Source organism: Ornithodoros turicata, chromosome 8 (genome assembly GCF_037126465.1).
Source record: "Ornithodoros turicata isolate Travis chromosome 8, ASM3712646v1, whole genome shotgun sequence".
NCBI classification, from domain to species: Eukaryota; Metazoa; Arthropoda; class Arachnida; order Ixodida; family Argasidae; genus Ornithodoros; species Ornithodoros turicata.
In genome coordinates, this window is record NC_088208.1 from 14,541,518 (window position 1) to 14,602,653 (window position 61,136).

At 45.8% G+C, this 61,136-nt stretch overlaps 1 protein-coding gene across 1 annotated transcript; it reads right to left on the bottom strand.

Moving 5' to 3' along the window:
* Nucleotides 1-3,078: 3,078 nt before the first annotated feature.
* Nucleotides 3,079-37,154, bottom strand: LOC135365972 (phospholipid scramblase 1-like). The gene is made up of 8 exons (XM_064598615.1): nt 37,052-37,154; nt 34,185-34,262; nt 31,918-31,977; nt 29,449-29,514; nt 26,024-26,184; nt 18,957-19,130; nt 14,303-14,428; nt 3,079-3,342 (listed from the first exon to the last, which is right to left on the bottom strand). The coding sequence occupies exons 2-8, from the start codon at nt 34,249-34,251 to the stop codon at nt 3,268-3,270; spliced, it is 729 nt and encodes a 242-aa protein (XP_064454685.1). The 5' UTR covers nt 34,252-34,262; nt 37,052-37,154; the 3' UTR covers nt 3,079-3,267.
* Between the last annotated feature and the right edge of the window lie 23,982 nt (nt 37,155-61,136).

Consider the following 61,136-nt stretch of genomic DNA (forward strand, 5'->3'; position numbering starts at 1 on the left):
TGAATTCATCACTGGATAAAGGTTGAGAGGGTAACACACTTTTACTTCCGAGTTTCACATTCTTGTTAGTCACTATATGGAAGCCTGTGTCGCTCATATGAATGAAGAATACGGTGAGTATCTATAGTGCATAATTTATTTTAGACTTATATTCTCCTGCGCGAGCTCACGGCTCCCCAGGGGAAGGGGGATATTGCACCGGGTACATAACGCACAGTAGGCATCACAAAAATCGATTTCAATTTCAAGTGAACCACATACAGTCAACGCTCGATTTATGAACCTTCGATTTATGAATTCCCTCGTTTTATGAACAATAGCACGAGGAACCAAACTTTTTACATGCATTTTTCCCTCGTTTTATGAACCTCGATATTCGAATAATGAACGGAATTTCTGGGAACCAACTAGGAGTTGCCCAGCATTTTTGCCCTCAATTTATGAACGGATCGTTCTGAGGCCAACAAAAACCTTCAAAGGGATTATTCGTGGTCTTATGAATGACGCCTGAACAGACAAAACGTTTTCGAGGTATTGCACCCTCGGTTCTTAACCCCTCGAAATCCGAACAACAAACGGTTTTTTGCAGAAGCGTTCCTGACCTCAATTGACACAGCGGAAGGCATGGTCCAAAGCAAAATTAAACTATTTAGTATTGCATAATACACAGAGTGTGAACGCGCTAACATCTGTGTTTTGTGAGACTGATACAGCAGAAGGCATGGTCCAAAGCAAAATTACACAATATATTGCATTATAAACACAATATCAACTCGGAAATACTGTTCCATTTGCTCGATAGTACTCACTTAACGGAATTTTCGATTTATGAATCCCTCGATTTATGAACGATTTTTCGGGGAACCGAGGGTGTTCATAAATCGAGGGTTGACTGTATATGTATTATTCCTGTGTATCGGTAAATACAGGGTGGGTGCTACGAAAGGTCAGTCACCTTTTCGCGCGTGGAATGATACCTACATGGCGGACAGACTTCCGCTACCACAGGGTGCGTAATTTCTGCCAGAAAAGTCTCAGAAAAAATCGTGGTTACCAGGCACTGCATAACAAAGTAAATACGACCACGCAAACTTTCGTCTTCATGCATTTCTTATGCGCTATACCGATGTAAACACGGCGGTCTGCCACTAGTTCACTGTTAAAACAGAACTTCACCACATAGCACGCTCATAGCCAACCACCATTCCGAATGATACCATTCTGTGTCATGATTTGTTCAAAACAGGGGGGAGGCGCCTATCTGGGACAAGATAATCTGTCCCAGATAGGCACCTCCCCCCTGAGCGTGCTATGTGGTGAAGTTCTGTTTTAACAGTGTTGAGTGCAGCTTCCGCCCAGGAGCGCTAGCGGCGTCAAAACCAAAAACAAATTCGTGTCGGCTAGCGCCTCTATGCGGACGCGGTACGCAACAATTCACAGACCGTCGTGCTCACATCGGTATGGCGCATAGGAAATGCATGATGACGAAAGTTTGCGTGGTCGTATTTACTTTGTTATGCAGTGCCTGGTAACCAAGATTTTTTCTGAGGCATTTCTGGCGGAAATTATGCACTCTGTAGCATAGCGGAAGTCCGTCCGCCAAGTAGGTATCGCTCCACGCGCGAAAATGTGACAGGCCTTTTATAGCACCTACCCTGTACATTCCTCGTGTGCACTGGTGTTCGCATCGTCAGATGTTACAAGGTGAAGCACTGGTGTTCGCATCGTCAGGTGTTACAAGGTGAAGCACTGGTGTCGGGACTGCGGTCCGTGTGAGAAGTTTTCGATCTTCCGCTGCTACCATTTCGTACGACTTGTCAGAGAAATGGGTTGAGCAAATGCGACATGGCTCACGAATGTCTTGACCAAGCGCTTGCAACAACTTTCGTTTCTGTGCATTTTCGTTGGAATCTTGTGGTACACAACGTCCCTTGTCGAAAGAGCACACTTGGTGTATCCCAAAATATTACAGTAGATACCTGGCATCGCTGTCAGGTGAAGCTTTGTTCAATTTCGGAAGGAAATGAACTTTTTTGCGTACACAAACCTCGCAAGGCCCCAATAAACGCCGTCGCCGTGTGTGGTTGGGAGGGGAGCAAACAGAGGGCGTTGACCGCGCTGACAGTATTTTGGGATACTCTTTCTTCGATATATTGAAGAATTGTCTCAGTAATTCATGTGATTCTAAAAGTAGTGTTTATTGGAGATTAGTAGCCGGTCATAAGTTCATTGTGTATTACTTAGGTATCACGTGACGGGAGTACTCCCATCATGACATTTTGAGCTGTTACGGGGCGCAACCTACCGTCCGATTTATTTTTCTAATTTATGCAGTGTAATAATTAGCGCGCTTTGATTGCTTAGGCTCTAGGTGAGGCATCACACAGGCAGACACTTCCAGGTCGCACAAAAACAGGGGGGTCAAATTTCACTTTACAGTTTCTTTAAAAAGCTTTTAACAAGCATTTTCTCACGTGCTAGCTAGGAAACAGGCAGAGCCGGAGGCCGCCCTTAGATACCCCATTGTTACCAGACTTTGGCTTGCGGGGATTGTAGCGCGCTAAAGATCCAGTTGAAGCACAATCCAAGCCAGGTCAAGTCACCGAAGGAGAAATGGACGACTGCAGCGCCTGCGGCGCCTGGTACGACAGGTACGCTATGTGATGCACGCAGCCGTGCACTAGATCCTTCCGATCGCTCAACACGTTTAAAAACGGGACCAAAAAGTGAAACACGACACAGAAAGTTGTTATACGCGTTTTATTTGGACATATAAAGACTAGATTCATTCGCAGAAACAACAAAAACATTTTGCCGCTAAACTTAGCGCGCTGAAGTGATCCGGAACGGCAACAGTGGGGTATCTAGTGGCGGCCTTCTTCGTTGCACGCTTTTCCGAGGTGAGTTTGGGGGACCTGATGGGGATGACCTGTCGTAGCCCCTTTAATAGATGAAGCTGGAAACCACGGAGTTTGTTGGACGTGTAACCGCAACTCTATCATTAGAAACAGTGATTTATAGCTGTGACGTTTAGCGCGGTTTTTCTACTTACACTTTCATCACATTTTTGATCTGAAATATTACGTAGCACTTTTACGGAGCCTTTTATGCACTTGTCGCATAAGATACATCGATGATCATGTCGCACTCAGTATATTGTTTGCCTCCGAGAACGCTGTAATCATAGGGAGTGAGCGGCTGGAATCGCCCAGCCATGTATAAAACAGGCGCCTATCCGTCACATCGTCACATGCCGAGCCGTTGCATTCAACGACCACTTGCGTACATTCGGAGGACTTGGATGGTGTTATAGGCGAAACCTCTGAAGTCAAACATGAAAGCCTGTAGGTGAAAAGAGAATTTCTTATTAAACATTTATTGTTTGACTCGGTTAATTTAGCACTTGTCATGTACAGGATGTCCCAGCTAAATGCGAACATATTTTGAAAATCTATCTATCACTTTTTCCGAGATGAAATCAATTGCAATATAACATATGCTGAAGGGCACTGCTTAGGAGGGCATTAGCAAACTCCTAGGGCAATGTCACTCATCTTCCTGTCCTGCCTGCCTGCGTACTGCTGATGATGGCCCAACAAGGCCGAAACAGCGGTCCAGTACTGGCATGGCGACGTTTGACTTACAAACATATGCTATACGTGCGGCCAAATAGCTCCTGCTAATTTTTCCCTTATACACTTGACTGGCTTTGCACTGGGCTTCACAGGTGTCTTAGGACACCCTGACAGGAGGCATCACGTGCCACGTGACCTTCTGACGCCATGCGCTCAAACGTTGCCTGCCTGCGTACTGCTGCTGATGGCCCAACAAAGCCGAAACAGCTGTTCAGTATTGGCATGGCGACCTTTGACTTACAAACATATATATATGTATATATGTGTATGTATGTGTAAGTATATGCGTATTCAGGCTGTTTGCTCTAACGTGTCCAGAAGTTATATTTTGAAGCGAGCGATGAAAGAAAAGCAAGTGGTACATTTCTGCTACTTGAGTAAACAGGTACTGCTTCACCTGTAGCAGTCAAGTAGCTGAAAAATAACGCTTGTTTCCCTTTTATCGCTCGCTTTAACTAAAATTTTTGGACACGTTAGAGCAAGCACCCCGTATATATGAGTATGTTTTCACACAAGGCGAACTATCTGCAACGGAAGCAGAGACATGAGCGGCCTCGTTGACTCGGTCGGTAGCGTGTTCGCATTCTAATCCCTTGATCGCGGGTTCGTACCCGGCCGAGGACGCCAGCAAATTTGGTGGTAGGGTACAAGTCACAACACACAACGGCTTCCGCGAGGGACGCTAAATACAGGTGCCGTGTGGTGAGCTTTCATCGTAACCCTCAGGTGGGCAAAAGTAATCCCGAGGCCGACCCCTGTGGCGTGGCTCATGATCTCAATTGTCTCACGACGTGAACCCCCAAATACCATGTAGAGACGAAAAGGTATAGCTTACTGTCTGCCCTGTTTGTGATCTCCCGTTCCGTCTTTCGAATACAGGGTGTTCAAAATTAAGCTTTCACTAGCACTTTATGAATAGGCGAACAAAAGGAAAACTGGTGCTATTTTTGTTCCTTGAGTAAGAAACAGGCGCTATATGATTAGCAGCACCTGTTTCTTACACAAGTAGCGTAAAGTTATCATCCGGTTTCCTGTCATCGCTGTGTTTGCGTAGCGCTCGTGAAAGCTTAATTTTGAACACCCTGTATAAACAGCGGTGTGTCAAAGGACACAAGGTGGTAGCAGAAACAAGAAAAAAAAACACGTGCTGCTTGTTCCTCGAGCACATCCACAGCTTTCCATGCAGTAGTACAACTTGGGCAAAAGCCTACGTAACGCGGCACTGGTGTACACTTCATCGGATCGGCCCCTGCTAGATGTCAGGAAGAGGTAGAAGAAACGGGGGGCAGCCAATTCTATCCAGCTCTCGGTGTCTGTGTCGGTTCCTGTATGCTGCTTGGGTGTAGCGAAAATGTAACAAGGTGTTCTGTAAACTTTTGTCCCAAGTTGTACCACAGGATGATTGCAAGAGCATGCCACTGCCAAGTTAGCGCCCTGCTGCCGGCAAACCTTGCTCCGAGGTCCGAGCTTAGCGGTTCGAGTGTAGCCTCGCTGCAACCTAAACAAGCAATGGCCGATGGCCGACTGTTGGCAAAAAGTCGGATGACAGTTGGCCAACGACTTTTTGCCATCCAACGTTGGCGCAACGTTGCATAGTAATTGGCAGAGCAAGGATTAGAAAGCAGTCGGCCAGGGTACAGATCCGTATCAAGAAATGAGCTCGTTGGCCAAGCACTTGCCAAAGCTTAAGCCAATATCGCCTGATGGAGAGGGTAACGTAGAATGGTGTAGCGCTACATAGGTTCGACTTTCGATGGACCAAAGGAATTTCTCAAAACTAAAGTAGTAAGAAGCAAAAGAGTTACCCTCATGGCGAGTTAATACGACAAGCAATTCATCATTTCAGTGTAGTTAATTGAGTATGCGTCAAATTAAACTTAGACAGCTCACCTCATTCTGACACACACGCGAACAGGACTCTCCAATTTCCGGAAGCTCGCGAGACAAGCTAGGTATAGTATGTTTTTCCTCAGCAAACATGCCGTTGTGCGTTTGGTCGTATTGTGGTCTCGGGCATCTGACGAGCTTTTTTTATTCTCTTACACAGCTCTCTATTTTTTCTTTTTTTGCATTTTGAAACGTCTTGCTCACTTCTTGTGGGAAATACGAGAAAAACAAATAATGACATATCGTTATTTTACGCCGCGAGACAATTGGGTAAGACAATGAGAGACGCCCCAGGGAAGTTTTAGTCTGTATCTTGGCACAAGCTTAGCACAATGATTTGCCAAGCATTGGCCAGGGTACAGATCCGTATCAAGAAATAAGCTTGTTGGCCGATGATGTACCAAGCAAGGCAATGTAGGTCAGCCTAACTATTGCTAAGCTTGGCCCAACCTTTCTTTGTTGCTTCGGAAGTGAACTTAGAAATATCAGGGATACCCTTTAAGTTAGCGCCCAGCTGCCGGCAAACCTTCCTCCGAGATTCCGTGCGGCCCGAGCTTCGAAAACAAACAGGAGGGAAATGGGGACACCCCTCTGGTTTACCCTCTCTTTGGATCAGCGCTACGTGACGACTTCACCACGTGACCTTTTGGATTCGCTAGTTGTTACAAGTAGTATGGGATGGACACTGAATGCCGCCAACACACAGCTGGATTGAAGATGATTAAATTAGCAATTAGAGCCAATTGGGTCCCCTCACAGTAATTAACTCCAGAAAGTCACCACACTAATTGGGGAGCATCTAACTCGTGTCCAGTCCACACACTGTGTTGTCGGCAACCAGTGTCCATAAAAAGAAAAAAAGAGAAATGGAGAGTGGAGAGAAACAATTTATTCGAAAATCCACTATGCTGTGACAAAACTGCTCCGGACTGACCAGCTCCCGCCATGTTGCTTGTTGACGGCTGGTCGATGGAGAGATCGACAACATGTGGCCACCTAGCTGCAAGGCACCACTCCAGAAGGTGCCACCATCACAGCTCTATGAAAAAAAGAGAGAACAAAGTACTAGCGACAGGTAAAATTGCAGCACTGCTCAAAAGTATAGGCACGCGAGTGCAGAGAAAAGGGCTAACTGCTACGGCAAACATGCGACAGCTCCGAGAAAACACTATACATTGAGAAAAAGGCTTGAGGCGCCAGATTAGGTCTAACCACAGCGTCACCTCACACTGCCACAAAATTCAATGGCTACCACAAGATGACAACCACAAACCGCTAGGCGCGTAACGCTAAACATGCGACAAGACGAACAACACCCTTAGGATGATACGGGTGTGGAAGTCACTGAGAAAGATGTGTAAGCATGTGCGTACAAAACACAGGAAATAAGGCCTATCCACTGCGGCAAACATGTGAGAAAAGGCTTAACACAAGCGCATTAAAACACGAATAACATCGGGAAAAACCGCCACAGCAAATCGCTCACCTTTTCCCTCGTGTCGACGGAGCATCCGATCCCAATGACAGCCAAGTCTCAAGTGACGCGGCGCGGGGATGGCGTAGTGACGGACTGCACGTTCTCACTCCACGAGAGCCAGCGTACGAGTGACTGGAGTTCCTTTCCGCACCACCGTGCCCAGCAGGCCGGCATCGAGTTGTCATCTCAACGCGGGGGCTCCCAGTTTCGGTTTCACTCTCTCCTTCCACTGTGCGTGCATACTCCTTGCGGCAACGGATTGCTTCTCCATTTTCGTTCGCTCTCGTTTCTTTGCACGTGTTTATTTGAAAACGCTGTGTAAAAGCAGCACGCACTGTGCTCCCATCATCATTCTGACCGATACCTGGCAAACGCCATGTGTGGTTTCTTCTCCTGCATTTCTCGCCAACAGGGAAAGACAAAGAACAAACTTCAGGAATTTATTCGTGGCATCGTGGAGGAAGCCTTTCAAGTTCACCGCCTGGAATGGTTGTGTGGTGTGAAGCAGAGAAAAGTAGACAGGGAGACATGGGTGGAAGAAAGGCAACAGAATGTGGCTGCACTCGGCTCACTAAGAACTGGAGCCCATGAGCGCGCATCAACATTTATTTTGGGGGCGTATTTTTCAGTGGCGTAGGCCGGTGGCCGCTACAGTTGCAAGCATGTCAAGAAATGTGTCAGGACAAGATCAAGACACTCAACCGCACCTTGGCGTTGGACAGACTGACGTAAAAGAAGTCCAATCTTAACCTGGATAATCTGTATTGGGAACACACTACCGATCAGAGGACGACATGTAAATAAAAGAGATGCATTTCTCTATGAGTCTCAATCTGTTTCTTCGTGCAGCATGTACACACGCATGTGCAGTAAATCCATGCTCATTGCGAATGTGCTGAGGATTGTGAACGAGGTTGTGGACAAGCCTCCATGACAAATATTCTACGTGCAGAAATATGCTTCACCGAGCATGCAGGATGGATTTGGGGACTCTGTAAAATTTACCAAAGAGCTATCAAGAGAGTGCTACACTTCACGTGCTACGCTCATCGTCGTAGACGATTACACGACCGACGTCAATTCTTGGAGGTTGCCAATCTATTCATACGGGGTTCTCACCACGCCAGTGCATGATCTTCTTACTCGTTTAAAACATCTTTTTCAACTGTAGCTATTTTAGAACTATATTCTACAATGACAGTTACGTCGTCCTGTGGCGCACTGTGTGCAGCGTCCACCAGATGGAACATTTTGGGCAACAGCTATTCTGCAGAAAAGGATTGGAGCATTTTTTGGACACATATAAACAAGCAATGTCATTGCCCCACACTTACTTACTCGTAGATCTTCACAACTATACGCACGAGGATTACAGGTTGTATAGCAATATCATTCCGTGAGAACGTCAATATATGTATATTCTGAAATGAATTTCCATCCTCGCCTCACTTTACTCAAAGTGCTCTCCACTCTACCCCCTCCACGACCATCTTGAGACGTTCTTCCTCGCCCGAGATAAAACAAGTCTCTGAAATTTGTCTTAATGTATTGATAGAAAGGTGGCTCTAAAAAGGGTGGCCTACCAAAAGATTCACAAGAATCCGCAACGTTTGAAGCGCTGTCTCAGTAGTGAGGGCAAGGCATTCTTTCGTCGGTGGTTTCTTCCTGCTTGAAGTGACCGCCTTCATCGGAAACATTTTTTCCTCGAAGGACAGTGACGACGTCAAAGTGAAACTCATACTGCAAGCACTCTATCACATACTCAAGCAATATGTAATCGATCCCTACGACAATAGAAAGAAAGCATCCGACGTCTTAAATGACTGACTATTCACTCCTCTCTCCAGAGGTGGACGAAAAGGAAGTGGAAAAGGTCGTCTCGGAAGAAGGTTATTTTGTGGGACCACGAGGGTTGTGTCTCTGTGTCGGGCAAGCCCAACACGTATTCCTCTGTATATGAACTCATCAATGATTTGTTGCAACGTAAGATGGGAAAGAAACTTTCCTGGTTCCCGAAGTCCTGAAACTATTGCGTCTGATTCCTCTGTGCAAACCTCGCGAGCTTCAGAAGCAGCAGCAGCAAGCCTCAATTGTGTGGATGACTTATGGAGGGATATGAGAAACCAGAGGGTGGTTTTGGGGGAGTGGACCGCTATATAAAAGCGCGTCACTTCAACAAAAAGAAGGCTCTCACCATTCTCAGAAAGCTAGATGCCGACACGCTACACCGTCCGGTGAGAAGAAAGTTTAATAAGAGACGCATCATCACACTCAAGCTCAACGACGTGTGGCAAACAGATCTTGCCGACTTCACAATATACAAGAGGTTCAATGGTGGCTACCGCTACATTCTCGTGGCAATCGATTCTCTCTCCCATTTTCTGTGAGCTCTCCCGCTAAAGAAGAAATGCCCCACCAAAATTAAAAGGGCCATGATAAGACCTTTTTGGGGCGTAATGTGGCAACACGCATCTTTCACGACAGAGGAGTGGAATTCTATAACAAGACCGCCAAGGAGTACCTGGCTTGAAAGAAGGTCGACATGTATTCCACCTCCTCTCCCATAATCAAGGCATCACAGTGTGGGAAACAGAACTTTCCCTGCGAATTTGTTGTCTCGTCACGCTGTCGGGAACTATCATGTGCGGGTTATCTGCTTTTCGTTATTCCCGTCACCACGCCGGTGATATGTTATCGTTATCTGTGATTGCACGTGCCGCTCTTCGAAGTGTTACTGGGCGCGAGGATTCTTTTCTTTAAAAGGGGACCACCGTAGGATTTTGGGGCACTCCGACTCCGAGCATTGGGCATTGCGGCAGTGTGTTCGGTAAGGCTTTGTACGTGGTGAGGTATGTCATTAAACGTTTGATTGCATTCTTCCTTTTGAGTTGGTTGCACTTCCTTCTGGTAGCGAGTGGGTGGAACGGCCCCGGGTGTGGGACCGCCGGCTCTGGGAGCCGTGAGGCGGTCGCCACATTAGTGGCGATTAGTGCGTAAAGATTAGTGCGGTGGGGTTGTGGGTATGAATTTTCAAGTTTTGCTCTCGTCTCTGTTTTCAGGCACAACGGGTCATAAGGACTTTGCGCGACGAGTAACCAGAAAATACCAATCTGTGGCTCATAAGACCGTGCACGCAGCTGGACCCCTTGTCGAGCATGACGAACATTTAAAAAAACGATTACGACGACACGTCTCGTGGTCTAGAACAGTGTTTCCCAAACTTTTGGCGGTGACGGACCCCCGGAAGCGATGAGAACCAATTCACGGACCCCCCACCCGCAAACACACACCGTCACAGCCAGTGTATAACCAGCAACCTCGTCAGCTGCTGCGTGCTTTCGATACAGCTTCAGAAACGATTCCGGACCGGTTTCTTCTTCTTGTTTGTATGTGTATGACGCGGACAAACGTGCATTGCAGGACTTTTCTGTCAGAAATTAGAAGCTAGCCGTTGAAGCATGCTTGTAGCAATTTTGGAAGTTCTGGGTGCTTGGAAATCGGGCGGCATGTACGAGCGCGTGTTTGTGGGGACGAAAATCCTCACTGAAATGTGAGAGACGGTCGCGGACCCCTACGGACACTGTCGCGGACCCCCAGGGGTCCGCGGACCACACTTTGGGAAACACTGGTCTAGAACAACGTTATGCAGCGACGAAGGGTGGAAAATACGTTAACTTGGTCGAACAGATCAATACCGACCTGTTCCAACAGCCGTCGAAATTCGCGTTGTTTCCCTATTAAAGAACGACGTATTTAAACTCCTCGGCCCCCAATGACAAGAAAGCGTATAATTACGAGGTGGACATTAAAGAGATGACGTTGCACTTGAAAAAGGTGATGCTGGCACGTTCCCCGTCTTTTAAATACGAGCGGCGGCCCAGTCATACCCAGATTTGAAACCAAAGTGCGAGGTTTGAGTGCCGGGAGCTTGGACGCTCACTTTCAAAACGTTTACCGGAAAAAGGTGTCTTACAAATTATGCATCGCCTTGCTCGCTACGTCCGACTTTCTTGGCGACATCCGATCGAACCTCTACAAATTCCGTCATTAATGAACTGTCCCATTCAACGCTCTTCATGGACGGCCAGCAAGGGCGAGCAGAGTACGACTTTAAGAACGACCTCATCAAAATCCCCTAGTTTAACTTCTTGCAAGAACTGGGTGACGTAGTGGCGCTGCAGTCCCACCGGCAGCGATGTTGAAAGTGAAGACTGGCGAGTCCCGTGAGCAGCTGCCGAGCAGCTGGCACTCAGGTTGTGACCTCCGTGCACTAAACAGGTACTACCCACATAGTCCAGTAACTTCAGGTGAAAAACATTTTGTGCAGGGTGTCGAACCGAACCTAAACCGTTATTTTTGCCGCGAACAAACCAGAATCGAAATTTTCATGACTCTGCTGAACCCAAACTGGAGCAAAACCGGCAAAAATAATAGAGGTAACCGGTGCGCAACGAAATGGTTCGAACGTAAAAGAAGTCAGCATAAGAGTTCATGTGCCTGGGTACCCAAACGAGGAGACAGTGGTCCCCATATCATGGATCTCACAAATTTTCATCTACCTGTCAAACAACAACTTTATTTTGGCTTTCGAGAGTGGGGAGGTTCACAGGCGATACTCTACCCCATTGCTAGTGGGAATGTGGGGAATAAAATAACGAGCCCCGTCACAATAACGATCGAAGTCCGATGGTGTCCAGAAATGTCAGAAGAGCTTTGAGCGCGGAGCGTTGCTGGGCTGGATTAGGCCAGGGACTAAGCAATTTCGATAGGGAGAAGGAGCGAGAGTCCAGCTGACGAAGAGACTCGGAGAGTGTGGTTCGGGAAGGTTGGTAGTGGGAGCAATGAAGAAGAATATGCTCCAGATCCTCAAGCACACCACAGTGGCAGCAGGTGGGAGAGTCAACTTGTCCCAAGCGGTAACGCCACTGACTATTACTACCTGTCAAAGAGGACGTATAATACTCTTTTTCAGCACGCTGAAGCGCAGTTGTTCCTATGAGCGGGTTTTCACCCACTTCCTGCAAGAAGTTAAAGTAGGGAATTTTGACGAGGTCGTTCTTAAAGTCGTACTCGGCTCGCACTTGCTGGCCGTCCACGGAGAGCATTGAATGCGACCGATCGTAATGGCGGAATTTGTAAGGGTTCGATTGGATGTCGTCGAGAAAGTCGGATGTGGCCAGTGTCACATGCACGCGCTGTGGCGCCTGCGCTTCAGAGAGGCGCCACGTGGACGCGTGTCAGACGCTGTGTTTTCAAGCAACCGTTGCAGCCTTCCTCTGCTAGCAACTGCTCTATTTTCTGAAAGGTGAGAGGCTTGCCATTGTCCATCGATTGAAGCAGGAATGGAGTAGGTCAGTTGTGTAGCCCTATAGGAAGAATATGCGACTAACCAAGCACCCATAATTTCTCTTTACATATCAGCAGTATAATTTAAACGAGTAAGAAACATGCAAAGTGGAGGAGCACACGCAGAACAGTGGTGTGACAACTGATAACGCACACACGTCATCACCTCTCAGTTCTACATACTTTTCACACTTTCAACACATCTGGAAACTGAAAGTGGCGACTCTGGACGCTCCCTATGAAAAAGGCTGGAGTCGGCCTCAGATTGGCGGAGATACTGAGAAGGAGGAGATAAGTGGTACTAGTGTACTTCGTAACACGTTTGATACAGGTAACATGACCTGCGATCAGCGCCACCTGTTGGCCTTTGTCTCTCCACGTATCCGTGTCGTCCGCTCGCTGGTCTACGCTGCTGTCTTCCGGTATACACAAACCGTGCACATTCGACCATGAAACGTGGTCTGTACCCGTGAGAACAGCCACAAACACGCCTAGATGGCTCGCATAGTTAGTTTCCCTTTGTCGCCATCTGTTGCTCTTTCAACAGATGGCGCGCGAGTCGGCGCGAGCGTTGCATGAAGCCGTTTCCACAGACCCTGCGGCCACCCGCAACCTGGGGCTCATAGCTGGCATCGCCTGTAGATCGCAGCATCGTAACGCCCTCCATGCTCGAGCAATGAGCAAAATTTCAGCAAAATTTCTAGACATGCAAAATTTCTGGAAATTTTGAACCGCTCGGAAAGGACGTTTTTTTCGTTTTTTTTTCGAAAAAACGGACGGAATGGAAACAAACGTGGTTACTGCTGAGTCGAAGCATTGCCGAATTGCCGACCAAGCCACAGCATACAATGAGCTAGAAACTTTAGTAGTCTTCACCCTCTAGGCATAAATACAGATCAGAGCATCCCATGAGACTGCTGTCTACTCAGCAATAGGTAATTAACAACCCGTCCACTCCAACCAGAACTCCGACGTTATGCGAACGCGATGGCGATCACTTGGAGTAGCCAGACGGAGTTAACATAAGTTGGTGGTTTTTAGCGGATTAAAGGCACCTAAGGCGCTATTTGCGGGTTGGAACGCATCGAAGGAACGAAAATTTACAATTTTGAATTTTGTTGCCAGGAAATATTGGGCAATTCAAAGACGAGGAAAAAAACGAATGCAGTTTTTTCCCCAAGATTTCAGGTCTTTTGGGGGGCTTCGTATCTCTAGTTAGAACCCTGCAATCTTCAGCAACAAGCCCCTGATGACTGAAAACACAAACATATGGATGAGGATGCCATCTCATGGCATCACCCTCAGCTCGAACGAGACAGCGGCTGTCTCTCTCCACGGGCTCGTTAATTGCTCCACAGGAAACATAGCCGTTCGCGATTGACCGAGCCCCATGGTACGGAGCCCATCGGATATGCAGACCGCTGAATCGGTGGAATCGAAGAACCGCATAATCGGTTCGCTCCCAGACGGCTTACTGACTCCGCGGTTCGCTGTTCGTTCCCGCGAGGGACAGATTTGTTCTCTTGCTCACTGTTTTACTGGTTCTTCGTTGCTCGGCGGCGGTTGATGAGTGTCTGCGCAGCGTATCGTGATTGAACTGAATACATTTCGAGAACCCTTAGGCTAGTTTTCCCTGCTCCCCATCATTACTGTCGCTTTTTTCTTTTTTGTCATAATATAACGCTTCTCTTGTAGTCACTCTTTAAAATAATATGACCACAACACGATCACATAGACATTGTAAACCCCTCCAGCTGGACTTCGGATGCTGTACCGCTGGTATCAGACACATTTTTGCTTTCTTACTGACCTGGATTACTTTCCAGAGCGACCAGTCTCATCAAGTGAGACTTCGTTGTACTTCAGACGAGCGTCTAAAGTCAAGCTCTTTTATTACTTTAAATAGATCGCTGAGAAGAGTGTGTTATTCAGTAAGAAAACGAACCAAGACACTTACGACCAAAATGGCGCAACCGATTAGACATCCTTTGATGTGGACGTCCAAGTTAATGGGGAAGGAGACGCTGATGACCTTTCCTGATGACCTTATCTCGCCCACTACAGTGCCTGCCATTGTTTTCACCTGAAATGGGTGTAAAGTTTTATTTATGTGTTTCACCAGGTAAAGGTGCGCATAACTGTGCGCACACCAGGGATGAAGGAATGAGAGGAGGCGCCCTGTTACCGAAGAGTGAAGCTGTAACTGGGCGCCAGCCGTGTGACTTTACCGCGAGTCTTGTGGTTCTTACGGTTTCGGTTTTACATTGCCTCTATTGCATGTAGTTTCGGAATTCACGGAGCTAATTGATGAGCGAAATGAGCACTATGTTGCTAAATGAAGTATAAGTCCAAACTCTCAGCGCCAAATGAGGCCCTTGAGAACCTATCAACAAAGGTCGTCACTATTGAAAATGACTTATAGTCCCAGAATGATATCGGCCCTGATATACAGAATATACAATCTGTTTCTGCGCAGCTTACATATAAATATGTCTACAATAGAAACTCAGATTAAGCGAAAAACCACATGCGCCGATCTAACCTTGTCTTCTAAGGTATTGATGACGAAGCTTCCGGAACATGGACGCATTCGGAATCAAAAAAGTTTGCGAATCTGGGTATGACTGTGTCGAGCTCAGTGACACCGAGGAAGCTCACCACCTTCGGCGATACAGTCATAACAGAAACCGCCCGCTGATCGTTAAATTCAAGTCATTCACACTACAGGAAGAAATCGGAAAATCCTGAGCAGCGTCACATGGTAACGAACACTAGCTTATGAATTAGGCGATTATTCTCATGAGGTATGCCATGCCGGGAAACGTCTGCTTGCATACGCCAAGAGTCACGAATATCAGTTCAAGCTGTGCTTTGGTAAGCTGCTGATGAATGAAAAATATTATAACTTTGATCACGTCACACGGTTGTTGATATCAAGCCACTAGGTCTTCATCAGCAGACGCAACGCCTCATCCGTTCTCCAGTCCCCTGAATGTGTTGTTTCTCAGCATTAGTCTGCTCCATAAAAGAGATATGACCAGCCTAATTTATTCAAGCTAATTAGATATTGTTATTTTAGCTGAGACATGAATGTATTCAGGAGTGCTAGATACTGATGTATTACGGCCTAATCCTGAATTTCCTATCTATCGCAAGTACACAGTTGAGGGAAGACGTGGCGGCGTGCTGATCGCTGTTAAGAATCATATTTCTTCATATCATGTCCATTTGCAGTCCTCCTTAGAAATATTATGGATTTGCCCGAAGTGTCCTCACAACATTGTTTTGTTATGAGTTCGTTTTAGAGCACCTGACTTCATTAATGACTTTTTGCTCAACCTAAATGGCGTTATGTCCGAAATATCAATACAATTAGTTGCATGTAAAATGTTGCTACTTTGTGACTGTAAAGCAGCAGGCAAGCTGTTAATATTGGCAGCGGCATTTCAAATCTTATGCAGAAAGAAACCTACAGTGCAAATTTTATGTGCGACAGAGAATTCTAAATATTTTTTAATCACTTCCGAAATAGCCGTGAAAGGACGCGGTGCGACGCCTGGTGGGAAACAGTCGCGTATTCGTCGAGCAACAGCTTTATATGTCCCCAACCCTCTAACGGCTAAGCCATCCGCTAAATAGCCGGCTTCATGAGTTTGTTAAAAGTTTGTTCAAAAGAGTTAGTTGCTGTCTCTCAAAACACAAGGACATTGATACATTGTGTAAATGAGTAACAACCTGCCAGCAGAATCACCATGAAAGCCACCTACACAAAAATGCACCACGTCCGACAAGCCGGTGTGGTGATGGTAGCGGTTTACAGATATCGCTGTACAATTGTTGTTTGCATGTTTATGTCAGCCGCCCTATACATGGCGCGAACTCCAGCGTTCGTGTCGGGTCTTGGACACAGAGTTGCCCGTAATATTGAAACTTAATTTTCTAAAAACTATGTGTACTAAGCACCCAGGCTGTCAAATGAGCCAACAATATAAAATGGTATGCCTGCTGCTTTACAGTACCTTTAGTCTTTCCAAGTGCTAATTGGGAAGCAACAAAGTGCGTTAAGATAGGCGCCCCCTCAAGTACACGGTATTTCAGAAACTTTTCGGCAGGGTTTCAACCTCAGTCAAATAGTTCGATTCTCAACTAGGGGACAAGTTACCACTTAGTAGTTTCCTTTTCCCTAAACGTATAGTATGTATTTATTTACAATAGCTCCTCTGCTCTACCTTAGTGACAAGTATCCTAAACGTAACAGCACACACACACACAAAAAAAAACTAATCACAATTGTTTGATAGCGGTAAATATGATGCCTTTAACGGTGCTCTATCCGAATATTTCCCACATTTCATACGAGATTTCCACTATTGCGCGGTAGACCACAGCTAGGTGCGCGCTAGATACAAACCTCTGTGGTTGACTAACAAATAGATTCCTACGATATCCATTCTAGCATATAGCCGTTCAGCTAGGTACACCAGCTCATTAAAAGCAGGAAAAAAAAAAGATGTGCAAAATCATTAGGTACTGAACGTGAATGGAACGCTTATTACTCTTCTTCGAAATACTACAAACGGCTGCTTCGCACCACAAAGGAAGAACTTCCCTGTCCCCTAATGTCTGAGCCCACATAGTTCTGGAAATCCTACGTCCTGAACAGCAGATCGATCTACAATTACTAGATGACACTGGCGATCCTATGACTGGCAACGCCGCCAGCAGCGAATTTACTCGGGCATTTTCCAGTGCATTTGCTACGGAAGGCACAAGTTACATTCCGTATCCCTTGTAGCGCAGTACCAATGCCACACATGAACATATCAATGGCAGGCACTTGTAAAATAATCGATTCATTAAAAATATCTCTCGCTGGGTTTGACAATACCACTTCTACGCCTTCAGCTAAGGAAATTTGGGCCGCATATCTTACTGCTATATTGGAACAATCATTGTATCATTCATCCGTGCCCCACGGCAATCACACGCTTAAGTAATTGCCCTCCGTAAAACAGGCTCGAAACATTCCCCACTTAATTACTCTCCGATATCGCTCACAAGCGTCGCATAAAAATTGCGTATAAGTCGATTGACAGATATCCCCCAACCAACATGGCTTTCATGAAGTCCATTCATGTGAAACTCAGGGATACAAGTCGCTCGCAGTCAGTTTCTCCGCCTGTAACATTTGGTGCAGCGCAGGGTCTCGTGTTTGGGCCACTATTGTTTGTAATTTACATTAATGACCTTCCTTGTGCGCACTCGGCGTAGTATATCACTTGCAAGACATCTCTTTCGCCAGCATGCATTGAAGGTATGTTATGATGGCGCCAGGGTGCGCACGATACTGGAAGGGCTCAGAGCCGTATAATGAAAGAGAGTCTGGCCATTGGGAGCAGTCACGAAAAGAGGCTCGACCTGTCAATCACAGTTTCGGTCCTCTGACTGATTTGCTTTTTACCAAGGGGGTCGCCATGACATCTCACTGCCACCCAAAATGGCGACGAAAACAAACACAGTGAAGCGGGGAATTTGTGACAATTTTTTTTCACAAACTGCCCTGATTTTACGCTGCAAAGTACATCCTCAAATACGTTTATCGGAAATCAGTTTCAACGTATGCTCATCTATCATATCTAATTGAATATAATACGATTTGTCGCCGGTGTTAGGCCTAGTGAACACGGCGATCACAACGAAATCATAACAAAAACGGCGCTGTGCTGTACAATCTTATATTTAATTGCTGGATTTCATGTATATAAACATTCTTGCCTCTTATATTCCAACTTTACATGTAGATTTGTTTAAAAATCATACTGACAACACAATGTGTCCAAGCAGGCGGTTCTTCCGGCAGCGGTACAACGACGGAAGCAGACGACAATTCCCGACGTGCCTTACGCTCCCTAGGTCGGGTTCATCAAATTTGCACCAAAAATCCAGTAGTTTTGGAGACTGCGAGAGATATCCATTTCAATCCCATCCAATCCACTTGCCACCCAAAAAGGCGCTGCTCAAGTTGGATAAGGGGGTAAATAGTGAGGATAGGCTGGTTCACAGCGCCCCATATTTCAAGACTTCATTGGTCGGAAAGCTGAAAAAGTGGGTGGAGCTTCAGGTATAGGCATGTCCGATTAATAGCCAGACGCCCTTTTAATATACGGCTCTGGAAGGGCTGTAAGGTCGCTCGCCACAGAAGCTTTGAAGAAACTCGCAAGAAGCGACAAAATACCTCAAATTTTTATGCATGTAATGCTTCACAGTCAATAGGGGAGAAGGAATCGCACTTTGACGGACCACAAAAAGGGGTGCATGGAGCGAAAAAGGTTGAGAACCATTAAACTGTATCACATTACTATCATCAGCTGTTCAGTAGCTCTAACGCTGTAAAGCAGCTATAACACGTTACTGCTCTCGTTTCCGTTTCTGGTTGGCACAGGTTATCGTGATCACTGGAACTTCAATTGATGCCACAGAACTTCTTCACAACAGGGACAAAGCTGTGTAGTTGGTCCAGGGGAGTTGAACCAGGGAACAGGGGAGTAGTGTCACAACTCCTTACCTAACTTCAACTTTAACCACGTACTGCTGTCGCTACGGTAACACACCTGGAACACTTCCGTAGAGAATATGCCGTACCAGTACGACGGGAGGATGGGGCCAACAACCTTTAATACAGGTTTTCCCTTGACGTCATAGATTGTGAGAGAGGTACCCAGTATGGTCCAATCCTCGGAAATAGACGCTATTTCTCTTCCTATAGGAGCTTCGATTGTCATCTCCTGAAATGAACAGTGCCATGTGATAAATAAAACTGGAAAAAGATTCAGAATTTCATAAAGCAGAAAACGAAATTTAGTCTCTGGGCTTTTGGAGGGTAATGTAGGTAACCAGTTCACCCAATTGTGAACAGCAGTACGGTACTACAAGGTAACAAGGACTGGAGCTATCGTGAACGTCAAGCAAATTAAACGAAGTGTCCTGCACAGATAAAGCCTGAAGTAACATGCAGAATAGTATCCGAATGCGTGAAGGAAGCACAAACACTATTGTTCAAACTCAACTTCACATCGAGGAGCTGCTAACCAGTGGGTTTTCCAGAATTGCAGACAGGGGGAACTGCCAAAGATGGCGTTGGGATCTCATTCTTATACTTACGTTGGAACAGCATTATGTATGATTGCTGACATATCTCTGCTGCTCCACACCCTCACCATCCGACGAGGATCCTCAGCAAAAAAAAAAAAAAATAAGATGATGACGTGGAACATTTGGAGTCGCTATGCATATAGGAGGTTCTCAATGAACCATTGCTGTTCACTCTGTTCAAAGTAATAGTAGTAGTAGTACTAGTAGTAATACGAGAAGGGAGAAGAGGACGAGGAGGAGGAGTGGTGGTGGTGGTAGTAGTAGTAGTAAAGTAGATTCAGCCAACTACACTTGTTTGTTTATGGGCATGGTGCAGTGCGCGTGAGCAGTTGAGTTAGACCTTCAGTTGCCTGTGGAGGAGTGCAACATGCTTAGATCGCTTTCGTTTATGTCCAACAATAGACCTCCCCCTGTTTGTAAACAAATGATGTCACAGTGTTCGACAGCGCCAAAATTTCGTAGAACTGAACTACGCAGGAAGCTAGAGGTAAACAAGGTCGCGCCCGAAAGCCACGGTCTTGAGGGGATCACGACATGGTCCCCTAAAAGGACGCGACCCTCGGTCCTACTTTTCTTTCAGTGGGAAACAGCGAAGAAGTGAGCGTTTGTGGAACCCAGCCCTCCTTCAGATTTGTTTCGGTTTCAGTCTGTCTACGCTTTGTTCGAACGCTTTGCATCTTACCCCCCGTGAGCGCACGATGGTTCAGCTTCATTTCAATGACAGTGGTTATTACTACCTGAATAACATACTGTCATTGATTGAATATCACGTTTTATGTAAAAAAATGCCATGATGGAACCGGAGAGAAAGCAAGAAAATATGTGGACGTGAGTGAAAGCGAGTTAAAAGTAACTTGGAACTGATGTTACTTTGGCAAGTTTACCTGAAAAAGGAACGAGTTTCTCTGAAAGTTAAAAGTAAGTTACAAGTTACCAAAAAAAGCTCTCTGCAACCACTGCTACCAAAAAAACTCTGCACAAAACGGCATGGTTTTCGAGACAGCGAATAAAAACTACTCCTTTGAAGACATCCGGTTTCGTGTTTCTCCCTCGCATACTCCTTGCCGCAAGGATCCTATATGTACGTCATCCGTCACGTCAGCATAACTGCGCCGTTGTTGGGAATGCAGAGAGGTGTTCCTTTTTCTATGAGTGTGCTGAAGCGTAGGCTGCATCGTGATACCTGTGTTTACATTGACGCTACTCTGCAGTTTACTCTGCATGACGTGTGGTTGCTACTCAAAATCATCATGATGGACAAATGCTAGCACGCAACGACCAACTATCCTGCAAACAGGCATGCGCAAGTCACGTGCGGCTTTGCTCTTACGCACGTCACGCGAGAGCTCGCTGCGGCCTTTACTCAGGACCAACTGCGCCGTAGAAAAAAATCGATTATAAGTCGCGCGATACGATTTCTTCTGGAATATTTTGCACGGTTGTTGTGAGGAGTATTAGAAATCATAAGGCGTTTCTCAGGCCCATGTTTTCGACCGGACTGTCACTTTAAGCGTAAGCAAGACACATGCCAGAAACGCCTTCTAACGGCTGCCTTGATTTCGTGCGCGCCCAACCTATGGATGGAAGGAGGGTCTTGTGATGCTTATTGTGAATGACTTTATAGGGGACGAGTGCCACGAACACTTTCGCCCTTCCCGGGGCCACTGAACGAATTGCACAGTGTGGATACAACCCTGTTCGGCAGCTGGCCAAAGCACGTCAATTGAGGGGCAGTCCTAAATGTTGCTTATGCCGAAGCACCTGCCGAAGACAGAGCCAATGGCAATTAAATTACTAATGAGTATGTTTCTGTCCAAATATGTTATTGCTAGACCATTTCATGTTGCTTTCCACGATACTCAAATACACTCTGCACAGCTTTGCTTTTTCTTGGCGGCAGGAATTGCCCTAGAGCTCATAAAATGTTGCAGCTGCCACAGAGACTGTGCACTAAAGGAAAGAAGGGGTTTCAAATGGCTTGAGCGTTTTCAGGGAACCTGTGAAGACCCTAATGTTTCAATGTCAGGACCCTCCTCAACCTCAAGTCAGTAGCAGACCCAGGTGGGTGGGCCGATCGTCCCCCGAAACGTCAGTTTATACATCGCACGCGCCGCCATTGAATAACCGGATATCACATGTTCGTGCCATTTGTTTATGTACCTGGTTGAAAGTGTAGCGCGTGTCTCGCGTTTGTCCTCGTTCCTTTTTCACTGCATCGAAGGATCATGTACCAACCTGCCAATCTACTAACGGATGGCTTCACCACCACCACGCCGCCCCCGCCCACAATGAAATAATTCTGCATGTATTTTTGGCGCGCAGTTTGATTACCCTGCTTGAGCCCCTCATGCAACTTTTTCCTATTCCCAAAACGCAAAATGGTGTTGCGGGGCCGCCACCTGGGCGATATGACGACAATCAAAACAGAAACAGCATCCCTGCTGAAAGGCCTGACAGAAGACAGTTTCCAATGTGCCTCAAGCTACAGAAACAGCTGTGGGATAAGTGCATCATCGCTAACGGAGAGTATTTCGAAGGGGAACACAATGATGTGTCCTATAATTTGTAAAATAAAAGTTTCATAAACGTATTGCACGAACTTTCTGGACTGACCTGTGGAACTTCCATTCGTTCCCGTCGATTTGGGAACTATATAGTGTCATTTCATTCCCCATGAATCACGAAACACATTATCGAAAATCTTGCGCGAAATGGAATACATGACAAAAGCAGACGCCGAGTGTTTAGCGTACGCCGGAATTCTGTCTCCTAGAAGAACGAGAAATTGTCACTCCGTAAGAACCAACATGGGCGCGACATGGAACAATGGAATACCACGGGCTGTGCGGGCGTCCCACAGAGTTCCGACGCCTTTGTTATTATTCCGACCATGGGACCCATTCTATTAGTTTGTGCGAACTGGTTTTTGTCCGCGCTGTTTCAGTTTTCCTTGCTGCAATAATAATAAAATAATGAGAACATTTGAGTGCCAAATTGTGTGTTCAGCTCATCGTCATCACTGTCAGTGAGTATGGTACAGGGTGTTCAAAATTAAGCTTTCATTAGCACTTTATAAATAGGCGAACAAAAGAAAACTGGTGCTATTTTTCTCAGTAAGTTTCTCAGTTTCAGTTTCAGTTTCTCAGTAAGTTTTCTCAGTTTTCTCTTCAGTAAGAAACAGGTGCTACATAATTAGCAGCACCTGTTTCTTAGTAGTTTCTAGTAGCATGAAGTTATCATCCGGTTTCCTGTCATTGCTGTGTTTGCGTATAGCACTCGTGAACGCTTAATTTTGAACACCCTGTATAGCTGTGCGCCACGCGATCATGTAGGTATTGCTCTGTCACAATGTCATCCTATCTGGATGCATTTTTATTTGCTAATTGGGCCTATCGACGCCTAAATTGTTAGGTATTGTATTTGCTCAGGTCTTTCATTGTACGTACCATCGTACGCACATGGTGAGTAAACAACAAGAACTTTATTGTGAGTTGATGAACGGAGAGTTTCATCGCCAGACACTGAGTAAATATGTCTGTGTGATTTCTTAATTTCGGGTGATCGTAATAATTTCGCTGAATATTTATTGAGCTTGGCAGGCACAGGGAGGTATGAGTTCCATCAACGAGATATGGCTCTTGTCCGCGGCCCACAGACCGGGGATGGTTCCGTATCCGACACGCCGTAACCCGAAAGAACCCAAGCATTCCCTTACATGAAATCTGCCGTGTTTTCCACCTGAGCAGCGCCCACCAATTCAGACACAGAAAAGACGCCCTCCACGTACATTGTTTTAAATGCCCTTGGGAAGGGGGGGGGGGGTTCGTGCTGCAAGCTGTTAATGGCCACGACCGGCGGTTTCTCCTGCTTTCTAGCTTAACTGGCGACACCGAAGGAGTGTCATGTGCTGCGAGCTACCCGCAAGAGCCACAAGAGATGGCCACACTGGCCAAATAAAAATGAAAATGTTGGCAAGGTCCTACGTGTGGTTGGAGAGAATAGACAAGATCATGGATATCAGATGTGCATGAAGCATGTTCTGCTTCTGTGGATCGGCAGCTTCTGGTTCCACTGCACAAGTAGGAAGTCCCAAGTGAACCCTGGTACCGGTTACACTCGGTCTTTGCTGAGTTCGACAGGAACAACTACCTCATTGTAGTTTATGCACACAGTAAATGGCCTGAAGTGCACCTCATGACCTCCACCAAATCCACTGCGACTGTCGAAGCTTTCGAAGGCATCCTCGCTGCCCACGGTCTTCCATTCCGACTCGTTACGGAGAATGGTTTTTAATTCACCGGCACGATGTTCAAGGACTTCTTTGATCAACTGTGGGTCCGACACATTCTGACGTCGCATAACAACCAAAGTCAAATGGAGAGGCTGAGAATTCCGTTCAAATGAAGCCTGAAGGATTTCCTTCGCAGCCGAAGGAAGAGGGTGACTCGGGAACGGAATTTCGCCGCTTCTTACGGAAGTACACAGTCATGCATCACTCAACTACAGAACCACCTCCGTGCAAATAGATTAACAAGAACACCATCAGGGAGAGTTCTTCAAGAATGTAATTACGATCCCGCTTCCAGAGACAGGATCTTTGTGGATGATGAACAAGTTTCGCCACGAGACAGAACTCACAAGAAAGACTGGCTGAAAGGTAGGATTGTTGCTTGCCTAGGAGGAGTCACCTACGAAGTGCACACCGAAGATATGAAACAGCTTAAGGTCCACGCGATGACCTTAAGCAACGACCCCCCCAACTTGACTGGACACACGGCTTTCAGCCTGCGACAGCGGCTGCAGACCATCATAATTCTGCACCAGCAACGGGATGAAATCCAATTTCGAAGATATCATGGAAGGGTCTATCACACCCCAGAGCAGTATGGCTTCATCTGACAAAGAGGAAAGTGTGGTGGCGCTACAGTTGGAGACATCGAACAACTGTCATATGCTGCAAGCCACGCGAATGTGGTTATTCTCATTCAGTAGCCGTGCTGTTACCCACGTGTCTGATTGGTTATCAAAAGTGTTTCGTTACTCTGTTACACACCCCTCGACTTCCTGCCTCACAATATACCTGTCCTTGTTTGTAAGGAAGTGACGTCATAGTGTTCGACAGCGCCACCAATATGGTAGAGCTAATTAACTCAAGCTTTGAGCGTAGTTCGAACTACCCTGAAAGCTATGGACGAAAGGGGTCACGGCGAAAGTCAGTCTTGAGGTAATTACGATCATCCCTGAAAGGGTCGCGACCTTCTGTCCCACTTTTCTTTCAGTAGGAGGCAGCGAGCAAGTGTCCATTCGTGGAACCCAGCCCACTCCTTCCGAGCTGTTTCGGTTTCAGTCTGTCTAGCAACATCGTGATGACGTTTCTTCTGTAGAGATCTATTGTGAGAAACTAGTATACATTAAGTACAAAAATAGGTTATGAGGCGAATGGTCGTTAATGGCGGATGTGGTCATTAAAATGACACAAGGGACATAAAATAGATATTATGAACGCAACCATACCATTATATATACTTTCCAGCATACACTGTACAGTTTGCAAATATGAACAGATATGCTTTCAAAGAAGTAAATCGGGATATTTTTGGATTCCTGTTTCAGGTCGGAGTGAAAAACAATTCATTTCGTCCCGCACCCTGGTACTGCAAGAATATTCTGACAACTGGTTAGAGTATGTGGTGTGTTAGTGTTGCATGTAAATGTGAAGTATAGCATATTTACTTGGTTTTGTGGGGTTCTGTACATAACTAGCATAACATGGCATGTCGGACATTTTTCTACTGGTGGGATAGAAAACTGAAAAACGGCAGTGCTTCATAAAATGTACTACAGCTTTTCGCGTGGTGGACCACGTTTCATCAGGTATTACCTGATCAAACGTGGTCCACCATGCAATAGCTTGTAAGAAATTTTAGGAAGCTTCATTGACATTTTTAATTGTCTGCACTACTGTTGTATCTGATTTCACCCACTGTACTGGAGTACATCTGCTACTGGTAGGATATCTAGAAAGGGATATACGTGCTTCACACTTTTAAACTCTTGTGGACCACATTTGAACACGTGAGTGCAAGAAACGCTCCTACAGTTATGAGATTTCAAAAATAAAACGAGGACGTGAGACAGTAGATCTCGAGGCATTTCTGATAGCCAGGTCGTCATAATCTCTTTATAGTGGATGACAAAGGAGTAGTGGGTATAGCATAGCAAAGAGAATAGTTCCCTTCAGCAGAATAGAGTGCCACTGTGGTTGAAGGTGCATCTCCCACAGTATAGCCCATCAATTTCTTTATGTACAACACAGGCATCGACGAGCAATTTTTGATACTCAAATCTGCATCTTGTAAACATCTCTGGACCTGTACGTCATTCGCCACCACTATTACCTATTTGTTTCCTAATAAATGTCGCTTGACTCCGATGTGGCATGATATTGTTAGTATGTCCTGCATGCTCAGGTGATTCCATTCACTGCAGTCCTCCAGCAGCGAAACGCCAATCAAAGAATGCTTACCTGTCCGAGGCAACAGCAGAAACATCCCTTGACGCCGCTTTGAAGTCTCAGAAGGCGTTGGAAGCTCATCGTGGTAGTGCCATCCATTTGACACAATAAAGCAGTGAACGACGAACTTGCGAGGCCGAAGCATCCTTGAACAATGAGGCATGGTGGAAAATCTGCGTCAGAAAGAAAGATGAAAGATGTAACATTCAAAGATATTGTTCACGGCCATCGAATTCCACTCCACATCCAACCGCATACTTTCATGCGTAGTACATCTTCTACGAGGAATGCAAAATCACTTAGGGTGTCTCATTATATTCTGTGTGAGAATTGTCTTACCACACACTCTTAAAAATGAACTTCACCGCATAGCACGCTCCTAGCCAACCATATTCTCGAATGATACCGTTAGCTGCCTTGATTTGTTGAAAACGGGAGGCGTACGCCTCTTTTGTGATACTTATGCTGTTCATAATTGTCACAGAAAAGGCGTACGCCTCCCGTTTTCAACCAATCGGGGCAGATAACGATATCATTCGCAATGATTGTAGCTCGTGGAATTGTGGAATTCGTGGTAGCTAGGAGCGTGCTATGCGGTGAAGTTCATTTTTAAGAGTGCACATGGAATTCGAGCGAGATGCTGCAACTGCATGCACATCATTGAATAACTTGCTCAGGCTGTGTAGCAGCATGTGTTTGAACTTGTGATTCATATTTTCATCAGGTGGTGTCATAGCCTCTAGCACAATTAATGATGTTCTCCAGAGCTTCTATTTCTTGAAAGGAGACGACCAATTTGCAATCAGGTTGAAAATGGACAAATCAGTGTGCGGGGCACAGCTAACCAATCGGAAGGTTTAGAAGTCTAGAATGCAGAAGAAGTGGACGTGGAAGTAGTCTAGTCATATGGAAAGGAGGAGTCATTCAGTAGTATTAGAATGTGCCAATAAACATGAAGTGGATGGAGCTGGTGAAGGGGAGGACTGATCAGTGGTGGAGCCAATTGGCGGTCAGTAGGCTTAACATGAACCAATCATCATGAGTGGGTGGAGCCAAACCCGCTCATTAGCATAAACGGGCGTAACGAAGCCAACCAATCATTGATCGGAAGGTTTAGTGTGGACCGATCACGCGTGAAAGGGCGCAGCCAAGCCAGCGAATTAGCATAAAGGGGCGGAGCAATGGTCAACCAAACAGATGGCTTAGAATTGGCTTTGTCGGACTATAACTGGATTGGGATGGATTATAACTCTATTTTGACTTTGCACTGGATTGCGTTGGATTTGACTTGATTTCTATTGGATTGAAAAAACTGCGGCTTATCGGGATTCAATCTATACTACGGGGATGTTGGAGCTGTGGCGGATCCCCCTATGGCGGATATTTCTAGTCTTAAAGTAAGCATCACGGCATCACGGAATTTCGAACGCGAGCCTTTTCCCTAGAAGCCATAGATGTGCATTCACTTACTGTCATTTGTCAGGTTGGAAGCTTGGTTTCGCCTTTGACGCCAGTATTGAACAAACTGACCGTCACTACACGTGGTGGCTGCGTGTAAAACTATCTTATTTGAGGAGAGTATAGAAATCTGCTTCCATATTTCTATAGACAGCGCCGTATACTAAGAAAGAAATGGAAGCATCAAGTAACGCGAACGTTTTGACACTGGGGAGACCCACACCCAAACCGCGCATAAGAAATATCAGAGTCAGCACTCAGAGGGTGCCTACGCGCTCTGTCGCAACCCCAGAATGCCGTCCCGACACACCGAGTTTCGTCGCCTAAAATCCCGAAATTCCGGGAGTTTAAAACGCCAGGGAAAAAACTTCTACTGAAATGAATTTTCTTTAATTGTTCACGAAATAATTCACTTCGAGTATAAAACATACTCATGCACTACTTAAATGTAATTTATGCAACATATTCTTGATTGACTACAGAAAATACATTAACCCTTGAACCCGAACTCTTTCCATAAAACTAAGAAACAATCGAAAGTAAAACAGTGTTGCTGCTAACCTTGTAGTGTAAGAGCTCCTCCCTAATCTCTGAGTCCAGAACAATTTAAATAAACAAACATCAAGTTTTCAATTAAGGCAGATATTTGTTCAAAACACCAGCATTTGCATCCACTCAGGGCCTTGCACTGCGTTCCTTATGAGCTACGGCACACGACGTGCCGAAAAGATTACCGTCGGTAAGGGAATGATCAGGGACTTTTTAGGCCAGTCAGGCTTTTGGTAGACTTTGGAGGCACCAATTTTACAAAGAAACAAACAAACGTGGTTCGCCGTTTTCGGGACTCGGATTCTCGAGAGACCAGCGGCATGGCAGAGTGGTCTAAGGCGTCCCGCTCGTTCGTGGCAGCCAAGGACGTGCTGAGGGCTGGGAAGTGGCGGGTTCGAACCCTACAGCCGGCTGTGCTGTCTGAGGTCTTCCTTGGGTTTTCCGAAGACTTTCCAGGTGAATGTCGGCACAATTCCCCCTGAGGTCCGCCCAGGACGCATACTAACCCCCATGGCTCCCCCTCCTTCCTGCTGTCCTCTCTCCATCTGTCCACGTCTGTACGCCGCTCATAGCCACAGTTGCTTCGCGGCGCTAACACGCAATAAAAGAGAATCCCGAGTCTAGAATCACTGATCAGGACTGGTATCCGTAGTTATTATGAATCCTCAACGACACAAACACTTGGCAGAAGGAAACGAGAACCGGTCAGTGGGTGACATGACACAATAGGGAGCACTAGTACATCGGAGTACTGGTATTACTCACCCAAGAACTCTACAGAAATCCCAAGCAGCACAATGTACTGAATGTCGAGTGCAATAGGGGTGGACGGTATGTGTCTTATCAATGTTCTTTAGTTGCATGAGCGTGTTCAAGGCCTTCTACCTACCCGTCCACCCCTATTGCACTCGACTTTCAGTACACTGTGCTGCCTGGGATGCGACAAAGTAAACTAAGCTTGACAATGTGATGTCACCCACTTAAAAGAAACCCACAGGGCCACTGGCTTATAATACATTTCCGGAAATGTTATCATGAACACTTTCTGACGTACGTAAAACTCGCTATATTAGATCGGCTGAGGGTCACGCCATAATCTGTGTTTAGTGCCATCATCTGACGGTATACTTCCAGTGGCAGCCTCCTGGAGCGCGTACTTCGACGTGTCAGATCGCAGCGCTCTCCCACGGCAGCTTCGGAAGTTGTTTCTTTCCGTCTTCCTCCATCCCAGAATGCTCACGCTTAGAGCATTCGTACCGCCAGTCGAAGATACCATCTAGTTGCAAATTCACCAACTTTGGCAACATATTAGGTTGCAAAATACGAATATGTGCTCAGCAGAAATATACTGAGGCTCTGAGGGCGATACCCTCTTCGAGAAGCATGTGAGCGGTGTTCGTGTCAGCAAAAGTTGATTATACGTCACGCACCTTTCGTCACAATAAATAGGTCGTTGTTCTTCGAGCCTTGAACGATGAACCGCCATTTGGGATATGCTGCATGAGGGAACGAGTTAATTACCGTGCTGCCTTTCCTCCGAAGAGTAAAGACGGGAGCACTCCTAGGATTTTTGCATGATACAGCGACAACGAGAAGAGCTAATGACGCCACTATGCAATGCACGCGTCCAACTGCTCCTGCAAAGCGATCAAGAATGGGATTTTGAAGAATCTACGCAAGCGGAGTTGCACATTTTTGTATGACGAATAAACTCCTATAATAATAGCCTCGAAGTGCATGCGTCCTTCATTTCTGGGCTTCTGTGCGTTAGAAGCAGCAGTCTTATCTTGAAAATTGAATTTTTTTCTTGGACGCGTGTTATATGTCCAAATCAATTGGCACCCAAAAAACCCTGTAGAGGGCGTTACGTGGGTGGGCTAGGGTACAACAGGCGCAAGAAAACAACAATTTACCCTTTTGGCTAACCAACTAACAACAACATAAACAAGATGCAAAAACGCAAGATATAAGATAATGGTCGATATTGTAAGGTACTTGTGAATGAGTCACGCAGTCATGGCGACTATGAAATCACGGAAGCTGGAAGAGGGGATAATGGTACCGCCATTAGGTGGAAGGTTATCCCGTTCAAGGAGCGTTTAAGGACAAAATGACTTTGCGACGTGTCGCGCTTATGACGAACTACCCAGAATTCGTGATCAATGCGGGATGAAATCCGATGAGGTGGATTGATGTAGCACGATCGGAGGGCAGGAGTGTGGTAAGATTTGTGAAAGAGGGATAATCGGGAGGTCCTTCTGCGTACTCATAGACCGATCTTGCAGGTCAATTTCTTGCTTTAATCAAGAGATGCTGGCGTATGTCGAGTAATTGTTAGTGATGAATCTGGTAGCACGGTTTTGGGATGGATTCAAGTTGATTGGTGAGAAACGGACGCTGGGGGGTCCCGCACAGCTGAAGCGTATTCCAACTCTGGGTGCACTAATGTTTGGTAAGCTAGACGCTTAACGTTAGGAGGAGCGCGGGTGAGGTGACGTTTTAAACACCCTGTGTAAATTAAGTGTGTTAGGCACGTTATTGGTCGGAGACGCGTAGGTTAATAAGTGACATTTGATAAAGCATTTTCTATCTGTTACCCATGCGCATGGAGGAAAGAAGAAAAGGAGGCGCCCCAATGGATCTTCGACAGAAGAGAGAAACGTGGACATGAGGATAGGAGGTGAGCTGTAGGCGCAGACTTGTACGTATCTTGAGTACGTACTCAAAATACAGTATTTTAAATACTATTTCCGGTATTTTGGTACTCTACTCAATACTTTTTGCGACAAGTATTTTTAATGTATTTAAAATACTTTTTTCAGTATTTGCTACTCAGTACTCAAAATACTTTCCTTCCTCGTCAAGCCGTATCCAACACGCTTCCCGCCGTGCCGAGATTTTCAGCTCACTGGAATTTAACCCCCTTTTTCTTCTTTTTCTTTTTTTCGGGAATTCGCGAATCTGTCATTTATCCTCTTGTACAATAGGCTGGTCCCAAGCCTGGCCTTGTTTGTCAATAGCCAACTTCGTCCGAAAACCGTTCCTATTCATATTGCCAGGCGAATCACCAGGGGATTAGGTACAAGATAATCCCGGCATTTATTTCCTTGGTCATCAAAGCAATAAACACGTGCCAGAGGTTGAAAGACCCGAACAGACATACAGGAGGGATTATTAGGAAGTTTTGGGTCAGAACATATCGACAAAGTTTACTTGGGTTCACCAAAGTTCACCAAGCATTACTTGACACCAAGACGTTGCAAATGAAAGATATGCATGGCTGATGAAGTTTATTCCTTTCATTTGTAAGGCCACGTTCAGAATACGCGTTTCACTTACTGCTAATACTAAAGTACTTTAAAGAGTATCTTAAATACTTCTTAGAGTATTTAGTACGCTACTCAAATTACTTTCAGTTTTGAGTATTTTGTACTCTATTTTAAATACTTTTTTCGTAGAGTATTTAGTATCTTATTTTAAATACTTTTGCGCAGTATTTTGTACAAGTATGGCTGTAGCTTCTTTGGAGCCTTGCGAGGGTAAAGTTACCTTAATAGCACAATGATGTCTCTTTGCACGCGCCACTTTGGGGGCCACTTCGGCTCCCTACTACCACAGCTCTCTAAGTACTCCGAAACAATACGCTGGGAACTCTCCCATAGAGATGTATGTAACCGAAACCAGAAGGTGAGCGGTGATGTCACTGGAGTGGCCCCCAATCTCGGCTTCACTTCTCAGAGCAATAGGGCTCCTCCTCTCTTTCCTTCCTCCATGCCCACGAGAGTAGATTACGGCAGGCTCAGCGGTATCTTCAACGGCCAGTTCTGCATTACCTTGTATTCTTGATCTTAGAAGAGTTTTCGAAAAACAAGAATGGCCATATATGTATATCCACTCACCATATATTTCAAACCTCTTCCTACCATATTGCATATTATCTGGTTCCATCACACCAGCACCTGAAAAAGACACAGTGAGCTCTATATGGGTATTGGCAGTAAGGAGAGTGCACTCTCCTTCAGCTACACATGTTGCCGTTCATTAGGAGAGTACAGCGGGTGCATGTGGCAGCAGGAAATGATTCGAGGACAAAAATGAATGAATCTCATAATAAAAAGGCACGAGTACATATCTGCGCGGCTGCTGAAATTTATATTGCTTCTGGTGGACCGAATCTATAGGCTACAGCATCGGAACACCAGGAGTAATGAAAACACGTGAAAAAATAACCTCCGGTGGATTTGGCCGCGACTTTACCTTCATCGAGCCAAAGACAGGGTTGAAACTTGTCAGCATAGGCTCATCCCAGAGTCCCGATAAAATCACCGATGCCGCACAACGAAATCTTGACGGACGGTCAATCCTCCTTCATGTGTAATATGTCTGTAATAATGTCTCATGTAATACATCTTGGCAACAGGGATCTCCCTCACCCACTTGGAAAGAGACATTGCTTGTCCTTATCCTAAAACCAAATAAGCCCCCAAATGCCCTATCCTCCTTGGCCCTGTGTGCCTGACAATCTGTATAGGCAACCTGATGGAGAAAACGGTTTTGGATCGTCTCGACTTGTGACTCGAAAAGCAAGGCGTGTTCCATCACGAAAAGGCTGGCTTTCATATCCACCGAAGCTCCAGGGGTCTAGTTCTCGACCTAGTCTCTCGTGCTCATCCGCGGACCGTCGTTCCGATCTTCCTGGACATCAAGCGCGCATATGATACCGTCTCGCACATTTGTGCGCTGCACGCCTTGCACGTTTTTCGGGTATCCAGTCGACTCCTGGCTCCAAGACTCCCTTGGCAACCTCACCAACATGGACGCAAGACCTCACGCAACCTGGGGAAAAGTGCGTCGACCTCCCTTTCACCAAAGTGCAGGGATGGCTCCCTGTAACTAAACAATTTCTGGTTAAGGTGGGCCTATGATCAGCGCTCCCTTCTAGCAGGGCTCAGGCACGGCTTTGGTGACGGCGAATGTACGTTACAGCCTTCCAATCCTGCGCAGGGTTTCCGCAACATCATTAAATACCCTTCTAGCCTTTTTGCTCGAAGCCTTCGTCGCTGTCTTGGAATTCCAAGAATGGCTGAAACACCGCATGTCCTGGCTAAATCTGGTGAACTCCCAGTTGATGGTCTACCTGAAAGTCAAACGGCTCGGCACTGCCTACGTTGCGTGCTCACATTTCACATTCCGTCACCCCGTCAACCGCTCTTGAGGAAAATTCGATACCGTCCTGAAAACTACTTCCACCCAGTTGCGCAGAGGACACGCTAGACTCTCACGGGCTTCGTAGCTAAGGACGTAGCACCGCCGGAAGCCTCTTGGTCTCTGCTGGTGCCAGCCTTCCGAACCTTCTAGAGCGAAGAGATCAGATTCCACCCCAATCCTTCGAGCCGGTTTTATGCTCAGGTAGACGAGAATTCTTCTACATCTGCAGCAGCGTAAGCAGGTTGCATTGCTTGCGCGTGAATGTCGCCCTTCTATCCCTCTATCAATTCTCTGGTCTGCAGCATTGATGATGGTTATTTCTACAAACATTGCTATGCTTGAGCATTGCTTTGCTATGCTTGCATTGCTATGCTATGCTACTCCTACTCGATTTTTGCTGCTACTTTTGCTCGGGAGCGCTATGCTGCTCGCTCGCTGATGCCGTTTCTTGTTGGCTGCTCATGCACGCAGTGCACAGACGGAGGACACGTTGTGTTAGTTTGAAGCTGTAGCGACGTTGGAAGAGTCGACGGCGGTTGTAAAGACTTTTCCTTGTAACGGCGAATGGAATGAAAAGATGGGAATTTGTAACAGATGTCATAGGAGCTGTTTTCTGTGAAGTTGACTGCATCGCGGCAAGGAGTCTCCATTAAAGCACATTTCCGATTGGCGCTTCGCGTGGGAAAGTAGGCAAGAGGCGATTGCAAGAGGAATGAGGAAAGGGTGGAAGCGTATTGTAGCGCGTGTAAAGTAGCACAAAACGTTGTCAACTCTCGACCTCAGTCGTCCACGTAGCGTATTGTAGCGCGTGTAAAGTAGCACAAAACGTTGTCAACTCTCGACCTCAGTCGTCCACGTAGCTTTGACACCGATTGTCTTCCTCAATCAACACTGCAGTCGCCTGCAGGTGGCTGCGCATGCTCATGTGTGCACCCAGAAAAGGTCGATTTCCGCTCACCTGGGACGAAAGACAACTGCACTTGATGCTCCATCGCCAGTCCCTCAAGACCAGTTTTGCCTTGCATTATGCCACGCCCTGAAAAAAATACATTAAGCTTCACTGAAGTAATGAAGGGATGCACACAATACACCTATGGCCCGGTTGCACACATCAGAGAGAATGGGTATGCGCTTTACTTACGTCTAATTTTCTGAGATGTGTATATGTATATTTATTCCGTTTCCTTGTTTCATTGTAGTATTTTTCAAGCTTAAGATTGACGATCGCAATTACTATATATTGCTTGCTGTTGCTGCACTGAATGACGGGGATGCGCCCTCGTCAAACAGCATGATGCTGTTTTTTGCCCACCCCTATGTAACTCTGACTTGCATTGCAATAAGGTTAAATTGAATTGAATTGAATTGAATTATCGCATTCATGGATTTTAGTTTAACTGGTGAAAATAGAACGCACGGTCAAATATTTTTCTAAATGCGTTTACGAATCTTCAACAAGTCATAAAAGCGTAAAACTGGAAGCACCAGGTCGCTGTAACACTCCGTTTAGAAATTTCCACAAATTTGTGGAAATCGTGAAAATTTATACAAATCGGACGTCTCAACCGGTCCCAAGTACGCTGATAGACTGGTAATCAATGCCACCAACCCTTAGAAACAGCTAATAACAACATGGAGCATCCACCGAAGCTATGTAATTCTCACTCGCTGCATTACCCCTGAACGGGCACCTCAACAATTTCGTAGAGTTTGGAAATGCGTGTTAGCAGAGAGCCCAATAAAACAAGAGAGATGATTTTTTTCTGTACGTGCTACAAAGGCCATATTATTACCAACAAAAGTTTGAATCAATTGCCTGATCTGATCCTGAGTCTGCGGAAATGTCCTGCACAAAGACGCTCGTTCTCCAACGCGCCGTAACTTTTGGCGTGCAATCGTCGTATTTCTTTTTAGATGCCACCCGGGACACCTATCGTCACGATACTTAGTCAAACGAGAGAACATTATTTCAGAAGTAAAATGTACGTGTCGGCACTCTTCAATCGCTCTCCCCCTCATTGAACGCCGGTTTTGAACATGCTCAACAAAATTGTCCAGCAACCAGTTAAAGGTTTTAAAGAGTTGGGGTGCTGGATAACGCCACCAACAAGTTAATGAAGTTTAGTTTTCTTTTTCTTCGTTTTATCTGGGGTACGAGGCTCTCTCTCTTTGCACGTTATTCTATTCAAGTACGTTCTGCTGACAGTTTGAATGTTGAGAAAGTCGCTCAGTGTCCAGTAACCAGCAGAAACCAAAAGTTCACTTTTGATTATGTTCTAAACAGGGCACCTCTTACATAGACTAGCTCTTAACAATATAATGTCAATGAAGAGGACGGCGCCCAGAAGAAAGTTTCTGCTCGACATATCGGCGGCTCCCGTCCTGTTACCCTTCCCATAATATTTTCTTACTGGTTCGTTCGGTTTTCTACTTTGTAAAAAACGGAAATCACTGTATCGCTCGTTGTGAACGAAATGACGGAAGCGGTATCCTACACACGGTGCAACGACGGTGGTACATGGCAGGCGTGGAAGTCCTCAGCAACTGGATTGTAGCACGAATTCCGGTGTATACCCGTTACGTTACTGTCCTACACGTCTAAGTCGAAAGTGACGCGCGCTACCTGTCTTGGATAAACTGGGGCAGCCATTGTGCACTCTGATGCTTCGCGTAGATGCACACTGTTGAGCTGTGGCAGAGGCGGGAGCAGGGAACCATATGTTGAATTCCAATGGCAGATTCGGAGCGCCTTCGGAGCAAGTTCTGTTGCTCCGCCGAGAGCAAGTCTGTTCGATTGGCAGATTGGGAACAGTTCTGGAGTCTTCCAATGGGAGCTTTGGAGCGGCATTCGAGTCAAGTTCGCTCCAGGGAGCAACCCAGACTACTCCGCCAAAGTAGGCAGATTCAACCGGAACTCTGTGTGACGTGTCGCTTGTGCTTCCTATTTCCTGTCTCTGCTTCGCCAACATGGCCGCTTCCCAACGCGTCATCGCTGTGACTAGTTTTTCGCGTCGTACGTTAGCGATTTTGTTTCATGAAGGAAGCAATAAGTCAGACATTACCAGGGCAACGTTAGGAGATTAGAAGGACCTTGATGTTGCGAAACATGGCGTTATAATGGTACATGAGTACCTTCTTCTTCCTCCGTCTCTGGCCGCCATCCACCAAGGGAGATTGGCCAGAGCTAAACTCAAAGCATGACCTACTACTATACTAGAGACCTGGACATCCGCAATGCTCCCAGCACCGGGGTAGTAGTTCTGGCAATCGCCGCTTGGCTATGGGATTTGGCGCTAGCTCGCACTATTCGTTACCACGTGACTTGTCGAAACCGCGGCGATGTATGGTAGGCTGTGTTGACAACGACGAAGCAGTATGAGAGAGATAATAGCGCGTGCTTAGCAACAGCTTGTGTATCCCTGCGTAGCAGACTAAAGGCGGTGGCAAGGGTGATTCCCTCTCCCCAATAATGCTATGTGGCGCTTGCAGCGGTCCCTAACGTAACTAACCTGTGACCCGTCTCTCCCATAGGGAATCGCCAGCTGTCCAGGTCTCTAGTATAGAGTAGGTCGTGACTCAAAGTTGGGCGCAAGTGTTCCATTAGCAGATTCGGATCACTTGCTCTAGGCCATATCAAGCCGCTCCATTGCCGAGTCTGCCACTTGCTCCGACTCTGCCATTGGGATTCAACAATAGAGAAACCCCACTTGTCCTAACCGAACTCGCGCATTGCCACGTGAGCCTCCGCCTCCTTTCTACTGCCTGTATTGTGTCGGCAGGGTTGTGCACTGTGCAAAGCCTGCCGTTCTTGAGACCTGGACTTACCTTGTAATTTTGTCTGCGACGGCTTTGACTGCGCTGCCACTTATGCTCCAACTGGATGCACTGGAAGCGAACCTTCCGCGACCTTGGCAGCCCGAACGCGGAACTGGAATCTTCTTCTTCTTTCTCCCCTCTTCACATTTTCTGAGCTTTATTAACATCCCCCGCAGTCACATTAACTTATACAGGGTGTCCCAGAAAACGTGTCATTGAATTATAATAAAAAAAACTACACCGCCTAGAGTCATGCGGTCAATGGCATTTGTTCTTACTGGGTTTTTTGCCACCTCCTCATGTGAATGTCGTGTAACGTTAGTTTAATTATGTAAATTTTCGCCAGCTTAAGTCGGTAATTTGCCTAGTAAAGGTCACTTTTTTACCCCACTAATGTGAAGAGCTTGTCTAATTTAGTCAAATTAATGATAATTGACAGGGATATTCAGGGGCGATCCCATCGGAAAAAATAGCCGAACATCATGCTCTACGGAGGCCGCACAGAATACGTACGATGAATTTTTCAGCGCAATCTTTGTCAGTCCGACCAAAGGAGGTTGGAAACCCAGCCCTCCCCGGCATCGCAGAAAGAGATAAAACAGGCACGGCTTATCACGTCCGACTTTCGCTGAGATCATGCTTTCCCTCTCCCAATTTAGGAACTGTTACTTTTTCTACTATCACTCTGTGAGCTGGCTTCGGAACCTCCTTTCGTCGCACTGCGAGCGATTGCGCTCAAAAAGTCATCGCGCGCTATGGTCCGGTGCTCCGAAAAGCATGATATTCGGCTATTTTTTCCCATGGGATAGCTCGAGAAAATCACTGTGAATTATCATGGATTTGAGTGAATTCGGCATTTCAAGCGCTGACTGTGTACCAGCTGCTGTGTCATATGGCATGGCTAGATGCTCAAGGGCACCAAACCACCACAGCTGTTCTAAGTTCCAAGGATAAACACCAAACACTAAATGCGGCACTACGGCTTTCCATCTAATCACGTCCCCACAATGAACAAGCATTTTGCTGCTACACTGCAAAACATGTACCTTCTAATCTGCTACAGCAGCCTGTAGGTCAGGCTCGATGTTTCCCGGATCCAAATATGCTATGCTCATCCGAAATCCTGGACCAGTGAAGGCCCATAGCTTGCGGAAGCTGCGAACGTCTGCAAACACACAGAAACAATTACCAGGCACTCTAAAGGATGTGGTGTACATATACTAGTGGGCTCTGCTTGATCCATGCAATATGCCTCACAGAAAAGAATTAAAAAAACACACACACCTTTCCAATTTCAGGCACTTCCACCTTCTGCTGGAAGTAGACCTGGTCAGAAGGCACAAAAGTTTTAAGATCCATGGAGTCACTGTTGTTTATGACGTCGTAGTAGGGATGGGAACCACCTGCATATGGACAAGGTGATGCTGTAATGTGTGGGACTTAACCACACTGCAGGTGCAGCAACTATATATCCACACGCAAACGAAACACGCATGTGGTCACAGGACCATGTGAGCAAACATTGTGAGGGGAAGTGTGTAATAGGAAAGGATAATAGAAATGGGAAATGAATATATTTAATGTCAATGAAGTGACTTAATGTAATTTAAAAGCATTGTTTTGTTGAACTCCGCATGTCTTTAGGCTTCCATCAAAATATATATTTCCATCAAGCGTTGCTCTTTTCAGATCGAAGTGGATGAACAATATAATGCATTTACTGACAAAGGGTACATAAGATATGGTGTGGTGGAAAGACATGGCAATCCACGAGGATGATGAAGTAATGGATGATCCACTTGTTTCAACCGCTATTTCCAGAATGCCACAGCTACAGCTTCCGCAGAATATCCACAACCCCAGTTTCCAACTCCTCAATTTCAGTACAAGGTATTTTGAACATACTGTATTACAAGTAAACACAAAGAAAATGGTTGCGGGCTGTATAACATCCCAAATGAATTTTTGTGACATCACTCAAATTGGTGTGCCTGACACTTACAAATAATTTTTCAAAAAAATTTGAGACTACTCTTCCCCAGCTAAATGGAAAACAAGTAAGGTTGTACCAGTACATAGAGCCGGAGATCCTCAACTTATCTCTAGTCATCGTCCTATCTCATTGACCTGCAATTGCTGTAAGCTTAGTAAATGGATATTGTGCAGATATATCCTGATGTATTTAGAAGAAACCACATTTAGTCCTCACCAGCATGTGGCTATTCGACCCAAGCAGAACCTATACCATTTCATACTGACACTGTATATGAAATTGACCTGGCCAAAGCATTGGACAACTGTGATCAGGTCGATGTTACCTTCAGTAGTTTTGTGAAAGCTTTTAACTCCATACCTTACAGAAAGCTATTAAACGAACTAAAGTGTATTCCTAACGATACTATACCTTGTGAAATGGATACAATCATACCTTTTGCACCACAACCAGTATATTCAAATAAGATATTCAAGCTCTTATCTTCTGAAGCTTAACGTCAGGTGTACCTCATGGGTCCGTGCTAGGCCGCCTCTTGTTTAATCTACAGGGCGTCCGGTGAGAATGTGTCATTAAAATTCTAAAAATAGGTTTTACTTCAGAAAATTATGAAACCACCTGGAATACACACACACATACTTTTGCCACTGATTCAGGACGTTTGCATTGGCGTCACACATTAATTGAGCTAATTTTGCTAATTGAACTCGAAAATTAGCCTACACTCTTAAAAATGAACTTCACCACATAGCACGCTCCTAGCCAACCATTATCGGGAATGATATCTTTATCTGCCCCGATTTGTTCAAAACGGTAGGCGTACGCCTTTTTTGTGACACTTATGCTGTTCATAATTGTCACAGAAAAGGCGTACGCCTCCCGTTTTCAACAAATCAGAGCAGATAACAATATCATTCGAGATGATGGTTGGCTAGGAGCGTGCTATGCGGTGAAGTTCATTTTTAGGAGTGTAGCAGAGGTAACGTTTTTCTTGATGAATTCGGAAGCCAATGGCCATAGTACACTATTCCAACCGAAATCACAGGTTTTTCCAGAAGGTTTGTTAAAAAATTTGGCGTAGAGTGCTGGGAAGGAGAACATGCAGGGACGTTAGAAGCAACGGATGAAAGAAGTAGGGCATTGCCGTCCTCTGCAATTTAAGCTCAAGGTTATGCTCACAAGCACGGCTCAGTATAACTTGAGCGTTCGCTACTAGAGTTGTATGTACGAAAGCAGAAGCGTACCACGACGCCGGTTCCACTCCCCGGACTTCAAAGAAAGTCCACGAAATTTAAAACATGCCACGTGATTACTGCCAGCGTGCTTCGATCGTAGCGCCCTCAAGCTTGCTGTGAATGAAAGAACACATAACACGACTGTGAGACTGGAACACATACAGCGACTGCAGCATGGGCTTCAGTGACCAAGTCGGAGACCAAGCCCACCGCATCCGATCCACTGAAAGACCAAGCAGAACCGTATATTAAAATGGAGTCTGGCCATTGGGAGGAGCTCCAAAGAGACGCTCGACCTGTCAGTCACAGTTCCGCGCCTCTGATTGGTTTGCTTTTTACCAAGGGGGTCGCCATGACACCTTACTGACACCCAAAATGGCGACGACAACAGACACAGTGAAGCGGGACTTTGGTGACAAAAAGAAAAAAGGAAAGGAAGAAAACGCTGCAGATGTACATCATCGCACAAGTTTCTCGAAAGTCAGTTTCAACTGATGCTCCGCTATCGATATCTCACCGAAAGTAATACGCTGTGTCGTCAGTGTTAGGCCTGTTGAACACGGCGATCGCAACACAATCATAACAAAAACGGCAGCGGTACAACGACGGGAGCAGACAACAATTCCTGACGTGGTTTGCACAGCCTATGTGACGTTCATCAAATTGACACCAAAAAGCCACTGTATCCACTTCAATCTCATCCAATCCACTACCCACCTAAACTGGTTCTGTCCATGTTGGATAGGGGCACAAATAGTGAGGATAGGTTGATTGACAGTGCTCCGTATTTCAAGGCATCATTGATCAGAAAGCTGAAAAAGTGGGCGGAACCTCAGGTATAGGCATGACCCATTAATGGCCAGACCACCTTTTAATATACGGCTCTGAGACCAAGCAAGAACCAGCCCACCATCAGCAGTAACACCCCACGAACGATACCCCTTATTAATTCTAGACTCTTTGTCTTGACCTTCGCTTGTGGTATCCTCCATTTAGGATACCTTCCCTGTCACCTGAACCTGAGTGAAGCCAGTTCGTTGCCTGGTTCAATGGTCCCGTGGGGTGGAACACATGTTCCAATACGACAGCGTTAGGAGTGTCAAAATGGAAAAAAACTGTACGTATGTGTGTGTGTGTGTGTCAGATGGCGAAGCCTCACCGAGGCAGATGTGTACCTGGACATGTAAGGGGGTAATAAGAGAGTAATTGTAAATGAAGGTAAACGATTTGAAATCGAAGTAGTAGAAGGTAAGTAACAGTAAGAGGTAAGGGTAATTGAAAGTAATTAGAGGTAACTAAAGGTAATTCAAGAAATAAAAATAAAAAGTTGAGTTTAAAGGTAATGACTGATATATATACGTAATTAAGAGAAAGATTAAATGAAATTAAAGAATACCGAAAGTAAGGGTACCGGAGGTAGCTCGATGTGATTAAAGGTGATTAACGTCAATTAAAGTGGAAGTGAGAGTAATAAAAGCTTATAAACGTAATTCAAAGGAATGAAACGAAATTCAAGAATACCTCAGGTATCCTATGGTTACCTTCGGTAACTAAAGGTAATTGCAGAGTAATTGAAATTAATTGAGGCTAATTAACGGGTAACTAAATTAACTAACATATAGTAATCCAAAGTGTCGAACCGGAAGTCAAGTATAGACCGGAAGTCGGGTTAGACCGGAAGCGGATACCCGGAAGTCAAGTATGGACTGGAAAAGGCGCTCAATCGGCGCGTTAGGGAACATTCCCTCTTTCAGGGGATTAACACCTCCAAAGTGACTTCCGGTGCACGTTCCCGGGTGCACCCTGCACACCCCTTCTTCGGAGCCGTGGAGCCGGCGAACGCTGGGGAAGAGCGAGGCCAGTTCCGGAGCGTGACGCATGTTCCGATGTACTGCCTTTCGAAATGGCGCAACCGTTGGAACACGTGGCAACCGTCCATGATCTTTGTGTTTCCGGAATCATCGGATGTCGGCGGTAAATAGTTATACAATTATAGAGGACTGGCTATGGTCTACTGCTATGTTTACTTAAAAGCAGACGACAAAAGAAAGCTCAATAGGCGGCGCGCGCTCAGCGGCTCTGGCGCTCGGCTTCCGGATAGGCTCACAAACATCTTTAGATAGAGGCACCAAGGGTATGTTCCCCTGAAAACCCGGGTTATGGCGCTCGTGAGGCTGTTTAACGCGCCCAATGCTAACGCATTTCTCGCGCATTTACCGCTAAATCGCCACTGAATCTTGTCTTTTTTTAATGCGAAACGCATTCTACGGTTAGGGTGTGAAGCCAGACAAACGTCTCTCTCTCTCTGCACAGGCTAGAAGAAAAGCTGGGAGAGAGAGTGATGGGAGAGAGCAAAGGAGTTGCACCAAGGCAAGAACCCCTCCCAATGTCCAAGTCCGGAAGGCGCCATGATCGATATTTTGGATTGGGCCAGTATCAAATCCAATGCAAGTCGCTTCAGCTTCCGCTCTGCTCCGTATGCCATGCCGTGTGCGAAGTGTGTTTGCTTTGTCTGCCATCACTTGTGCGCTTGGATTCTCTAGGGAACGACTACCGTACGGTTTAAACCTTATGCTGCAACATCAAACAACAGCGCAGGGAACTCGTAGATGCCACCGTTCGTAACACGCTAGGCCTACCGTATCGACCATGGCGGCTCACACGCTGAGAAGCTCCTCTTCGATGGCTTGGTTTCTAGTTATTATGCGAGTTCTATAACTCATGGTGGTCTCCTGTGAAGCGTGCTATCACCACAGTGCGCGTGTGTACGAAAGAGAAGCGCCCTCTTAGTCAGCTTCCGCAAAAGTTTTAGCACAGGAGACAGAAGTGCTTGGGGGTCCCAAAGCAACAGCGTCGTTGCCACTGCGCTTGCGCAAAACCCGAATACCGCATTACCCGCATTGGGCGTAGGGGTGTGCAAGCTATCTTCGAAAAGTAGTTATTCAGCAGTAATGCATGAGACGTGCACATAGGCGGCCTATAACCCTTCGCCACGTGTGAGTCCAGTGGCGTAGCCAGAAAAACCATTTAGCGGTGTATTCTATGGGGACCTTACATGGGAGAGGAGGACTTCACCCCCGTTTCCTTCTCCCAAAATGCACTACCAGATTCGCGCAGTAAGATTTCGGGGCGGGGGTTGAACGCCCGAAATCTTTCCTCTGACTGCGCCACTGGCCAACTCACCCCCATGATATGGAGATATGATAGGAGCCCAGGAAAATACCCACAGACAAATCGTTCGGGGCCACCCACCCGCGCAGGATGAATCCAAGCCAAACAAAAGAAAAACGGTGTATTGAAAGATGCTTCTGAAAAATAGACCAGAAGCCAGGAGTCATGTTTAATAGAAGAAGAACACTGGCTTACATAACAAAGAGTAACAAAGGTTTTGGACGTTTCGACATCTCTACACTCTAAAAACAGAACTTCACCGCATAGCACGCTCTGCGCCAACCATGGTCAGTCATGGTCAATCCCATGCAATAAAAATTCCGCAAAAAAGCATAGTGGTGGAGTAGTCATTGCGGAGTCGGACGGTGTGTGCAGAATTCATTACAGAAAAAATCCACTTGACACAGCAATACAAAGAGACTAACCTGCCTTTCCAGATCGGGTGCCGGAAATGCGAAAATTGATTAGAAAAGAATACGTTGTTCTTCACAAGCAATTATGACAATGTTGGAGAGCACTGAAATTATATACTGCCTATTTACACACAGTATTGTTGCCTTTGCTCACAGACTGAACTTGGAAAAAGAAACAGCACCGGAGAAAAGCAGCTAGCGGACATTATTGACAATGGATAGCCCCGAGTATGCAACCCTATTATGACTCCTAAAAATTAAAATGCCGCGGAGTTTGTACTGAATCTCTCTACTTTTTATGTGTCACTATTTAACTTTGTGCGAAAATTAAAGCCCGGTTCACCCCAAGTCCGGATCACACTACTGCGTTGTAATGCGTGCGCCAGTTGGTTGCCATAGTAACCAACCGGTGCGTGGCCTCGCGTATCATATGCCATCATATACACAGTAAATTCAAAAACACCCTTTCTGGGTTAAATAAGGTGTTTTTAAGCAAATACACCTTTTTTAATTCCACAAAGATAACCAAAGGCCGCAAAAAGGGTGCTAAAAAAGGTGTATGAGAAAATACACTCTTTATTACACCAAGTGCTGTATCAAAAATGGTGTTTTTATGCGTTTACACCTGTCTTTACACCCTTCAAGTAACACTGGTGTCGAAAAAGGTGTTTACGTTATATACACCCTTTCTACACTGGTGTTGAAAACGGTGTTTTCATTGGTGAGAGAAAAATTACATTGGCTTGACAGCTCCGCTCATTAGGTAATCACATTATAGACGATAGCTTGAGTTGAAAACACAATATTTGACAGGGAGGGATGTCAGGAAGCTCGCTGATATCTTGACTCGTTACAGGCGTACGTGTTAATTGCAAAGGCACATGTTCGTCACCGTTACAGACGAGTTTTACCGCACTAAGCTTAGCGAATATACTCCAACGAACTGCATTTCAGTATATGATCAATCTGGTACGCCAATTTAGGCTACCGAGAGTGCTCGGGCTCATTACAGGCATCGCCTGAAGATGGCAGCATCGTAACGCCGCTCATTTCACGAGCACGGACGGCGTTACGATGTTGCGATCTTCACCTCTTCCCTTACATATGTCCAACTGTTTTGTTTTCATTTTATTTGAATTGTTCTTTTTTTTTGCTCACTCACAGTGTTGCTAGGACGATGAGGGTTGCCAGCAGCGCACTGCGCTCCAGTTTATGTTTTGCTGTGGAACCACGGCTGGAACTGTGCCGTCGCTATAGGGTGGTTGTTGCCATACAAGCAACCACGTCGGACTGCATGGCTCAGCATGCTGCCGCGGGAGCTTACACCCTTTCGAAAGGGTGTAAGAGTGTTAAACACCCTCCTAAAAGGGTGTTTAAACAGGTGTTTTTGCACAATACACCTTTTTGAAAGGGTGTTACAGTTGATGTGGTGTAAAAAAGGGTGCCAGCCATATAGGACAAAAAGGTGTAAGCGGTTTATACCCAAAAGGGTGTTTTTCAATTTACTGTGTAGGCCGCGCTCCAGGAAGTAGAAGACGTAGAATGTCGATGGGAACGTTAAGTAGCGGCTCTATCCAACGCGCATGGTGTACTCCCTCGTACTCCGGTGCCTCTACTAAATGGTCTTTCAGGGCCGCGAGCTCGATACACTCCCCAGCGAAGTTTCCGAGGCGTCTCATTGCTATTCCGACGGCCCCTTCCCCCGTACGTCACGGATCCAGAGATCCGATAGAACTGGCTGCCAGGCGCAGTGGCACGCGGCAGCTGAGGCACGCCTTCATCGTCATCCTAGGGCTGCCACAAGTAAAACGGATGCGCTCTGGAGACTCTGGACTCTTGAGAGACTACTCTGGAGCAGGCAGGCTGTTAACATTGTCAGTGGCATTTGAAAGCTTATTCCGAAAGAAGCGCCCGCGCTGCAAGTTTTACGTGCGACAGAAAACTCTGAACAGTTTATAATCACGACTGAAGTTACGGTGAAATAGGGTGCCAGAATATGCTATCTCCCCCTGCAGAGGGAGCTTGTATTGAGCCACCCTACGGTGAAAGCACACGGTGCGACGCCTGGTGGGAAATAATCGCCCATTCGTCGAGCAACAATGTTAAATGCCCCCACCCCAACCCTCTATAGACCTCTATCCGAGAAACGTCATCATGACGTTAGTAGACAGACCGAAACCGAAACAACTGGGGAAGGGGAGGACTGGGTTCCACGAATGGGCACTTGTTCGCTGCCTCCTATTGAAAGAAAAACAGGACCGAAGGTCGCGTCTCTTTCAGGAACCATATTAATTCTCTCAAGACCGTGGCTTTCGGGCGCGACCTTTTTCAGCTTCCAACGTATATCAACTCTACCATATTAGCTGTCGAACACTATGACGTCATTTGTTTACAAACATGGGGAGGTCTTTTGGCTAAGGGCCAGCTCTCACTTGGCGACGCCCGACACGACGTTGTAAGCGGGTGGCCGAAATAGACGCTCATTAGTTAAACCAGGTTGATATTGTCCAATGCGTTGTTCACCATGCAAATAAAAGATGGAATAGTTTTTGTTTGGTCTACCTCAAAGAGGCATATGTTTTGTTGATATTTTGCCATGTTTATGCATTATATCTCGCCAGAATGTTTGTTTCTATTTTTCGCGGCAGCGTGTTATTACCGAGCGATCTGCCTCCCAGCATGTTGCTCAGGGGCACACTGCATCCTGGACCGACATTTGTCTTAAAACGTCTGAACGGGAAAACCTAAAGACGGCACAACAGGCGCCCGGATTGTGTTGGAAATTTCCAGCAGTTTTTCTGGGGGCACTTTTTACAATTGAGTGGTTTTAAAACTATTTTTCAGAGAAAGCACTGAAATAAACCCATGAAGAACACACGTTCAGGTTTCGTACTCCATGCAAGTCGTCCACCATCTTGCCTGCGTCTACGCCTCTTTCGTCTTCTTTTTTGTGTCTTCGCGCTGTAAGCGCACTTATTACGCCAACACGCTGCGCCATCTGCTTATAGTTTCGTCATTTTATGTTTATTCTTCTGTTCCAAATTGCATTAAAATGAAATAGCTTCGGAGATACAGCGTTCATAACGTCCTATTTAACGTCCCAAAGAATGGACATATGACGTGTTGCAGCCTTATCACCAACGCCCGCGTAAAATGGCGGCATTAGACTCAGGCTCAACATCACCAAAGACGATGAGAAGGAGTGGCTTTTTTAAGTCTGGCTTGCATTTCCCTTGACAGCACCCGATAGCATTCCTGGCGACTGAACTCAGCCTTTCATGGAACAGAACATGGAATATGGAACATGGAACCTTTCATTCTTCTTATTCACAGATGTTCCTTCATGGCAAGATGTTCCTTCCGCAACAGCCTCCCACAAAAGTGAATTTCATGGAACAGATAAGTTCGAGTGTCATTTCATTCTTATTCTTGTTTGATGATTTCTTCTGTTCCTCTAATCTCTCTGTATGGTAATTTTCACAGATGTTCCTTCACGGCAAGATGTTCCTTCTGCAACTGCCTTCCACGAAATTGCCCACGAAATCTTCCACATAATCTTCCACCAAAGTGGAGTTGACAGTTCCCTACAGCGTTCTTGGGGAGTGAAATGAGCCTTCCATGCAACAGATAAGTTCGAGTGCTATTTCATTCTTATTCTTGCTTGATGGTTTCTTCTGTTCCTCTAATCTTTCTGTATGGTAATTTTCACAGATGTTCCTTCACGGCAAGATGTTCCTTCTGCAACAGCCTCCCAGAAAGTCATTTCATTCTTGTCGCAGCTTCTGTTGCGTTTTCGTAATGCTCCAATTTTTTTAACGATCCCGATGTGTTGGCAAAGACGTCGCACAACAAAGTACTTCGATGCCAACACGTCGGGACCGTCTACGACACAGTGGTAGTCGGTACTCTGTAGCCATTCGGGCGAGTGGGCTCCTGTGTCGTATTTTGGAGTAGATTGTTGCAGCTTCAGATGCTTTTTCGTAACTTGTAAGCTATATAACGCTAGTTGGATGCTGCAAATAACGCTTTTGAAGTAGATTGTTGCAGCTTCAATACTCCAATTTTTTTTAACGATCCCGATGTGCTGGCAAAGACGTCGCACAATAAAGTACTTCGATGCCAACACGTCGGGACCGTCTACGACACAGTGGTAGTCGGTACTCTGTAGCCATTCGGGCGAGTGGGCTCCTGTGTCGTATTTTGGAGTAGATTGTTGCAGCTTCAGATGCTTTTTCGTAACGTGTAAGCTATATAACGCTAGTTGGATGCTGCAAATAACGCTTTTGAAGTAGATTGTTGCAGCTTCAATGCTCCAATTTTTTTTAACGATCCCGATGTGCTGGCAAAGACGTCGCACAATAAAGTACTTCGATGCCAACACGTCGGGACCGTCTACGACACAGTGGTAGTCGGTACTCTGTAGCCATTCGGGCGAGTGGGCTCCTGTGTCGTATTTTGGAGTAGATTGTTGCAGCTTCAGATGCTTTTTCGTAACGTGTAAGCTATATAACGCTAGTTGGATGCTGCAAATAACGCTTTTGAAGTAGATTGTTGCAGCTTCAATACTCCAATTTTTTTTAACGATCCCGATGTGCTGGCAAAGACGTCGCACAACAAAGTACTTCGATGCCAACACGTCGGGACCGTCTACGACACAGTGGTAGTCGGTACTCTGTAGCCATTCGGGCGAGTGGGCTCCTGTGTCGTATTTTGGAGTAGATTGTTGCAGCTTCAGATGCTTTTTCGTAACGTGTAAGCTATATAACGCTAGTTGGATGCTGCAAATAACGCTTTTGAAGTAGATTGTTGCAGCTTCAATACTCCAATTTTTTTTAACGATCCCGATGTGCTGGCAAAGACGTCGCACAATAAAGTACTTCGATGCCAACACGTCGGGACCGTCTACGACACAGTGGTAGTCGGTACTCGGTAGCCATTCTGGCGAGTGGGCTCCTGTGTCGTATTTTGGAGTAGATTGTTGCAGCTTCAGATGCTTTTTCGTAACGTGTAAGCTATATAACGCTAGTTGGATGCTGCAAATAACGCTTTTGAAGTAGATTGTTGCAGCTTCAATACTCCAATTTTTTTTAACGATCCCGATGTGCTGGCAAAGACGTCGCATAATAAAGTACTTCGATGCCAACACGTCGGGACCGTCTACGACACAGTGGTAGTCGGTACTCGGTAGCCATTCGGGCGAGTGGGCTCCTGTGTCGTATTTTGGAGTAGATTGTTGCAGCTTCAGATGCTTTTTCGTAACGTGTAAGCTATATAACGCTAGTTGGATGCTGCAAATAACGCTTTTGAAGTAGATTGTTGCAGCTTCAATACTCCAATTTTTTTTAACGATCCCGATGTGCTGGCAAAGACGTCGCATAATAAAGTACTTCGATGCCAACACGTCGGGACCGTCTACGACACAGTGGTAGTCGGTACTCTGTAGCCATTCGGGCGAGTGGGCTCCTGTGTCGTATTTTGGAGTAGATTGTTGCAGCTTCAGATGCTTTTTCGTAACGTGTAAGCTATATAACGCTAGTTGGATGCTGCAAATAACGCTTTTGAAGTAGATTGTTGCAGCTTCAATACTCCAATTTTTTTTAACGATCCCGATGTGCTGGCAAAGACGTCGCACAATAAAGTACTTCGATGCCAACACGTCGGGACCGTCTACGACACAGTGGTAGTCGGTACTCGGTAGCCATTCTGGCGAGTGGGCTCCTGTGTCGTAATTTGGAGTAGGTTGTTGCAGCTTCAGATGCTTTTTCGTAACGTGTAAGCTATATAACGCTAGTTGGATGCTGCAAATAACGCTTTTGAAGTAGATTGTTGCAGCTTCAATACTCCAATTTTTTTTAACGATCCCGATGTGCTGGCAAAGACGTCGCACAATAAAGTACTTCGAAGCCAACACGTCGGGACCGTCTACGACACAGTGGTAGTCGGTACTCGGTAGCCATTCGGGCGAGTGGGCTCCTGTGTCGTATTTTGGAGTAGATTGTTGCAGCTTCAGATGCTTTTTCGTAACGTGTAAGCTATATAACGCTAGTTGGATGCTGCAAATAACGCTTTTGAAGTAGATTGTTGCAGCTTCAATACTCCAATTTTTTTAACGATCCCGATGTGCTGGCAAAGACGTCGCACAATAAAGTACTTCGATGCCAACACGTCGGGACCGTCTACGACACAGTGGTAGTCGGTACTCGGTAGCCATTCAGGCGAGTGGGCTCCTGTGTCGTATTTTGGAGTAGATTGTTGCAGCTTCAGATGCTTTTTCGTAACGTGTAAGCTATATAACGCTAGTTGGATGCTGCAAATAACGCTTTTGAAGTAGATTGTTGCAGCTTCAATACTCCAATTTTTTTTAACGATCCCGATGTGCTGGCAAAGACGTCGCACAATAAAGTACTTCGATGCCAACACGTCGGGACCGTCTACGACACAGTGGTAGTCGGTACTCGGTAGCCATTCCGGCGAGTGGGCTCCTGTGTCGTATTTTGGAGTAGATTGTTGCAGCTTCAGATGCTTTTTCGTAACGTGTAAGCTATATAACGCTAGTTGGATGCTGCAAATAACGCTTTTGAAGTAGATTGTTGCAGCTTCAATACTCAAATTTTTTTTAACGATCCCGATGTGCTGGCAAAGACGTCGCACAATAAAGTACTTCGATGCCAACACGTCGGGACCGTCTACGACACAGTGGTAGTCGGTACTCGGTAGCCATTCGGGCGAGTGGGCTCCTGTGTCGTATTTTGGAGTAGATTGTTGCAGCTTCAGATGCTTTTTCGTAACGTGTAAGCTATATAACGCTAGTTGGATGCTGCAAATAACGCTTTTGAAGTAGATTGTTGCAGCTTCAATACTCCAATTTTTTTTAACGATCCCGATGTGCTGGCAAAGACGTCGCACAATAAAGTACTTCGATGCCAACACGTCGGGACCGTCTACGACACAGTGGTAGTCGGTACTCGGTAGCCATTCGGGCGAGTGGGCTCCTGTGTCGTATTTTGGAGTAGATTGTTGCAGCTTCAGATGCTTTTTCGTAACGTGTAAGCTATATAACGCTAGTTGGATGCTGCAAATAACGCTTTTGAAGTAGATTGTTGCAGCTTCAATACTCATATTTTTTTTAACGATCCCGATGTGCTGGCAAAGACGTCGCACAATAAAGTACTTCGATGCCAACACGTCGGGACCGTCTACGACACAGTGGTAGTCGGTACTCGGTAGCCATTCTGGCGAGTGGGCTCCTGTGTCGTATTTTGGAGTAGATTGTTGCAGCTTCAGATGCTTTTTCGTAACGTGTAAGCTATATAACGCTAGTTGGATGCTGCAAATAACGCGTTTGAAGTAGATTGTTGCAGCTTCAATACTCCAATTTTTTTTAACGATCCCGATGTGCTGGCAAAGACGTCGCATAATAAAGTACTTCGATGCCAACACGTCGGGACCGTCTACGACACAGTGGTAGTCGGTACTCGGTAGCCATTCGGGCGAGTGGGCTCCTGTGTCGTATTTTGGAGTAGATTGTTGCAGCTTCAGATGCTTTTTCGTAACGTGTAAGCTATATAACGCTAGTTGGATGCTGCAAATAACGCTTTTGAAGTAGATTGTTGCAGCTTCAATACTCCAATTTTTTTTAACGATCCCGATGTGCTGGCAAAGATGTCGCACAATAAAGTACTTCGATGCCAACACGTCGGGACCGTCTACGACACAGTGGTAGTCGGTACTCGGTAGCCATTCGGGCGAGTGGGCTCCTGTGTCGTATTTTGGAGTAGATTGTTGCAGCTTCAGATGCTTTTTCGTAACGTGTAAGCTATATAACGCTAGTTGGATGCTGCAAATAACGCTTTTGAAGTAGATTGTTGCAGCTTCAATACTCCAATTTTTTTTAACGATCCCGATGTGCTGGCAAAGATGTCGCACAATAAAGTACTTCGATGCCAACACGTCGGGACCGTCTACGACACAGTGGTAGTCGGTACTCGGTAGCCATTCGGGCGAGTGGGCTCCTGTGTCGTATTTTGGAGTAGATTGTTGCAGCTTCAGATGCTTTTTCGTAACGTGTAAGCTATATAACGCTAGTTGGATGCTGCAAATAACGCTTTTGAAGTAGATTGTTGCAGCTTCAATACTCCAATTTGTTTTAACGATCCCGATGTGCTGGCAAAGATGTCGCACAATAAAGTACTTCGATGCCAACACGTCGGGACCGTCTACGACACAGTGGTAGTCGGTACTCGGTAGCCATTCGGGCGAGTGGGCTCCTGTGTCGTATTTTGGAGTAGATTGTTGCAGCTTCAGATGCTTTTTCGTAACGTGTAAGCTATATAACGCTAGTTGGATGCTGCAAATAACGCTTTTGAAGTAGATTGTTGCAGCTTCAATACTCCAATTTGTTTTAACGATCCCGATGTGCTGGCAAAGATGTCGCACAATAAAGTACTTCGATGCCAACACGTCGGGACCGTCTACGACACAGTGGTAGTCGGTACTCGGTAGCCATTCGGGCGAGTGGGCTCCTGTGTCGTATTTTGGAGCAGATTGTTGCAGCTTCAGATGCTTTTTCGTAACGTGTAAGCTATATAACGCTAGTTGGATGCTGCAAATAACGCTTTTGAAGTAGATTGTTGCAGCTTCAATACTCCAATTTTTTTTAACGATCCCGATGTGCTGGCAAAGACGTCGCACAATAGAGTACTTCGATGCCAACACGTCGGGACCGTCTACGACACAGTGGTAGTCGGTACTCGGTAGCCATTCGGGCGAGTGGGCTCCTGTGTCGTATTTTGGAGTAGATTGTTGCAGCTTCAGATGCTTTTTCGTAACGTGTAAGCTATATAACGCTAGTTGGATGCTGCAAATAACGCTTTTGAAGTAGATTGTTGCAGCTTCAATACTCCAATTTTTTTTAACGATCCCGATGTGCTGGCAAAGACGTCGCACAATAAAGTACTTCGATGCCAACACGTCGGGACCGTCTACGACACAGTGGAAGTCGGTACTCGGTAGCCATTCGGGCGAGTGGGCTCCTGTGTCGTATTTTGGAGTAGATTGTTGCAGCTTCAGATGCTTTTTCGTAACGTGTAAGCTATATAACGCTAGTTGGATGCTGCAAATAACGCTTTTGAAGTAGATTGTTGCAGCTTCAATACCCCAATTTTTTTTAACGATCCCGATGTGCTGGCAAAGACGTCGCACAATAAAGTACTTCGATGCCAACACGTCGGGACCGTCTACGACACAGTGGTAGTCGGTACTCGGTAGCCATTCGGGCGAGTGGGCTCCTGTGTCGTATTTTGGAGTAGATTGTTGCAGCTTCAGATGCTTTTTCGTAACGTGTAAGCTATATAACGCTAGTTGGATGCTGCAAATAACGCTTTTGAAGTAGATTGTTGCAGCTTCAATACTCCAATTTTTTTTAACGATCCCGATGTGCTGGCAAAGACGTCGCACAGTAAAGTACTTCGATGCCAACACGTCGGGACCGTCTACGACACAGTGGTAGTCGGTACTTTGTAGCCATTGGGGCGAGTGGGTTCCTGTGTCGTGTTTTGGAGTAGATTGTTGCAGCTTCAGGTGCTTTTTCGTAACGTGTAAGCTATATAACGCTAGTTGGATGCTGCAAATAACGCTTTTGAAGTAGATTGTTGCAGCTTCAATACCCCAATTTTTTTTAACGATCCCGATGTGTTGGCAAAGACGTCGCACAATAAAGTACTTCGATGCCAACACGTCGGGACCGTCTACGACACAGTGGTAGTCGGTACTCTGTAGCCATTTGGGCGAGTGGGCTCCTGTGTCGTATTTTGGAGTAGATTGTTGCAGCTTCAGGTGCTTTTTCGTAACGTGTAAGCTATATAACGCTAGTTGGATGCTGCAAATAACGCTTTTGAAGTAGATTGTTGCAGCTTCAATACCCCAATTTTTTTTAACGATCCCGATGTGTTGGCAAAGACGTCGCACAATAAAGTACTTCGATGCCAACACGTCGGGACCGTCTACGACACAGTGGTAGTCGGTACTCGGTAGCCATTCGGGCGAGTGGGCTCCTGTGTCGTATTTTGGAGTAGATTGTTGCAGCTTCAGATGCTTTCTCGTAACGTGTAAGCTATATAGCGCTAGTTGGATGCTGCAAATAACGCTTTTGAAGTAGATTGTTGCAGCTTCAATACCCCAATTTTTTTTAACGATCCCGATGTGTTGGCAAAGACGTCGCACAATAAAGTACTTCGATGCCAACACGTCGGGACCGTCTACGACACAGTGGTAGTCGGTACTCGGTAGCCATTCGGGCGAGTGGGCTCCTGTGTCGTATTTTGGAGTAGATTGTTGCAGCTTCAGATGCTTTTTCGTAACGTGTAAGCTATATAGCGCTAGTTGGATGCTGCAAATAACGCTTTTGAAGTAGATTGTTGCAGCTTCAATACCCCAATTTTTTTTAACGATCCCGATGTGTTGGCAAAGACGTCGCACAACAAAGTACTTCGATGCCAACACGTCGGGACCGTCTACGACACAGTGGTAGTCGGTACTCTGTAGCCATTCGGGCGAGTGGGCTCCTGTGTCGTATTTTGGAGTAGATTGTTGCAGCTTCAGGTGCTTTTTCGTAACGTGTAAGCTATATAACGCTAGTTGGATGCTGCAAATAACGCTTTTGAAGTAGATTGTTGCAGCTTCAATACCCCAATTTTTTTTAACGATCCCGATGTGTTGGCAAAGACGTCGCACAATAAAGTACTTCGATGCCAACACGTCGGGACCGTCTACGACACAGTGGTAGTCTGTACTCGGGAGCCATTCGGGCGAGTGGGCTCCTGTGTCGTATTTTGGAGTAGATTGTTGCAGCTTCACATGCTTTTTCGTAACGCGTAAGCTACATAGCGCTAGTTGGATGCTGCAAATAAAGTTTTTGAAGTAGATTGCTGCAGCTTCAGATGCCTTTTCGTAACGCATAAGCTTCATAACGCTAGTTGGATGCTGCAGATAACGCTTTTGGAGTAGATTGTTGCAGCTTCAGATGCTTTTTCGTAACGCATAAGCTTCATAACGCTAGTTGGATGCTTCAGATAACGCTTTTGGAGTAGATCGTTGCAGCTTCAGATGATTTTTCGTACCGCGTAAGCTACATAACGCTAGTTGGATGCAGCAGATAAAGCTTTTGGAGTAGATTGTTGCAGCTTCAGATGCTTTTTCGTAACGCGTAAGCTACATAAGGCTAGTTGGATGCAGCAGATAACGCTTTTGGAGTAGATTGTTGCAGCTTCAGATGCTTTTTCGTAACGTATAAGCTTCATAACGCTAGTTGGATGCTGCCGATAACGCTTTTGGAGTAGATTGTTGCAGCTTCAGATGCTTTTTCGTAACGCGTAAGCTACATAACGCTAGTTGGATGCAGCAGATAACGCTTTTGGAGTAGATTGTTGCAGCTTCAGATGCTTTTTCGTACCGCGTAAGCTATATAACGCTATTTGGATGGTGCAGATAAAGGTTTTGGAGTAGATTGTTGCAGCTTCAGATGCTTTTTCGTACCACGTAAGCTATATAACTCTAGTTGGATGCTGCAGATAACGCTTTTGGAGTAGATTGTTGCAGCTTCAGATGCTTTTTCGTACCGCGTAAGCTATATAACGCTATTTGGATGGTGCAGATAAAGGTTTTGGAGTAGATTGTTGCAGCTTCAGATGCTTTTTCGTACCGCGTAAGCTATATAACGCTAGTTGGATGCTGCAGATAACGCTTTTGGAGTAGATTGTTGCAGCTTCAGATGCTTTTTCGTACCGCGTAAGCTACATAACGCTATTTGGATGGTGCAGATAAAGGTTTTGGAGTAGGTTGTTGCAGCTTCAGATGCTTTTTCGTACCGCGTAAGCTATATAACGCTAGTTGGATGCTGCAGCTAAAGCTTTTGGAGTAGATTGTTGCAGCTTCAGATGCTTTTTCGTACCGCGTAAGCTATATAACGCTATTTGGATGGTGCAGATAACGCTTTTGGAGTAGATTGTTGCAGCTTCAGATGCTTTTTCGTACCGCGTAAGCTATACAACGCTATTTGAATGGTGCAGCTAAAGCTTTTGGAGTAGATTGTTGCAGCTTCAGATGCTTTTTCGTACTGCGTAAGCTATATAACGCTAGTTGGATGCTGCAGATAACGCTTTTGGAGTAGATTGTTGCAGCTTCAGATGCTTTTTCGTACCGCGTAAGCTATACAACGCTATTTGAATGGTGCAGCTAAAGCTTTTGGAGTAGATTGTTGCAGCTTCAGATGCTTTTTCGTACGGCGTAAGCTATATAACGCTATTTGGATGGTGCAGATAACGCTTTTGGAGTAGATTGTTGCAGCTTCAGATGCTTTTTCGTACGGCGTAAGCTATATAACGCTATTTGGATGGTGCAGATAACGCTTTTGGAGTAGATTGTTGCAGCTTCAGATGATTTTTCGTACCGCGTAAGCTACATAACGCTATTTGAATGGTGCAGATAACGCTTTTGGAGTAGATTGTTGCAGCTTCAGATGCTTTTTCGTACCGCGTAAGCTACATAACGCTATTTGGATGGTGCAGATAAAGGTTTTGGAGTAGATTGTTGCAGCTTCAGATGCTTTTTCGTACGGCGTAAGCTATATAACGCTATTTGGATGGTGCAGATAACGCTTTTGGAGTAGATTGTTGCAGCTTCAGATGCTTTTTCGTACCGCGTAAGCTACATAACGCTATTTGGATGGTGCAGATAAAGGTTTTGGAGTAGATTGTTGCAGCTTCAGATGCTTTTTCGTACCGCGTAAGCTACATAACGCTATTTGGATGGTGCAGATAAAGGTTTTGGAGTAGATTGTTGCAGCTTCAGATGCTTTTTCGTACGGCGTAAGCTATATAACGCTATTTGGATGGTGCAGATAACGCTTTTGGAGTAGATTGTTGCAGCTTCAGATGCTTTTTCGTACCGCGTAAGCTACATAACGCTATTTGGATGGTGCAGATAAAGGTTTTGGAGTAGATTGTTGCAGCTTCAGATGCTTTTTTGTACCGCGTAAGCTATATAACGCTATTTGGATGGTGCAGATAACGCTTTTGGAGTAGATTGTTGCAGCTTCAGATACTTTTTCGTACCGCGTAAGCTATACAACGCTATTTGAATGGTGCAGCTAAAGCTTTTGGAGTAGATTGTTGCAGCTTCAGATGCTTTTTCGTACCGCGTAAGCTATATAACGCTAGTTGGATGCTGCAGATAACGCTTTTGGAGTAGATTGTTGCAGCTTCAGATGCTTTTTCGTACCGCGTAAACTATACAACGCTATTTGAATGGTGCAGCTAAAGCTTTTGGAGTAGATTGTTGCAGCTTCAGATGCTTTTTCGTACGGCGTAAGCTATATAACGCTATTTGGATGGTGCAGATAAAGGTTTTGGAGTAGATTGTTGCAGCTTCAGATGCTTTTTCGTACCGCGTAAGCTATATAACGCTATTTGAATGGTGCAGATAAAGCTTTTGGAGTAGATTGTTGCAGCTTCAGATGCTTTTTCGTACCGCGTAAGCTATATAACGCTATTTGAATGGTGCAGATAAAGCTTTTGGAGTAGATTGTTGCAGCTTCAGATGCTTTTTCGTACCGCGTAAGCTATACAACGCTATTTGAATGGTGCAGCTAAAGCTTTTGGAGTAGATTGTTGCAGCTTCAGATGCTTTTTCGTACGGCGTAAGCTATATAACGCTATTTGGATGGTGCAGATAAAGGTTTTGGAGTAGATTGTTGCAGCTTCAGATGCTTTTTCGTACCGCGTAAGCTATATAACGCTATTTGAATGGTGCAGATAAAGCTTTTGGAGTAGATTGTTGCAGGTTCAGATGCTTTTTCGTACCGCGTAAGCTATATAACGCTATTTGAATGGTGCAGATAAAGCTTTTGGAGTAGATTGTTGCAGCTTCAGATGCTTTTTCGTATCGCGTAAGCTATATAACGCTAGTTGAATGCTGCAGATAACGCTTTTGGAGTAGATTGTTGCAGCTTCAGATGCTTTTTCGTACCGCGTAAGCTATACAACGCTATTTGAATGCTGCAGCTAAAGCTTTTGGAGTAGATTGTTGCAGCTTCAGATGCTTTTTCGTACCGCGTAAGCTATATAACGCTAGTTGGATGCTGCAGATAACGCTTTTGGAGTAGATTGTTGCAGCTTCAGATGCTTTTTCGTACCGCGTAAGCTATACAACGCTATTTGAATGGTACAGCTAAAGCTTTTGGAGTAGATTGTTGCAGCTTCAGATGCTTTTTCGTACGGCGTAAGCTATATAACGCTATTTGGATGGTGCAGATAAAGGTTTTGGAGTAGATTGTTGCAGCTTCAGATGCTTTTTCGTACCGCGTAAGCTATATAACGCTATTTGAATGGTGCAGATAAAGCTTTTGGAGTAGATTGTTGCAGCTTCAGATGCTTTTTCGTACCGCGTAAGCTATATAACGCTATTTGAATGGTGCAGATAAAGCTTTTGGAGTAGATTGTTGCAGCTTCAGATGCTTTTTCGTACCGCGTAAGCTATATAACGCTATTTGAATGGTGCAGATAAAGCTTTTGGAGTAGATTGTTGCAGCTTCAGATGCTTTTTCGTACCGCGTAAGCTATATAACGCTAGTTGGATGCTGCAGATAACGCTTTTGGAGTAGATTGTTGCAGCTTCAGATGCTTTTTCGTAACGCGTAAGTTACTCTAGTGCTGCCCATAACGCTTTTGGAGTAGAAAGAGGTCCCCTGTGCGAGTCCTGTCCTCGGTACCTACGACTCAGTCGGAGAGGCAGTTGGACGGCGGACGCATCTTCCTTTGGCCTAGGAACTATCCTTCGAAAAAGCCAGGAGAATGTGGAAAAACGGCATTCAGTTGGCAAAAGTGCAGCCATCGTCAGGTCTTTGCCATCAAGACCTTGGAGCCATAATGACGGTCTCTGTTAATAATCCATTATGGCGGCGGTATGAAATATCAGAGAATTGAGGCGCTTTCATCAATCCTATGATTCAAGATTGGAAGTACCAAGATATCGTTAACGCCACTAGGGCTCTTGCTAATGTCATGCGCAGCAATGCTGAAAAAACCCAGTGGCGACTTGGCGGTAAATGCTAGAGAAATGCGTGGCCATTAGGCGCCTTATCCAGTCCATATTTGACTTCCAGGTATCGACATACGGTCTAAACCAAACTTCCCGTCTCCGCTTCCGGTCTATACCTTACCTGCGGTTCGACACTTTAATAAATCCCTAATTAGCCTCAACTACTTTCAGTTAATTACCGTTTAACTACTGAAGGTAACCCAGTGTTATCCGAGACAATCTTGAATTCCTTGAAAAGATTCTTCTCGAGGCTGACCACGAGCCGGTGACTGTGTTCTTGGTAAAACATCTCGATATGACGTGGCGCTGAAGTTACGGCTCATGCGGACGCGTGTCATGCTACGTCCATACGAGGCAAAGTATGTGCACGAATGGACACACTAGCAGCAAACGTCTGGTTTGACACACCTGTCGGAAAAAACGAACAGCAGGCGTCATACTGCACGAAGTCGAGAGTTTCGTGCGCTTCGTTGAGAGGCACCTGAGGTCGAGTAGCCCATTCGCTTTTCCTCCTCGCAGCGGCTGTGTGTACTCTTCAGTGGTGAGATAGCAACATCAACAACCGTTGAGAGAAATTAAACACGAAAGACACTGTATTTTTTTATAACTACTCTCGTGCCGAGTCGTCATGTTGCCAGGTCGAAATAGGCTTCTCACTTGTCCTGTCTCGTGATATTTAGTCAACTGAGCGTCGCCCAGAACACAACAATTTCGTGAAATAATGCGGTGTTTCGCTCGTTTCGAGAAAAAAAAAATAAACATAACGAATGTATCTGTGTGCAGGTTCATGTGTTCAGTTATGTATGACGTAATCTGCGAATGACATACTGTCCCGTGAATAGTGCCGGGATTTCGGGATGTTTTGCTATCAACCCCGAGATCCCGAGACGTTATTTCGGGATTGCGACTACCCAAGCAGCACAATGTACTGAAAGTTGAGTGCAATAGGGGTGGACGGTATGTGTCTTATCAACGTTCTTTGGTTTCACGAGTCTGTTCAAGGCCTTCCACCTACCCGTCCACCCCGATTGCACTCGACTTTCAGTACACTGTGCTGCTTGGGTAGTTGAGTAGTCCTGAGCAGTCCTCGCACGTGCAAATCTGCACGCGACACACGGCCCGCGTCCTGTTACATATTGAGACCCGCACGCGGCCTGCATATTTATTCAGAAAGCTCACGCGAACCAGGCACGGAACGCGATGAGCGTTACTCCCTGGTCTATGCCTGATATGACTAGACGTGTCCGTGTGCATGTTTCTTTTCTTTTATTTCTTTGTACCACATCAGCGCAGGGGGCAAAAAAGGTGCGAATGTATGTTTGTTTGTGACTTGATGCATGATGGTACGAAACGCGACATGAACAAAGAAAGACAGAAGCGCTGTTGCACCCTAACCCTGTGAGCCGTCCTTGTCAGCGACGTTTTACGTCTTTCGAGTCGCTGCAGCACAGACACGTAAGAAATTGAGCAACTTGGTGTACTTTCTAATAGTAAATGGTGAATAGTAAACTTTCTAATGGTAAAATGAGTCATCCGCACCCGACCACTTGTGCGCTCCGCCGTCAACAATGACACCCGCACTCGACTCGCTACCCGCACGACACGGACAACCTAGACCCCGTCACCCGCAAGAAGGAGCGGGTGCCCGCGGGTCCCGTGGACTGTGCAGGGCTCTACTTCCAAGTCCATTCACCTCAAGTGACTATATCGGCGTTGTGGGCAGTTCATGAGCGCTTTGTCAGTTCTACCTTCTCCTGAAGGAAAGCACTCAAAAACTCGCAGTCTAACCAGATTGGGAAAATAGTGATGGCGAAATGGTCACATTGTAGTTGATTTCATTTCTGTTTTCTTCTTCTTTTCTTTTTTTTTTTCTACGATAATGCCATTTCTTTTTATTCATCTGCCTTTCATTGTTGCACATGAAAAGAATGCGAGTCCCGCTAGAAGAAACGACAGTCAGCAAATCTCTGTACGCACGTGTAGGCAGCGGTCCTCATCACCTCCGGTCGTAAAAAGTGGTATTTCCTTACAAAGAAGTGAGTCTGAGCCTGATGGCCTACAGGTGTCTCGTTTTCTTCTCATATTTGCTCTCACGGGATCCCGGGATTTGCCGAAAGAAATCCTGGGACTTCGGGACGGCAAAAGCTGGCCAGGATCCCAGGATTTCGGGACATCTCCATTGACAACCC

Excerpts from the sequence above, each read along its gene's own strand:
- LOC135365972 (XM_064598615.1), bottom strand. The coding sequence starts at position 34,251 with ATGCAAGGCAAAACTGGTCTTGAGGGACTGGCGATGGAGCATCAAGTG. Across the intron at positions 26,185-29,448 it reads CCTATTTATTGTGACGAAAG|ATTTTCCACCATGCCTCATT; the intron begins GTGCGTGACGTA and ends TTTCTGACGCAG. Across the intron at positions 14,429-18,956 it reads TCTCTACGGAAGTGTTCCAG|GTGAAAACAATGGCAGGCAC; the intron begins GTGTGTTACCGT and ends CACCCATTTCAG.